General features: G+C 55.1%; 3 protein-coding genes and 1 long non-coding RNA gene across 6 annotated transcripts; 3 read left to right on the top strand and 1 right to left on the bottom strand.

The window, feature by feature from the left end:
• The first annotated feature begins 19,347 nt into the window (after positions 1-19,347).
• On the top strand, positions 19,348-21,140 carry LOC145514097 (uncharacterized). Of its 3 annotated transcripts, none has more exons than XM_081511186.1 (3): positions 19,348-19,517; positions 19,917-20,229; positions 20,537-21,140. In XM_081511186.1, exons 1-3 carry the CDS (start codon positions 19,383-19,385, stop codon positions 21,106-21,108), a joined length of 1,020 nt encoding a protein of 339 aa, XP_081367312.1. In that variant the 5' UTR covers positions 19,348-19,382; the 3' UTR covers positions 21,109-21,140. The 3 variants fall into 3 exon arrangements, with proteins under 3 accessions (XP_081367312.1, XP_081367311.1, XP_081367310.1); XM_081511185.1 differs by having other exon boundaries at positions 20,486-21,140; XM_081511184.1 differs by having other exon boundaries at positions 20,480-21,140.
• A 5,846-nt stretch (positions 21,141-26,986) lies between these two features.
• LOC145514107 (uncharacterized) lies at positions 26,987-28,771 on the top strand. Its single transcript, XM_081511199.1, has 3 exons — positions 26,987-27,156; positions 27,556-27,868; positions 28,119-28,771. Exons 1-3 carry the CDS (start codon positions 27,022-27,024, stop codon positions 28,745-28,747), a joined length of 1,077 nt encoding a protein of 358 aa, XP_081367325.1. The 5' UTR covers positions 26,987-27,021; the 3' UTR covers positions 28,748-28,771.
• A 5,223-nt stretch (positions 28,772-33,994) lies between these two features.
• Positions 33,995-46,199, bottom strand: LOC145514120 (uncharacterized). Its single transcript, XR_014059840.1, has 2 exons — positions 46,087-46,199; positions 33,995-34,260 (listed from the first exon to the last, which is right to left on the bottom strand). It is a non-coding gene; the product is annotated as an uncharacterized LOC145514120 (long non-coding RNA).
• A 426-nt stretch (positions 46,200-46,625) lies between these two features.
• Positions 46,626-51,690, top strand: LOC145514077 (uncharacterized). The gene is made up of 3 exons (XM_081511157.1): positions 46,626-50,075; positions 50,475-50,787; positions 51,038-51,690. The coding sequence occupies exons 1-3, from the start codon at positions 49,839-49,841 to the stop codon at positions 51,664-51,666; spliced, it is 1,179 nt and encodes a 392-aa protein (XP_081367283.1). The 5' UTR covers positions 46,626-49,838; the 3' UTR covers positions 51,667-51,690.
• The last annotated feature ends 17,405 nt before the right edge of the window (positions 51,691-69,095 follow it).

Raw genomic sequence — 69,095 nt, 5'->3', positions numbered from 1 at the left:
GATTGCTACCTTGGCACGTTACTCTCTTCATCCTGTGAAGACTCATTAGGCTTATCCTACAATTACTAGCTGGCCCGAAGAGATATCTCCTGAATCCAGATTAAGCTGGAGTCTCCCAGGCTCATCTGGCATGTCTTCCCTGAAGTCTGCCAAAACCCACACCCTTGCATTTCCAGGGACTCCCCTTAGCCAGCTGGGCAGAAAACCCAGCATGCTTCAAACAAGCTGACAGACAAGCGGGAGAGGACTCACGGGCAGACGGCCTCCCTCAGGTCTCGGGTGGAGCTCTGGGACCACAGCAGCAACGGGCCATCCCAGCCCCTGGGCTCAGCAGCGCCCTCATTCTCAGGCCGGCGGCTCTGCCCTGAGGGGAGCAGGAAGGTCACCAACTGCCGCAGGCGGACCTCAAGCCCCTCCCACTGCTGGAGCCTGACCTCCCCCGGCCCCACCCCTTCCCCTACCCCAGCAGGACGAGAGCTCGTCTTCCCCTGGCTTCCAACGTGAGGCCCGGCCCTGGGCCCCGATTGGGCACTGCCCCAGTCCGGAGCCAATCACAGTGGCCAGGGAGGTGGAACGCACCGATTGGCCAGGGCCAGGTCATGTGACCATGCTCCCCAGGAAACTCAAATATTACCAAGATTCCCTAACAAACCAATGAACAAAATTATCCAGTAAACGCAAACCGTACTTTTTAATGAGGCCAATGTCACAGAAAAAAAAAAAAATGCTTCACAATGAACTGCTCAAGGAAGCTACTAAATAAACTTTCAGAAAAGTTAAGTCGTTGTTTTTTTTTTTTTTAATAGGGTGACGGAGAGCTATACCTTTCCCATCTATGTGAATTTAGGTTTAAACTAGATTTCCCTTGGCTATTATATAAGACAAAAAACCCCACATCACCCCCTTTCACTCCCCCCACCCCCAAAAAGTGTTTTAGTCTATTGAGTTTTTGTGTCCTCAGTTGTGTCTGATTCACGGCAACTCACGAACTCTACACAGCCAGGCTCTTCCGTCCATGGAATTCAGGGCAATTTTTTTCTGTCACAGTAAATGCCCACCCTGGGTGATCCAAAGGCAAGGGCTCAGAGGCTCCTGAGAGACTAACTCCTTTCAGCTGAGCACAGAGCTGGCTCCTCACTGGGATGCCTGTGGCCTGGGGCTCCCAGAGGGAACAGCAGCACTCGCCCCACCGTGTGGTCACTGCTGCAAGTGCAGGCTGCTCCTCACTCCCCCTTGACAGTGTCCCTGAGGGCAGAACAGTGTGAATCTACTCAAGGTGGAAATGCAAACTCCGATGCAACCAAACTTCCCACAAGGTCTCCAAAACCACTCAGGAACAGGGAATTGGAAACTGCAGGGCATGACATGAATGGAGATGGAGACTTGACACCTTACACCGAGTTCACTTCCAGTTATCCCTAGACAAAGTTTCCATGAAAACTTGTCACAAATCTAGAAGAACAATGAGCAGAAACCGGACACGTGCTTTGAGTCTTCACACACAAAACTAAAAGGCAGTCCACAAAACAACCCAGAGAATACACTGGACTTTGCAAAATCAAAGGTATCTACCGTGGGAAAGACCTCATTACAAAAGCAAAAGACAGGTCATACATCGCGAGACGAATGAGTGGAAACACAAAGCTTCTCAAGGACGTGTCTCCAAACAGACAAAGAACACCAACACAACAAGCCTGTGAAAACTAGGGAAAGGTCTGAAGGGACGCCAGACTGAGGAAGACACACACAGAGTATCCCGGATGATGTCCAGCACTGAGGGCCTGAAGAAACAACAGTCTAGTTGCACTCCCTCAGGCCTGTGTGACCCTGGATGAGGCCTCTGTTTCCCGGTGGCTCTGAGAGATGGACAGGGAGGAAGGGGAAGAGAAATCACTTGCACTTCTAATACTCACAGCAAAGTCTTCCAATGAGAAGGGAATTATCACCCCCACTGACAATGCCATTCACTGAAGTGATACCCACGAGTCCATCTAACCCAGAAGGGAAGGAAGGACCTGTTCTCACAAAACGGCGAGAGATGGAAGAAAGAAGATCAAGCCCACACCAATCACTGGAAAGAGAAGCTGTGCTCAGGGCTTGAAAGAATTCCTATTGGGAAAATGATGTCACAGCCCCACAAGGCAATCCACAGCTTCGATGCTATTCCTCCCAAAATGCCAATGCATGTTCGCACCGAACAAAGAATTGCAAAAGGGGTTACGGAAACAGAAAAGAGCCTAAATTGTCAATACAATCCGACGAAAAAGCCCCGATACGGACGTCCAAGGTTGTGTGAAAGGAAATTAGACGACCAAACTAGGATCCTCAGGAGAGTATCGGAGAAGGCGATGGCGACCCACTCCAGTACTCTTGCCTGGAAAATGCCCTGGACGGAGGAGCCTGGTAGGCTGCAGGCCATGGGGTCGCGCAGAGTCAGACACGACTGAAGTGACTTAGCCGCAGCGGCAGCAGCAGGACAGTACGCTATTGGGAATACAACAACACACACAGATCCAGATCGATGGAATAAAGTTGAGGGTCCAGAAACAAACCCCGGCATCCAAGGTCAACTCATCTCTGACACAGAAGGGGAGAATATCCAAATGGGAACAAGAAAGCCTCTTCAATCAATGTCCATGGGAAAACCAGACAGCTACATCTGAAGAACGCTATTGGTTTTGATCTCACACCACCTCAATATTGGGGAAAAACCTCACCCTAAAGACTGATGTCATGAGATAGCTAGAAAGAAGCGTAGGTCAAAGGCTCCTTAACATCAGAGTCTCCTTGCCATTTGCTGGGCGGAGGTAGAAATGGGTCTCTTCAAGTAAGGGAAAGAGGGAAACCAAGTACACCAATGGGTATCCATCCAATGGAACCTCTTCACAACAGAGAAGCTAAGCATTCACAAATGCAAAAGATAGGAAACGGAACATGAGAGACTCCTTGCAAGTGGTGTATCTGAGAAGGGGTTCATATGGAAAGAGACGAAGAATGCACAGCACTCAGATTCCAAGAAACACCACCACCACCCTTGACCCTTCCCCCATGACCAACTCCGACCTAAAGCCTTTCTCTCCCTCTAACCTATCCCTAAAACAACCCTCATCTAATCATATACATGTGCATTCCTAGCATCCATCCATCCACACACGAGAGAGAAAGAGGAAGACACAGACTGAATCGAGAAAGGAAAAGAGAGGGACACAGCCAGAGAGAGACACGGAACCAAAGAGAGGAAAGGAGTCGATGGTCCAGACTTTTCATCAATCTGTCTCGAAGGTAGAAGCAATGACAGCGCCCATCCACCCCAGAAGGGGGAAACGGACGGAAGGTTTGGAGAGGAAAAGACAAGAACGCAGGGAGCCATTAGAAGCTCAGCCACCCGCAGAAGCCGAGCTGGGACACTTGAACAGAATCTCAATGGAAACAGAGGACCAGAAAGTTGGCTACTCTTTTCTATCAGAGAGGGAGACCTTCGAGTCTTCCTTTCGGTCCTCCAACTTGCATGCGGGGTCTCAAAACAGTCAGGAGGGGGAGTGCCTTTTCCTGGGTACCACGGTGCATCCAGGCCTCGTTCTGCCCCATTCTGTGCTGTGTCAGCCCTGGATGGAGTCTTTCTTTCTGAAGTCTCAGCGCACAAGCTCCACGTGATATTGGCCCCAGGTGGAAAGGCATGGAGCTGCTCGTAGGCCGACAGACCTAGGAAACAGATGGGAGAATGACCCCCACTCTGCAGATGGAGAGACCGGGGAAACCCTGAGGGGCATATGCTTGTCCAGGGCCACACCACTTATGAGAAGAAGGAGCCTGGTCTGAGAGCAGCGGGGTCCTCGGAGCTCAGGCCCTGGCTGCACCCAGGCCTCCCCAGCGCTGTGGGCTGGGCTGTGTGGCTGTCACTGTGCCTGCACATGGCCTAAGGGGGGTGGTCGAGCAGTCAGAAACCCAGAGATTCCCTTGCGAAGTTTTGGGGAAGGGACCTCAGCACGAACCCCAGGAAATGATGTCACCTGCCGGCAACAGAACCCAACAGAACCCGCAACCCGGGTATCCAGGCCTCCAGAGCGGAGAGGAGCCCCCAGCCAGATCACTTGCTGCCAGGATGTTCTGCTGCTTGCCCCTGCCCAGAGGCCGGGGCCTCAGGAGAGCTCACAGGCAGTGAGCGTGGGCACCCTGTCGACGTTGGCTCAGGGCACCCCCGAGAGGCCTCTGGCCCTTTGCCCGGAGAAACAGAAAGGTAACACGGGGAGCCCCAGGCGGGGCCAGGCCACCTCTCCCATGCCACCCGGAAACAGCGGGTCCTTTGCCTGTGTGTGTGGATGCGGGTTTCTCGGGGTGTGTCTCCCTCAATGAAGCCCAGGCGGATGTGGGGTCAGAAGCCTGCGGACAAGTTGTGTCCACACCCCAGGGGAGAGCAGGCTGGGTGGGATGGGGAGAGTGCGGGCAGCGCCGGCCGCCCAGGCTGACCTCACACCCTCAGGTGGGTCTCTTTCCTCCCGGGTGGGGATCTGAGCAGACACACGTCTCTGACCCTTCTGGGAAGAGAAGTTCGAGCAGGCAGAAGCAGCGGCTCCACTGGCCAGGCCCAGCTCGGAAAACTCCCAGCACGGCTGGCTGACGGTCACTGTCGTTGCAGAGCTTCCCACGTGATGAGGCCGAGGACGGGGACACCCCGTCCACCTCCCGGAGGGAGGGGTCGGAGCACCACCCCCCCGCCCGTGAGGCCCAGTGCAGGCTCCAGGTGAGCGTGCCCACGGAGGCATCAGCCCCACCGGGGGCGAAGCGGAGGCGGGGAAGGCCTGCTGCCGAGACACCGCCCAGGATACACCCGGCGGCCCAGTCTGAGGCTGCCACGGAGCTCAGCACACCCGGCTCCGACCCAGAGTCCCGAGAACCCCGGCCTCTGAGGCAGCAGGAGGACCTGGAGCCCAGCACGCCAGAGCACAGAGGTGAGGACGCTGGGGCTGGTGCACGGGAGTGTGTGGGGAGGGGGTGCTGAGCTACACACGGACGAGTCCCCGAAAGATGCTGCTGGGCCTGCAGCAAGCGCTGGCCTCACACCCCCACCCCCATCTTGCACACTTCAGTCCCAAAAGACATCCGACCCTGGGTACTCTTTGGGAATCTCTTGGAAGCTTTCTGTCCCGGGATACGCACATGCCAAGGCTGGCCTGTGGGCAAACTTTGCTTCTCCCCCAGCTCTAGCACTGGCCTCCAACTGGAACCAGGCTCTACTTCCCAGACCTGTCCCTACAGAGGTGGTGGCTCCAGGTGCAGGACCCAGGGATCCACCGAGGCCAGATGGAGAACCGAGACTTGCCCTCGCAGAGACACCAGGCCAGCTGGGTACTGGCCAGCACACCGGGCAGATCGGATCTCCGTGCCTGCAGGGCCCCCAGCCCCAGGCACTGATGTCCCACCCCCTCAGCCAGAACCTCCACCTCCACGTGCACCTGTACCTGCTCGGGCTTTGGCAGGAGAACCCGAGGCAGAGGAGGAGTCACCGCCTCGGCAGGGAGAGCCTGCCCTGGCTCCCGCGCAACACCCAGACGCCGACGATGACTCACTCGCCCCTGCAGGAAGAACGAGCCCCCGCTCTGGGCAGAGACCCAGAGCCCTTGCCGGAAACACCACGTCCAGGGGAGCGGTCGGCTCTGCAGCCTCCATCCCTGTCTGCTCACTGTGGACGCCGGCAACTCGGTCTGCCCCCAGGGGACATGGAGTTCCTTTCCCCTGAACTGCTTTGCATTTGGTTTGTTTCCACCTTTCTGGTGATGTTTTATTTTGTGTATGGTTTCCTGTATTTCTCTTGGTTAAGTTGGGATTAGTAAACTTTTTCATCATTGTTGCAATTTGGGAACACTGTTGTGTAACTCTGGTGATACTGTGTTACCATCCCAATTTGTAGTTTCAGACCCGTTCGATCTTTATGCCCCACCCCCCAACAAAGCCTGGATTCAAGGCAAGCACGCCCTGTTCATCCCTCCCCCCGATCCTGAACACAATTTCATCTTTTCTTTCTGCATTCCTTCCTATATTCTTGGTGTCCCCAATCAATGACTCTCAGTGAAATGACTGAAGGAGTTTTTTTCGGACTCTCCACCTACTGTAAGACTCCATTGGAGAGTTCTCATTTGTATGTCATTTGAACTAGCCTTTGATAGCTGAAAGGACGGTGTACGTCCTTTCAAGATATCATGTGCCAAACGAAGCCCTTTTGGCAAATGCCATCATTATCTCCAGGCAGGCATTGCTGTTTGAAGGGTGACATCTCAGCCAGAAGGCAGAGGCTGAGCTCCTCTTGTTGCACCAGCTCCCAAAAGAAGCCAAGAAAGGGAGCTGGAACAACAAACCACCCCAACGCCCAGGAAAGCGTTCTTCACGACAGAAGGCTAGAAAATGACCCAACAACCTTGTGGCCCAGAACCCCTCTAAAAAATCACTGTTCCATAAAAAAGAGAAACACATGGGAAGTTCCAAGGAGAGGCAATGCCCATGGCCAGTGTACTTTAGAGACGGCCTGACCGCTCCGGGGAAGACACGCACCGACGGAACCCCTTGGGAAACAGCAGTGATAGTCCTCACCGTCGTAAGGGTTTCCTCTGGGGACAACCTGCCCTGGGCACCACATGAGGGAGCAGACCGGCTTCTCTTCCTCTGCCCCCACACCATTCACTCATGAAGGCAGCTCAGGTGTTCTCATGCCCTGCCTGCCTGCCTGCCTGCCTGGCTCATCCGTGAGCTGTGCCCACCTCCAGGGCAGGACTCCACCTTCTCCTCTCTGTGTACCGTGAATCTGCACACAGTGGGCTTTCAGAACCTTAGGAGACTTGAGCCATTCCCACTGGAGCCAGAACCCTCCCCAGGAAGGAAAACAGCTGTGGAGTCATTTTGGCCCCAGCACTGGTTCCCAAACCCTGGCGGCTCCTACAGCCTCTACGGTGTGAAGAGGGAGGTCCCTTTTGACAGAGCTTTCCGGCTGTCAGATCTAAGCTGTTGTTTCCCTGTCAGCTGTGTCTCTTCCGTTGCAGCCAGGTGGGCCACGCTGCTCCAAAGGAGCTCACAAGCTGAGTTGCAAGGGAGGTATTGAGAGGACAGGGATGGCTACAACGTGCTGCAAACTGAGTGAGGGTCCCCACAATCCTCAGCAAAGGTCTGTGGTGTGCAAGTGGGGAGTAGAGGGCCCCCAAGTTCCAAAGGAAGGGAGGTACTCGGGAGCTAAAGCCCTTGGCTGCTGTGGTAGCAGCTGCACATGGCAGCTCGTCCACAGTGCACTTCGAATGAGGTCATATGAGCGGGACTCTGGAAATGGCTCCGAAATCCAGAGAAAGGGGTCAGGGTATGTGGGAATCCGGCGGGGGTGGGGGGTGGATGAAGGAAGGTGTCCTTCCTCTCTCCAGTGCAATTTGGTTTGGTGAGTCTCAAAGCTACCAGATGGCACTTCCCAAGTCAGGCCCCCGCAGGAATCAGGGTGGGCTGCGTGCCTCGGCCCCTGCCACAGGGACAAGCCACACCACTGGCCTCCCTGAGCTCAAATGGCCGGATCTGGGGGTTCTGTCTGGGTGCACACCTCCTTGCTGTGGCCAAGTTCCCCCCTTCTCTGAGCACCAGCTTCATCCTCTCGAAGGAGGACATCGATTGCTACCTTGGCACGTTACTCTCTTCATCCTGTGAAGACTCATTAGGCTTATCCTACAATTACTAGCTGGCCCGAAGAGATATCTCCTGAATCCAGATTAAGCTGGAGTCTCCCAGGCTCATCTGGCATGTCTTCCCTGAAGTCTGCCAAAACCCACACCCTTGCATTTCCAGGGACTCCCCTTAGCCAGCTGGGCAGAAAACCCAGCATGCTTCAAACAAGCTGACAGACAAGCGGGAGAGGACTCACGGGCAGACGGCCTCCCTCAGGTCTCGGGTGGAGCTCTGGGACCACAGCAGCAACGGGCCATCCCAGCCCCTGGGCTCAGCAGCGCCCTCATTCTCAGGCCGGCGGCTCTGCCCTGAGGGGAGCAGGAAGGTCACCAACTGCCGCAGGCGGACCTCAAGCCCCTCCCACTGCTGGAGCCTGACCTCCCCCGGCCCCACCCCTTCCCCTACCCCAGCAGGACGAGAGCTCGTCTTCCCCTGGCTTCCAACGTGAGGCCCGGCCCTGGGCCCCGATTGGGCACTGCCCCAGTCCGGAGCCAATCACAGTGGCCAGGGAGGTGGAACGCACCGATTGGCCAGGGCCAGGTCATGTGACCATGCTCCCCAGGAAACTCAAATATTACCAAGATTCCCTAACAAACCAATGAACAAAATTATCCAGTAAACGCAAACCGTACTTTTTAATGAGGCCAATGTCACAGAAAAAAAAAAAATGCTTCACAATGAACTGCTCAAGGAAGCTACTAAATAAACTTTCAGAAAAGTTAAGTCGTTGTTTTTTTTTTTTTTAATAGGGTGACGGAGAGCTATACCTTTCCCATCTATGTGAATTTAGGTTTAAACTAGATTTCCCTTGGCTATTATATAAGACAAAAAACCCCACATCACCCCCTTTCACTCCCCCCACCCCCAAAAAGTGTTTTAGTCTATTGAGTTTTTGTGTCCTCAGTTGTGTCTGATTCACGGCAACTCACGAACTCTACACAGCCAGGCTCTTCCGTCCATGGAATTCAGGGCAATTTTTTTCTGTCACAGTAAATGCCCACCCTGGGTGATCCAAAGGCAAGGGCTCAGAGGCTCCTGAGAGAATAACTCCTTTCAGCTGAGCACAGAGCTGGCTCCTCACTGGGATGCCTGTGGCCTGGGGCTCCCAGAGGGAACAGCAGCACTCGCCCCACCGTGTGGTCACTGCTGCAAGTGCAGGCTGCTCCTCACTCCCCCTTGACAGTGTCCCTGAGGGCAGAACAGTGTGAATCTACTCAAGGTGGAAATGCAAACTCCGATGCAACCAAACTTCCCACAAGGTCTCCAAAACCACTCAGGAACAGGGAATTGGAAACTGCAGGGCATGACATGAATGGAGATGGAGACTTGACACCTTACACCGAGTTCACTTCCAGTTATCCCTAGACAAAGTTTCCATGAAAACTTGTCACAAATCTAGAAGAACAATGAGCAGAAACCGGACACGTGCTTTGAGTCTTCACACACAAAACTAAAAGGCAGTCCACAAAACAACCCAGAGAATACACTGGACTTTGCAAAATCAAAGGTATCTACCGTGGGAAAGACCTCATTACAAAAGCAAAAGACAGGTCATACATCGCGAGACGAATGAGTGGAAACACAAAGCTTCTCAAGGACGTGTCTCCAAACAGACAAAGAACACCAACACAACAAGCCTGTGAAAACTAGGGAAAGGTCTGAAGGGACGCCAGACTGAGGAAGACACACACAGAGTATCCCGGATGATGTCCAGCACTGAGGGCCTGAAGAAACAACAGTCTAGTTGCACTCCCTCAGGCCTGTGTGACCCTGGATGAGGCCTCTGTTTCCCGGTGGCTCTGAGAGATGGACAGGGAGGAAGGGGAAGAGAAATCACTTGCACTTCTAATACTCACAGCAAAGTCTTCCAATGAGAAGGGAATTATCACCCCCACTGACAATGCCATTCACTGAAGTGATACCCACGAGTCCATCTAACCCAGAAGGGAAGGAAGGACCTGTTCTCACAAAACGGCGAGAGATGGAAGAAAGAAGATCAAGCCCACACCAATCACTGGAAAGAGAAGCTGTGCTCAGGGCTTGAAAGAATTCCTATTGGGAAAATGATGTCACAGCCCCACAAGGCAATCCACAGCTTCGATGCTATTCCTCCCAAAATGCCAATGCATGTTCGCACCGAACAAAGAATTGCAAAAGGGGTTACGGAAACAGAAAAGAGCCTAAATTGTCAATACAATCCGACGAAAAAGCCCCGATACGGACGTCCAAGGTTGTGTGAAAGGAAATTAGACGACCAAACTAGGATCCTCAGGAGAGTATCGGAGAAGGCGATGGCGACCCACTCCAGTACTCTTGCCTGGAAAATGCCCTGGACGGAGGAGCCTGGTAGGCTGCAGGCCATGGGGTCGCGCAGAGTCAGACACGACTGAAGTGACTTAGCCGCAGCGGCAGCAGCAGGACAGTACGCTATTGGGAATACAACAACACACACAGATCCAGATCGATGGAATAAAGTTGAGGGTCCAGAAACAAACCCCGGCATCCAAGGTCAACTCATCTCTGACACAGAAGGGGAGAATATCCAAATGGGAACAAGAAAGCCTCTTCAATCAATGTCCATGGGAAAACCAGACAGCTACATCTGAAGAACGCTATTGGTTTTGATCTCACACCACCTCAATATTGGGGAAAAACCTCACCCTAAAGACTGATGTCATGAGATAGCTAGAAAGAAGCGTAGGTCAAAGGCTCCTTAACATCAGAGTCTCCTTGCCATTTGCTGGGCGGAGGTAGAAATGGGTCTCTTCAAGTAAGGGAAAGAGGGAAACCAAGTACACCAATGGGTATCCATCCAATGGAACCTCTTCACAACAGAGAAGCTAAGCATTCACAAATGCAAAAGATAGGAAACGGAACATGAGAGACTCCTTGCAAGTGGTGTATCTGAGAAGGGGTTCATATGGAAAGAGACGAAGAATGCACAGCACTCAGATTCCAAGAAACACCACCACCACCCTTGACCCTTCCCCCATGACCAACTCCGACCTAAAGCCTTTCTCTCCCTCTAACCTATCCCTAAAACATAACCCTCATCTAATCATATACATGTGCATTCCTAGCATCCATCCATCCACACACGAGAGAGAAAGAGGAAGACACAGACTGAATCGAGAAAGGAAAAGAGAGGGACACAGCCAGAGAGAGACACGGAACCAAAGAGAGGAAAGGAGTCGATGGTCCAGACTTTTCATCAATCTGTCTCGAAGGTAGAAGCAATGACAGCGCCCATCCACCCCAGAAGGGGGAAACGGACGGAAGGTTTGGAGAGGAAAAGACAAGAACGCAGGGAGCCATTAGAAGCTCAGCCACCCGCAGAAGCCGAGCTGGGACACTTGAACAGAATCTCAATGGAAACAGAGGACCAGAAAGTTGGCTACTCTTTTCTATCAGAGAGGGAGACCTTCGAGTCTTCCTTTCGGTCCTCCAACTTGCATGCGGGGTCTCAAAACAGTCAGGAGGGGGAGTGCCTTTTCCTGGGTACCACGGTGCATCCAGGCCTCGTTCTGCCCCATTCTGTGCTGTGTCAGCCCTGGATGGAGTCTTTCTTTCTGAAGTCTCAGCGCACAAGCTCCACGTGATATCGGCCCCAGGTGGAAAGGCATGGAGCTGCTCGTAGGCCGACAGACCTAGGAAACAGATGGGAGAATGACCCCCACTCTGCAGATGGAGAGACCGGGGAAACCCTGAGGGGCATATGCTTGTCCAGGGCCACACCACTTATGAGAAGAAGGAGCCTGGTCTGAGAGCAGCGGGGTCCTCGGAGCTCAGGCCCTGGCTGCACCCAGGCCTCCCCAGCGCTGTGGGCTGGGCTGTGTGGCTGTCACTGTGCCTGCACATGGCCTAAGGGGGGTGGTCGAGCAGTCAGAAACCCAGAGATTCCCTTGCGAAGTTTTGGGGAAGGGACCTCAGCACGAACCCCAGGAAATGATGTCACCTGCCGGCAACAGAACCCAACAGAACCCGCAACCCGGGTATCCAGGCCTCCAGAGCGGAGAGGAGCCCCCAGCCAGATCACTTGCTGCCAGGATGTTCTGCTGCTTGCCCCTGCCCAGAGGCCGGGGCCTCAGGAGAGCTCACAGGCAGTGAGCGTGGGCACCCTGTCGACGTTGGCTCAGGGCACCCCCGAGAGGCCTCTGGCCCTTTGCCCGGAGAAACAGAAAGGTAACACGGGGAGCCCCAGGCGGGGCCAGGCCACCTCTCCCATGCCACCCGGAAACACCGGGTCCTTTGCCTGTGTGTGTGGATGCGGGTTTCTCGGGGTGTGTCTCCCTCAAGGAAGCCCAGGCGGAGGTGGGGTCAGAAGCCTGCAGACAAGTTGTGTCCACACCCCAGGGGAGAGCAGGCTGGGTGGGATGGGGAGAGTGTGGGCAGCGCTGGCCGCCCAGGCTGACCTCACACCCTCAGGTGGGTCTCTTTCCTCCCGGGTGGGGATCTGAGCAGACACACGTCTCTGACCCTTCTGGGAAGAGAAGTTCGAGCAGGCAGAAGCAGCGGCTCCACTGGCCAGGCCCAGCTCGGAAATCTCCCAGCACGGCTGGCTGACGGTCACTGTCGTTGCAGAGCTTCCCACGTGATGAGGCCGAGGACGGGGACACCCCGTCCACCTCCCGGAGGGAGGGGTCGGAGCACCACCCCCCCGCCCGTGAGGCCCAGTGCAGGCTCCAGGTGAGCGTGCCCACGGAGGCATCAGCCCCACCGGGGGCGAAGCGGAGGCGGGGAAGGCCTGCTGCCGAGACACCGCCCAGGATACACCCGGCGGCCCAGTCTGAGGCTGCCACGGAGCTCAGCACACCCGGCTCCGACCCAGAGTCCCGAGAACCCCGGCCTCTGAGGCAGCAGGAGGACCTGGAGCCCAGCACGCCAGAGCACAGAGGTGAGGACGCTGGGGCTGGTGCACGGGAGTGTGTGGGGAGGGGGTGCTGAGCTACACACGGACGAGTCCCCGAAAGATGCTGCTGGGCCTGCAGCAAGCGCTGGCCTCACACCCCCACCCCCATCTTGCACACTTCAGTCCCAAAAGACATCCGACCCTGGGTACTCTTTGGGAATCTCTTGGAAGCTTTCTGTCCCGGGATACGCACATGCCAAGGCTGGCCTGTGGGCAAACTTTGCTTCTCCCCCAGCTCTAGCACTGGCCTCCAACTGGAACCAGGCTCTACTTCCCAGACCTGTCCCTACAGAGGTGGTGGCTCCAGGTGCAGGACCCAGGGATCCACCGAGGCCAGATGGAGAACCGAGACTTGCCCTCGCAGAGACACCAGGCCAGCTGGGTACTGGCCAGCACACCGGGCAGATCGGATCTCCGTGCCTGCAGGGCCCCCAGCCCCAGGCACTGATGTCCCACCCCCTCAGCCAGAACCTCCACCTCCACGTGCACCTGTACCTGCTCGGGCTTTGGCAGGAGAACCCGAGGCAGAGGAGGAGTCACCGCCTCGGCAGGGAGAGCCTGCCCTGGCTCCCGCGCAACACCCAGACGCCGACGATGACTCACTCGCCCCTGCAGGAAGAACGAGCCCCCGCTCTGGGCAGAGACCCAGAGCCCTTGCCGGAAACACCACGTCCAGGGGAGCGGTCGGCTCTGCAGCCTCCATCCCTGTCTGCTCACCGTGGACGCCGGCAACTCGGTCTGCCCCCAGGGGACATGGAGTTCCTTTCCCCTGAACTGCTTTGCATTTGGTTTGTTTCCACCTTTCTGGTGATGTTTTATTTTGTGTATGGTTTCCTGTATTTCTCTTGGTTAAGTTGGGATTAGTAAACTTTGTCATCATTGTTGCAATTTGGGAACACTGTTGTGTAACTCTGGTGATACTGTGTTACCATCCCAATTTGTAGTTTCAGACCCGTTCGATCTTTATGCCCCACCCCCCAACAAAGCCTGGATTCAAGGCAAGCACGCCCTGTTCATCCCTCCCCCCGATCCTGAACACAATTTCATCTTTTCTTTCTGCATTCCTTCCTATATTCTTGGTGTCCCCAATCAATGACTCTCAGTGAAATGACTGAAGGAGTTTTTTTCGGACTCTCCACCTACTGTAAGACTCCATTGGAGAGTTCTCATTTGTATGTCATTTGAACTAGCCTTTGATAGCTGAAAGGACGGTGTACGTCCTTTCAAGATATCATGTGCCAAACGAAGCCCTTTTGGCAAATGCCATCATTATCTCCAGGCAGGCATTGCTGTTTGAAGGGTGACATCTCAGCCAGAAGGCAGAGGCTGAGCTCCTCTTGTTGCACCAGCTCCCAAAAGAAGCCAAGAAAGGGAGCTGGAGCAACAAACCACCCCAACGCCCAGGAAAGCGTTCTTCACGACAGAAGGCTAGAAAATGACCCAACAACCTTGTGGCCCAGAACCCCTCTAAAAAATCACTGTTCCATAAAAAAGAGAAACACATGGGAAGTTCCAAGGAGAGGCAATGCCCATGGCCAGTGTACTTTAGAGACGGCCTGACCGCTCCGGGGAAGACACGCACCGACGGAACCCCTTGGGAAACAGCAGTGATAGTCCTCACCGTCGTAAGGGTTGCCTCTGGGGACAACCTGCCCTGGGCACCACATGAGGGAGCAGACCGGCTTCTCTTCCTCTGCCCCCACACCATTCACTCATGAAGGCAGCTCAGGTGTTCTCATGCCCTGCCTGCCTGCCTGCCTGCCTGCCTGGCTCATCCGTGAGCTGTGCCCACCTCCAGGGCAGGACTCCACCTTCTCCTCTCTGTGTACCGTGAATCTGCACACAGTGGGCTTTCAGAACCTTAGGAGACTTGAGCCATTCCCACTGGAGCCAGAACCCTCCCCAGGAAGGAAAACAGCTGTGGAGTCATTTTGGCCCCAGCACTGGTTCCCAAACCCTGGCGGCTCCTACAGCCTCTACGGTGTGAAGAGGGAGGTCCCTTTTGACAGAGCTTTCCGGCTGTCAGATCTAAGCTGTTGTTTCCCTGTCAGCTGTGTCTCTTCCGTTGCAGCCAGGTGGGCCACGCTGCTCCAAAGGAGCTCACAAGCTGAGTTGCAAGGGAGGTATTGAGAGGACAGGGATGGCTACAACGTGCTGCAAACTGAGTGAGGGTCCCCACAATCCTCAGCAAAGGTCTGTGGTGTGCAAGTGGGGAGTAGAGGGCCCCCAAGTTCCAAAGGAAGGGAGGTACTCGGGAGCTAAAGCCCTTGGCTGCTGTGGTAGCAGCTGCACATGGCAGCTCGTCCACAGTGCACTTCGAATGAGGTCATATGAGCGGGACTCTGGAAATGGCTCCGAAATCCAGAGAAAGGGGTCAGGGTATGTGGGAATCCGGCGGGGGTGGGGGGTGGATGAAGGAAGGTGTCCTTCCTCTCTCCAGTGCAATTTGGTTTGGTGAGTCTCAAAGCTACCAGATGGCACTTCCCAAGTCAGGCCCCCGCAGGAATCAGGGTGGGCTGCGTGCCTCGGCCCCTGCCACAGGGACAAGCCACACCACTGGCCTCCCTGAGCTCAAATGGCCGGATCTGGGGGTTCTGTCTGGGTGCACACCTCCTTGCTGTGGCCAAGTTCCCCCCTTCTCTGAGCACCAGCTTCATCCTCTCGAAGGAGGACATCGATTGCTACCTTGGCACGTTACTCTCTTCATCCTGTGAAGACTCATTAGGCTTATCCTACAATTACTAGCTGGCCCGAAGAGATATCTCCTGAATCCAGATTAAGCTGGAGTCTCCCAGGCTCATCTGGCATGTCTTCCCTGAAGTCTGCCAAAACCCACACCCTTGCATTTCCAGGGACTCCCCTTAGCCAGCTGGGCAGAAAACCCAGCATGCTTCAAACAAGCTGACAGACAAGCGGGAGAGGACTCACGGGCAGACGGCCTCCCTCAGGTCTCGGGTGGAGCTCTGGGACCACAGCAGCAACGGGCCATCCCAGCCCCTGGGCTCAGCAGCGCCCTCATTCTCAGGCCGGCGGCTCTGCCCTGAGGGGAGCAGGAAGGTCACCAACTGCCGCAGGCGGACCTCAAGCCCCTCCCACTGCTGGAGCCTGACCTCCCCCGGCCCCACCCCTTCCCCTACCCCAGCAGGACGAGAGCTCGTCTTCCCCTGGCTTCCAACGTGAGGCCCGGCCCTGGGCCCCGATTGGGCACTGCCCCAGTCCGGAGCCAATCACAGTGGCCAGGGAGGTGGAACGCACCGATTGGCCAGGGCCAGGTCATGTGACCATGCTCCCCAGGAAACTCAAATATTACCAAGATTCCCTAACAAACCAATGAACAAAATTATCCAGTAAACGCAAACCGTACTTTTTAATGAGGCCAATGTCACAGAAAAAAAAAAAAAATGCTTCACAATGAACTGCTCAAGGAAGCTACTAAATAAACTTTCAGAAAAGTTAAGTCGTTGTTTTTTTTTTTTTTAATAGGGTGACGGAGAGCTATACCTTTCCCATCTATGTGAATTTAGGTTTAAACTAGATTTCCCTTGGCTATTATATAAGACAAAAAACCCCACATCACCCCCTTTCACTCCCCCCACCCCCAAAAAGTGTTTTAGTCTATTGAGTTTTTGTGTCCTCAGTTGTGTCTGATTCACGGCAACTCACGAACTCTACACAGCCAGGCTCATCCGTCCATGGAATTCAGGGCAATTTTTTTCTGTCACAGTAAATGCCCACCCTGGGTGATCCAAAGGCAAGGGCTCAGAGGCTCCTGAGAGACTAACTCCTTTCAGCTGAGCACAGAGCTGGCTCCTCACTGGGATGCCTGTGGCCTGGGGCTCCCAGAGGGGACAGCAGCACTCGCCCCACCGTGTGGTCACTGCTGCAAGTGCAGGCTGCTCCTCACTCCCCCTTGACAGTGTCCCTGAGGGCAGAACAGTGTGAATCTACTCAAGGTGGAAATGCAAACTCCGATGCAACCAAACTTCCCACAAGGTCTCCAAAACCACTCAGGAACAGGGAATTGGAAACTGCAGGGCATGACATGAATGGAGATGGAGACTTGACACCTTACACCGAGTTCACTTCCAGTTATCCCTAGACAAAGTTCCCATGAAAACTTGTCACAAATCTAGAAGAACAATGAGCAGAAACCGGACACGTGCTTTGAGTCTTCACACACAAAACTAAAAGGCAGTCCACAAAACAACCCAGAGAATACAGTGGACTTTGCAAAATCAAAGATATCTACCGTGGGAAAGACCTCATTACAAAAGCAAAAGACAGGTCATACATCGCGAGACGAATGAGTGGAAACACAAAGCTTCTCAAGGACGTGTCTCCAAACAGACAAAGAACACCAACACAACAAGCCTGTGAAAACTAGGGAAAGGTCTGAAGGGACGCCAGACTGAGGAAGACACACACAGAGTATCCCGGATGATGTCCAGCACTGAGGGCCTGAAGAAACAACAGTCTAGTTGCACTCCCTCAGGCCTGTGGGACCCTGGATGAGGCCTCTGTTTCCCGGTGGCTCTGAGAGATGGACAGGGAGGAAGGGGAAGAGAAATCACTTGCACTTCTAATACTCACAGCAAAGTCTTCCAATGAGAAGGGAATTATCACCCCCACTGACAATGCCATTCACTGAAGTGATACCCACGAGTCCATCTAACCCAGAAGGGAAGGAAGGACCTGTTCTCACAAAACGGCGAGAGATGGAAGAAAGAAGATCAAGCCCACACCAATCACTGGAAAGAGAAGCTGTGCTCAGGGCTTGAAAGAATTCCTATTGGGAAAATGATGTCACAGCCCCACAAGGCAATCCACAGCTTCGATGCTATTCCTCCCAAAATGCCAATGCATGTTCGCACCGAACAAAGAATTGCAAAAGGGGTTACGGAAACAGAAAAGAGCCTAAATTGTCAATACAATCCGACGAAAAAGCCCCGATACGGACGTCCAAGGTTGTGTGAAAGGAAATTAGACGACCAAACTAGGATCCTCAGGAGAGTATCGGAGAAGGCGATGGCGACCCACTCCAGTACTCTTGCCTGGAAAATGCCCTGGACGGAGGAGCCTGGTAGGCTGCAGGCCATGGGGTCGCGCAGAGTCAGACACGACTGAAGTGACTTAGCCGCAGCGGCAGCAGCAGGACAGTACGCTATTGGGAATACAACAACACACACAGATCCAGATCGATGGAATAAAGTTGAGGGTCCAGAAACAAACCCCGGCATCCAAGGTCAACTCATCTCTGACACAGAAGGGGAGAATATCCAAATGGGAACAAGAAAGCCTCTTCAATCAATGTCCATGGGAAAACCAGACAGCTACATCTGAAGAATGCTATTGGTTTTGATCTCACACCACCTCAATATCGGGGAAAAACCTCACCCTAAAGACTGATGTCATGAGATAGCTAGAAAGAAGCGTAGGTCAAAGGCTCCTTAACATCAGAGTCTCCTTGCCATTTGCTGGGCGGAGGTAGAAATGGGTCTCTTCAAGTAAGGGAAAGAGGGAAACCAAGTACACCAATGGGTATCCATCCAATGGAACCTCTTCACAACAGAGAAGCTAAGCATTCACAAATGCAAAAGATAGGAAACGGAACATGAAAGGCTCCTTGCAAGTGGTGTATCTGAGAAGGGGTTCATATGGAAAGAGACGAAGAATGCACAGCACTCAGATTCCAAGAAACACCACCACCACCCTTGACCCTTCCCCCATGACCAACTCCGACCTAAAGCCTTTCTCTCCCTCTAACCTATCCCTAAAACATAACCCTCATCTAATCATATACATGTGCATTCCTAGCATCCATCCATCCACACACGAGAGAGAAAGAGGAAGACACAGACTGAATCGAGAAAGGAAAAGAGAGGGACACAGCCAGAGAGAGACACGGAACCAAAGAGAGGAAAGGAGTCGATGGTCCAGACTTTTCATCAATCTGTCTCGAAGGTAGAAGCAATGACAGCGCCCATCCACCCCAGAAGGGGGAAACGGACGGAAGGTTTGGAGAGGAAAAGACAAGAACGCAGGGAGCCATTAGAAGCTCAGCCACCCGCAGAAGCCGAGCTGGGACACTTGAACAGAATCTCAATGGAAACAGAGGACCAGAAAGTTGGCTATTCTTTTCTATCAGAGAGGGAGACCTTCGAGACTTCCTTTCGGTCCTCCAACTTGAATGCGGGGTCTCCAAACAGTCAGGAGGGGGAGTGCCTTTTCCTGGGTACCACGGCGCATCCAGGCCTCGTTCTGCCCCATTCTGTGCTGTGTCAGCCCTGGATGGAGTCTTTCTTTCTGAAGTCTCAGCGCACAAACTCCACGTGATATCAGCCCCAGGTGGAAAGGCATGGAGCTGCTCGTAGGCCGACAGACCTAGGAAACAGATGGGAGAATGACCCCCACTCTGCAGATGGAGAGACCGGGGAAACCCTGAGGGGCATATGCTTGTCCAGGGCCACACCACTTATGAGAAGAAGGAGCCTGGTCTGAGAGCAGCGGGGTCCTCGGAGCTCAGGCCCTGGCTGCACCCAGGCCTCCCCAGGGCTGTGGGATGGGCTGTGTGGCTGTCACTGTGCCTGCACATGGCCTAAGGGGGGTGGTCGAGCAGTCAGAAACCCAGAGATTCCCTTGCGAAGTTTTGGGGAAGGGACCTCAGCACGAACCCCAGGAAATGATGTCACCTGCCGGCAACAGAACCCAACAGAACCCGCAACCCGGGTATCCAGGCCTCCAGAGCGGAGAGGAGCCCCCAGCCAGATCACTTGCTGCCAGGATGTTCTGCTGCTTGCCCCTGCCCAGAGGCCGGGGCCTCAGGAGAGCTCACAGGCAGTGTGCGTGGGCACCCTGTCGACGTTGGCTCAGGGCACCCCCGAGAGGCCTCTGGCCCTTTGCCCGGAGAAACAGAAAGGTAACACGGGGAGCCCCAGGCGGGGCCAGGCCACCTCTCCCATGCCACCCGGAAACACCGGGTCCTTTGCCTGTGTGTGTGGATGCGGGTTTCTCGGGGTGTGTCTCCCTCAAGGAAGCCCAGGCGGATGTGGGGTCAGAAGCCTGCGGAGAAGTTGTGTCCACACCCCAGGGGAGAGCAGGCTGGGTGGGATGGGGAGAGTGCGGGCAGCGCCGGCCGCCCAGGCTGACCTCACACCCTCAGGTGGGTCTCTTTCCTCCCGGGTGGGGATCTGAGCAGACACACGTCTCTGACCCTTCTGGGAAGAGAAGTTCGAGCAGGCAGAAGCAGCGGCTCCACTGGCCAGGCCCAGCTCGGAAAACTCCCAGCACGGCTGGCTGACGGTCACTGTCGTTGCAGAGCTTCCCACGTGATGAGGCCGAGGACGGGGACACCCCGTCCACCTCCCGGAGGGAGGGGTCGGAGCACCACCCCCCCGCCCGTGAGGCCCAGTGCAGGCTCCAGGTGAGCGTGCCCACGGAGGCATCAGCCCCACCGGGGGCGAAGCGGAGGCGGGGAAGGCCTGCTGCCGAGACACCGCCCAGGATACACCCGGCGGCCCAGTCTGAGGCTGCCACGGAGCTCAGCACACCCGGCTCCGACCCAGAGTCCCGAGAACCCCGGCCTCTGAGGCAGCAGGAGGACCTGGAGCCCAGCACGCCAGAGCACAGAGGTGAGGACGCTGGGGCTGGTGCACGGGAGTGTGTGGGGAGGGGGTGCTGAGCTACACACGGACGAGTCCCCGAAAGATGCTGCTGGGCCTGCAGCAAGCGCTGGCCTCACACCCCCACCCCCATCTTGCACACTTCAGTCCCAAAAGACATCCGACCCTGGGTATTCTTTGGGAATCTCTTGGAAGCTTTCTGTCCCGGGATACGCACATGCCAAGGCTGGCCTGTGGGCAAACTTTGCTTCTCCCCCAGCTCTAGCACTGGCCTCCAACTGGAACCAGGCTCTACTTCCCAGACCTGTCCCTACAGAGGTGGTGGCTCCAGGTGCAGGACCCAGGGATCCACCGAGGCCAGATGGAGAACCGAGACTTGCCCTCGCAGAGACACCAGGCCAGCTGGGTACTGGCCAGCACACCGGGCAGATCGGATCTCCGTGCCTGCAGGGCCCCCAGCCCCAGGCACTGATGTCCCACCCCCTCAGCCAGAACCTCCACCTCCACGTGCACCTGTACCTGCTCGGGCTTTGGCAGGAGAACCCGAGGCAGAGGAGGAGTCACCGCCTCGGCAGGGAGAGCCTGCCCTGGCTCCCGCGCAACACCCAGACGCCGACGATGACTCACTCGCCCCTGCAGGAAGAACGAGCCCCCGCTCTGGGCAGAGACCCAGAGCCCTTGCCGGAAACACCACGTCCAGGGGAGCGGTCGGCTCTGCAGCCTCCATCCCTGTCTGCTCACCGTGGACGCCGGCAACTCGGTCTGCCCCCAGGGGACATGGAGTTCCTTTCCCCTGAACTGCTTTGCATTTGGTTTGTTTCCACCTTTCTGGTGATGTTTTATTTTGTGTATGGTTTCCTGTATTTCTCTTGGTTAAGTTGGGATTAGTAAACTTTTTCATCATTGTTGCAATTTGGGAACACTGTTGTGTAACTCTGGTGATACTGTGTTACCATCCCACTTTGTAGTTTCAGACCCGTTCGATCTTTATGCCCCACCCCCCAACAAAGCCTGGATTCAAGGCAAGCACGCCCTGTTCATCCCTCCCCCCGATCCTGAACACAATTTCATCTTTTCTTTCTGCATTCCTTCCTATATTCTTGGTGTCCCCAATCAATGACTCTCAGTGAAATGACTGAAGGAGTTTTTTTCGGACTCTCCACCTACTCTAAGACTCCATTGGAGAGTTCTCATTTGTATGTCATTTGAACTAGCCTTTGATAGCTGAAAGGACGGTGTACGTCCTTTCAAGATATCATGTGCCAAACGAAGCCCTTTTGGCAAATGCCATCATTATCTCCAGGCAGGCATTGCTGTTTGAAGGGTGACATCTCAGCCAGAAGGCAGAGGCTGAGCTCCTCTTGTTGCACCAGCTCCCAAAAGAAGCCAAGAAAGGGAGCTGGAACAACAAACCACCCCAACGCCCAGGAAAGCGTTCTTCACGACAGAAGGCTAGAAAATGACCCAACAACCTTGTGGCCCAGAACCCCTCTAAAAAATCACTGTTCCATAAAAAAGAGAAACACATGGGAAGTTCCAAGGAGAGGCAATGCCCATGGCCAGTGTACTTTAGAGACGGCCTGACCGCTCCGGGGAAGACACGCACCGACGGAACCCCTTGGGAAACAGCAGTGATAGTCCTCACCGTCGTAAGGGTTGCCTCTGGGGACAACCTGCCCTGGGCACCACATGAGGGAGCAGACCGGCTTCTCTTCCTCTGCCCCCACACCATTCACTCATGAAGGCAGCTCAGGTGTTCTCATGCCCTGCCTGCCTGCCTGCCTGCCTGGCTCATCCGTGAGCTGTGCCCACCTCCAGGGCAGGACTCCACCTTCTCCTCTCTGTGTACCGTGAATCTGCACACAGTGGGCTTTCAGAACCTTAGGAGACTTGAGCCATTCCCACTGGAGCCAGAACCCTCCCCAGGAAGGAAAACAGCTCTGGAGTCATTTTGGCCCCAGCACTGGTTCCCAAACCCTGGCGGCTCCTACAGCCTCTACGGTGTGAAGAGGGAGGTCCCTTTTGACAGAGCTTTCCGGCTGTCAGATCTAAGCTGTTGTTTCCCTGTCAGCTGTGTCTCTTCCGTTGCAGCCAGGTGGGCCACGCTGCTCCAAAGGAGCTCACAAGCTGAGTTGCAAGGGAGGTATTGAGAGGACAGGGATGGCTACAACGTGCTGCAAACTGAGTGAGGGTCCCCACAATCCTCAGCAAAGGTCTGTGGTGTGCAAGTGGGGAGTAGAGGGCCCCCAAGTTCCAAAGGAAGGGAGGTACTCGGGAGCTAAAGCCCTTGGCTGCTGTGGTAGCAGCTGCACATGGCAGCTCGTCCACAGTGCACTTCGAATGAGGTCATATGAGCGGGACTCTGGAAATGGCTCCGAAATCCAGAGAAAGGGGTCAGGGTATGTGGGAATCCGGCGGGGGTGGGGGGTGGATGAAGGAAGGTGTCCTTCCTCTCTCCAGTGCAATTTGGTTTGGTGAGTCTCAAAGCTACCAGATGGCACTTCCCAAGTCAGGCCCCCGCAGGAATCAGGGTGGGCTGCGTGCCTCGGCCCCTGCCACAGGGACAAGCCACACCACTGGCCTCCCTGAGCTCAAATGGCCGGATCTGGGGGTTCTGTCTGGGTGCACACCTCCTTGCTGTGGCCAAGTTCCCCCCTTCTCTGAGCACCAGCTTCATCCTCTCGAAGGAGGACATCGATTGCTACCTTGGCACGTTACTCTCTTCATCCTGTGAAGACTCATTAGGCTTATCCTACAATTACTAGCTGGCCCGAAGAGATATCTCCTGAATCCAGATTAAGCTGGAGTCTCCCAGGCTCATCTGGCATGTCTTCCCTGAAGTCTGCCAAAACCCACACCCTTGCATTTCCAGGGACTCCCCTTAGCCAGCTGGGCAGAAAACCCAGCATGCTTCAAACAAGCTGACAGACAAGCGGGAGAGGACTCACGGGCAGACGGCCTCCCTCAGGTCTCGGGTGGAGCTCTGGGACCACAGCAGCAACGGGCCATCCCAGCCCCTGGGCTCAGCAGCGCCCTCATTCTCAGGCCGGCGGCTCTGCCCTGAGGGGAGCAGGAAGGTCACCAACTGCCGCAGGCGGACCTCAAGCCCCTCCCACTGCTGGAGCCTGACCTCCCCCGGCCCCACCCCTTCCCCTACCCCAGCAGGACGAGAGCTCGTCTTCCCCTGGCTTCCAACGTGAGGCCCGGCCCTGGGCCCCGATTGGGCACTGCCCCAGTCGGGAGCCAATCACAGTGGCCAGGGAGGTGGAACGCACCGATTGGCCAGGGCCAGGTCATGTGACCATGCTCCCCAGGAAACTCAAATATTACCAAGATTCCCTAACAAACCAATGAACAAAATTATCCAGTAAACGCAAACCGTACTTTTTAATGAGGCCAATGTCACAGAAAAAAAAAAAAAATGCTTCACAATGAACTGCTCAAGGAAGCTACTAAATAAACTTTCAGAAAAGTTAAGTCGTTGTTTTTTTTTTTTTTAATAGGGTGACGGAGAGCTATACCTTTCCCATCTATGTGAATTTAGGTTTAAACTAGATTTCCCTTGGCTATTATATAAGACAAAATACCCCACATCACCCCCTTTCACTCCCCCCACCCCCAAAAAGTGTTTTAGTCTATTGAGTTTTTGTGTCCTCAGTTGTGTCTGATTCACGGCAACTCACGAACTCTACACAGCCAGGCTCTTCCGTCCATGGAATTCAGGGCAATTTTTTTCTGTCACAGTAAATGCCCACCCTGGGTGATCCAAAGGCAAGGGCTCAGAGGCTCCTGAGAGAATAACTCCTTTCAGCTGAGCACAGAGCTGGCTCCTCACTGGGATGCCTGTGGCCTGGGGCTCCCAGAGGGGACAGCAGCACTCGCCCCACCGTGTGGTCACTGCTGCAAGTGCAGGCTGCTCCTCACTCCCCCTTGACAGTGTCCCTGAGGGCAGAACAGTGTGAATCTACTCAAGGTGGAAATGCAAACTCCGATGCAACCAAACTTCCCACAAGGTCTCCAAAACCACTCAGGAACAGGGAATTGGAAACTGCAGGGCATGACATGAATGGAGATGGAGACTTGACACCTTACACCGAGTTCACTTCCAGTTATCCCTAGACAAAGTTTCCATGAAAACTTGTCACAAATCTAGAAGAACAATGAGCAGAAACCGGACACGTGCTTTGAGTCTTCACACACAAAACTAAAAGGCAGTCCACAAAACAACCCAGAGAATACAGTGGACTTTCCAAAATCAAAGACATCTACCGTGGGAAAGACCTCATTACAAAAGCAAAAGACAGGTCATACATCGCGAGACGAATGAGTGGAAACACAAAGCTTCTCAAGGACGTGTCTCCAAACAGACAAAGAACACCAACACAACAAGCCTGTGAAAACTAGGGAAAGGTCTGAAGGGACGCCAGACTGAGGAAGACACACACAGAGTATCCCGGATGATGTCCAGCACTGAGGGCCTGAAGAAACAACAGTCTAGTTGCACTCCCTCAGGCCTGTGTGACCCTGGATGAGGCCTCTGTTTCCCGGTGGCTCTGAGAGATGGACAGGGAGGAAGGGGAAGAGAAATCACTTGCACTTCTAATACTCACAGCAAAGTCTTCCAATGAGAAGGGAATTATCACCCCCACTGACAATGCCATTCACTGAAGTGATACCCACGAGTCCATCTAACCCAGAAGGGAAGGAAGGACCTGTTCTCACAAAACGGCGAGAGATGGAAGAAAGAAGATCAAGCCCACACCAATCACTGGAAAGAGAAGCTGTGCTCAGGGCTTGAAAGAATTCCTATTGGGGAAATGATGTCACAGCCCCACAAGGCAATCCACAGCTTCGATGCTATTCCTCCCAAAATGCCAATGCATGTTCGCACCGAACAAAGAATTGCAAAAGGGGTTACGGAAACAGAAAAGAGCCTAAATTGTCAATACAATCCGACGAAAAAGCCCCGATACGGACGTCCAAGGTTGTGTGAAAGGAAATTAGACGACCAAACTAGGATCCTCAGGAGAGTATCGGAGAAGGCGATGGCGACCCACTCCAGTACTCTTGCCTGGAAAATGCCCTGGACGGAGGAGCCTGGTAGGCTGCAGGCCATGGGGTCGCGCAGAGTCAGACACGACTGAAGTGACTTAGCCGCAGCGGCAGCAGCAGGACAGTACGCTATTGGGAATACAACAACACACACAGATCCAGATCGATGGAATAAAGTTGAGGGTCCAGAAACAAACCCCGGCATCCAAGGTCAACTCATCTCTGACACAGAAGGGGAGAATATCCAAATGGGAACAAGAAAGCCTCTTCAATCAATGTCCATGGGAAAACCAGACAGCTACATCTGAAGAACGCTATTGGTTTTGATCTCACACCACCTCAATATCGGGGAAAAACCTCACCCTAAAGACTGATGTCATGAGATAGCTAGAAAGAAGCGTAGGTCAAAGGCTCCTTAACATCAGAGTCTCCTTGCCATTTGCTGGGCGGAGGTAGAAATGGGTCTCTTCAAGTAAGGGAAAGAGGGAAACCAAGTACACCAATGGGTATCCATCCAATGGAACCTCTTCACAACAGAGAAGCTAAGCATTCACAAATGCAAAAGATAGGAAACGGAACATGAAAGACTCCTTGCAAGTGGTGTATCTGAGAAGGGGTTCATATGGAAAGAGACGAAGAATGCACAGCACTCAGATTCCAAGAAACACCACCACCACCCTTGACCCTTCCCCCATGACCAACTCCGACCTAAAGCCTTTCTCTCCCTCTAACCTATCCCTAAAACATAACCCTCATCTAATCATATACATGTGCATTCCTAGCATCCATCCATCCACACACGAGAGAGAAAGAGGAAGACACAGACTGAATCGAGAAAGGAAAAGAGAGGGACACAGCCAGAGAGAGACACGGAACCAAAGAGAGGAAAGGAGTCGATGGTCCAGACTTTTCATCAATCTGTCTCGAAGGTAGAAGCAATGACAGCGCCCATCCACCCCAGAAGGGGGAAACGGACGGAAGGTTTGGAGAGGAAAAGACAAGAACGCAGGGAGCCATTAGAAGCTCAGCCACCCGCAGAAGCCGAGCTGGGACACTTGAACAGAATCTCAATGGAAACAGAGGACCAGAAAGTTGGCTACTCTTTTCTATCAGAGAGGGAGACCTTCGAGTCTTCCTTTCGGTCCTCCAACTTGCATGCGGGGTCTCCAAACAGTCAGGAGGGGGAGTGCCTTTTCCTGGGTACCACGGCGCATCCAGGCCTCGTTCTGCCCCATTCTGTGCTGTGTCAGCCCTGGATGGAGTCTTTCTTTCTGAAGTCTCAGCGCACAAGCTCCACGTGATATCAGCCCCAGGTGGAAAGGCATGGAGCTGCTCGTAGGCCGACAGACCTAGGAAACAGATGGGAGAATGACCCCCACTCTGCAGATGGAGAGACCGGGGAAACCCTGAGGGGCATATGCTTGTCCAGGGCCACACCACTTATGAGAAGAAGCAGCCTGGTCTGAGAGCAGCGGGGTCCTCGGAGCTCAGGCCCTGGCTGCACCCAGGCCTCCCCAGGGCTGTGGGCTGGGCTGTGTGGCTGTCACTGTGCCTGCACATGGCCTAAGGGGGGTGGTCGAGCAGTCAGAAACCCAGAGATTCCCTTGCGAAGTTTTGGGGAAGGGACCTCAGCACGAACCCCAGGAAATGATGTCACCTGCCGGCAACAGAACCCAACAGAACCCGCAACCCGGGTATCCAGGCCTCCAGAGCGGAGAGGAGCCCCCAGCCAGATCACTTGCTGCCAGGATGTTCTGCTGCTTGCCCCTGCCCAGAGGCCGGGGCCTCAGGAGAGCTCACAGGCAGTGTGCGTGGGCACCCTGTCGACGTTGGCTCAGGGCACCCCCGAGAGGCCTCTGGCCCTTTGCCCGGAGAAACAGAAAGGTAACACGGGGAGCCCCAGGCGGGGCCAGGCCACCTCTCCCATGCCACCCGGAAACACCGGGTCCTTTGCCTGTGTGTGTGGATGCGGGTTTCTCGGGGTGTGTCTCCCTCAAGGAAGCCCAGGCGGATGTGGGGTCAGAAGCCTGCAGACAAGTTGTGTCCACACCCCAGGGGAGAGCAGGCTGGGTGGGATGGGGAGAGTGCGGGCAGCGCCGGCCGCCCAGGCTGACCTCACACCCTCAGGTGGGTCTCTTTCCTCCCGGGTGGGGATCTGAGCAGACACACGTCTCTGACCCTTCTGGGAAGAGAAGTTCGAGCAGGCAGAAGCAGCGGCTCCACTGGCCAGGCCCAGCTCGGAAAACTCCCAGCACGGCTGGCTGACGGTCACTGTCGTTGCAGAGCTTCCCACGTGATGAGGCCGAGGACGGGGACACCCCGTCCACCTCCCGGAGGGAGGGGTCGGAGCACCACCCCCCCGCCCGTGAGGCCCAGTGCAGGCTCCAGGTGAGCGTGCCCACGGAGGCATCAGCCCCACCGGGGGCGAAGCGGAGGCGGGGAAGGCCTGCTGCCGAGACACCGCCCAGGATACACCCGGCGGCCCAGTCTGAGGCTGCCACGGAGCTCAGCACACCCGGCTCCGACCCAGAGTCCCGAGAACCCCGGCCTCTGAGGCAGCAGGAGGACCTGGAGCCCAGCACGCCAGAGCACAGAGGTGAGGACGCTGGGGCTGGTGCACGGGAGTGTGTGGGGAGGGGGTGCTGAGCTACACACGGACGAGTCCCCGAAAGATGCTGCTGGGCCTGCAGCAAGCGCTGGCCTCACACCCCCACCCCCATCTTGCACACTTCAGTCCCAAAAGACATCCGACCCTGGGTATTCTTTGGGAATCTCTTGGAAGCTTTCTGTCCCGGGATACGCACATGCCAAGGCTGGCCTGTGGGCAAACTTTGCTTCTCCCCCAGCTCTAGCACTGGCCTCCAACTGGAACCAGGCTCTACTTCCCAGACCTGTCCCTACAGAGGTGGTGGCTCCAGGTGCAGGACCCAGGGATCCACCGAGGCCAGATGGAGAACCGAGACTTGCCCTCGCAGAGACACCAGGCCAGCTGGGTACTGGCCAGCACACCGGGCAGATCGGATCTCCGTGCCTGCAGGGCCCCCAGCCCCAGGCACTGATGTCCCACCCCCTCAGCCAGAACCTCCACCTCCACGTGCACCTGTACCTGCTCGGGCTTTGGCAGGAGAACCCGAGGCAGAGGAGGAGTCACCGCCTCGGCAGGGAGAGCCTGCCCTGGCTCCCGCGCAACACCCAGACGCCGACGATGACTCACTCGCCCCTGCAGGAAGAACGAGCCCCCGCTCTGGGCAGAGACCCAGAGCCCTTGCCGGAAACACCACGTCCAGGGGAGCGGTCGGCTCTGCAGCCTCCATCCCTGTCTGCTCACCGTGGACGCCGGCAACTCGGTCTGCCCCCAGGGGACACGGAGTTCCTTTCCCCTGAACTGCTTTGCATTTGGTTTGTTTCCACCTTTCTGGTGATGTTTTATTTTGTGTATGGTTTCCTGTATTTCTCTTGGTTAAGTTGGGATTAGTAAACTTTTTCATCATTGTTGCAATTTGGGAACACTGTTGTGTAACTCTGGTGATACTGTGTTACCATCCCACTTTGTAGTTTCAGACCCGTTCGATCTTTATGCCCCACCCCCCAACAAAGCCTGGATTCAAGGCAAGCACGCCCTGTACATCCCTCCCCCCGATCCTGAACACAATTTCATCTTTTCTTTCTGCATTCCTTCCTATATTCTTGGTGTCCCCAATCAATGACTCTCAGTGAAATGACTGAAGGAGTTTTTTTCGGACTCTCCACCTACTGTAAGACTCCATTGGAGAGTTCTCATTTGTATGTCATTTGAACTAGCCTTTGATAGCTGAAAGGACGGTGTACGTCCTTTCAAGATATCATGTGCCAAACGAAGCCCTTTTGGCAAATGCCATCATTATCTCCAGGCAGGCATTGCTGTTTGAAGGGTGACATCTCAGCCAGAAGGCAGAGGCTGAGCTCCTCTTGTTGCACCAGCTCCCAAAAGAAGCCAAGAAAGGGAGCTGGAACAACAAACCACCCCAACGCCCAGGAAAGCGTTCTTCACGACAGAAGGCTAGAAAATGACCCAACAACCTTGTGGCCCAGAACCCCTCTAAAAAATCACTGTTCCATAAAAAAGAGAAACACATGGGAAGTTCCAAGGAGAGGCAATGCCCATGGCCAGTGTACTTTAGAGACGGCCTGACCGCTCCGGGGAAGACACGCACCGACGGAACCCCTTGGGAAACAGCAGTGATAGTCCTCACCGTCGTAAGGGTTTCCTCTGGGGACAACCTGCCCTGGGCACCACATGAGGGAGCAGACCGGCTTCTCTTCCTCTGCCCCCACACCATTCACTCATGAAGGCAGCTCAGGTGTTCTCATGCCCTGCCTGCCTGCCTGCCTGCCTGGCTCATCCGTGAGCTGTGCCCACCTCCAGGGCAGGACTCCACCTTCTCCTCTCTGTGTACCGTGAATCTGCACACAGTGGGCTTTCAGAACCTTAGGAGACTTGAGCCATTCCCACTGGAGCCAGAACCCTCCCCAGGAAGGAAAACAGCTCTGGAGTCATTTTGGCCCCAGCACTGGTTCCCAAACCCTGGCGGCTCCTACAGCCTCTACGGTGTGAAGAGGGAGGTCCCTTTTGACAGAGCTTTCCGGCTGTCAGATCTAAGCTGTTGTTTCCCTGTCAGCTGTGTCTCTTCCGTTGCAGCCAGGTGGGCCACGCTGCTCCAAAGGAGCTCACAAGCTGAGTTGCAAGGGAGGTATTGAGAGGACAGGGATGGCTACAACGTGCTGCAAACTGAGTGAGGGTCCCCACAATCCTCAGCAAAGGTCTGTGGTGTGCAAGTGGGGAGTAGAGGGCCCCCAAGTTCCAAAGGAAGGGAGGTACTCGGGAGCTAAAGCCCTTGGCTGCTGTGGTAGCAGCTGCACATGGCAGCTCGTCCACAGTGCACTTCGAATGAGGTCATATGAGCGGGACTCTGGAAATGGCTCCGAAATCCAGAGAAAGGGGTCAGGGTATGTGGGAATCCGGCGGGGGTGGGGGGTGGATGAAGGAAGGTGTCCTTCCTCTCTCCAGTGCAATTTGGTTTGGTGAGTCTCAAAGCTACCAGATGGCACTTCCCAAGTCAGGCCCCCGCAGGAATCAGGGTGGGCTGCGTGCCTCGGCCCCTGCCACAGGGACAAGCCACACCACTGGCCTCCCTGAGCTCAAATGGCCGGATCTGGGGGTTCTGTCTGGGTGCACACCTCCTTGCTGTGGCCAAGTTCCCCCCTTCTCTGAGCACCAGCTTCATCCTCTCGAAGGAGGACATCGATTGCTACCTTGGCACGTTACTCTCTTCATCCTGTGAAGACTCATTAGGCTTATCCTACAATTACTAGCTGGCCCGAAGAGATATCTCCTGAATCCAGATTAAGCTGGAGTCTCCCAGGCTCATCTGGCATGTCTTCCCTGAAGTCTGCCAAAACCCACACCCTTGCATTTCCAGGGACTCCCCTTAGCCAGCTGGGCAGAAAACCCAGCATGCTTCAAACAAGCTGACAGACAAGCGGGAGAGGACTCACGGGCAGACGGCCTCCCTCAGGTCTCGGGTGGAGCTCTGGGACCACAGCAGCAACGGGCCATCCCAGCCCCTGGGCTCAGCAGCGCCCTCATTCTCAGGCCGGCGGCTCTGCCCTGAGGGGAGCAGGAAGGTCACCAACTGCCGCAGGCGGACCTCAAGCCCCTCCCACTGCTGGAGCCTGACCTCCCCCGGCCCCACCCCTTCCCCTACCCCAGCAGGACGAGAGCTCGTCTTCCCCTGGCTTCCAACGTGAGGCCCGGCCCTGGGCCCCGATTGGGCACTGCCCCAGTCCGGAGCCAATCACAGTGGCCAGGGAGGTGGAACACACCGATTGGCCAGGGCCAGGTCATGTGACCATGCTCCCCAGGAAACTCAAATATTACCAAGATTCCCTAACAAACCAATGAACAAAATTATCCAGTAAACGCAAACCGTACTTTTTAATGAGGCCAATGTCACAGAAAAAAAAAAAAAATGCTTCACAATGAACTGCTCAAGGAAGCTACTAAATAAACTTTCAGAAAAGTTAAGTCGTTGTTTTTTTTTTTTTTAATAGGGTGACGGAGAGCTATACCTTTCCCATCTATGTGAATTTAGGTTTAAACTAGATTTCCCTTGGCTATTATATAAGACAAAAAACCCCACATCACCCCCTTTCACTCCCCCCACCCCCAAAAAGTGTTTTAGTCTATTGAGTTTTTGTGTCCTCAGTTGTGTCTGATTCACGGCAACTCACGAACTCTACACAGCCAGGCTCTTCCGTCCATGGAATTCAGGGCAATTTTTTTCTGTCACAGTAAATGCCCACCCTGGGTGATCCAAAGGCAAGGGCTCAGAGGCTCCTGAGAGACTAACTCCTTTCAGCTGAGCACAGAGCTGGCTCCTCACTGGGATGCCTGTGGCCTGGGGCTCCCAGAGGGAACAGCAGCACTCGCCCCACCGTGTGGTCACTGCTGCAAGTGCAGGCTGCTCCTCACTCCCCCTTGACAGTGTCCCTGAGGGCAGAACAGTGTGAATCTACTCAAGGTGGAAATGCAAACTCCGATGCAACCAAACTTCCCACAAGGTCTCCAAAACCACTCAGGAACAGGGAATTGGAAACTGCAGGGCATGACATGAATGGAGATGGAGACTTGACACCTTACACCGAGTTCACTTCCAGTTATCCCTAGACAAAGTTTCCATGAAAACTTGTCACAAATCTAGAAGAACAATGAGCAGAAACCGGACACGTGCTTTGAGTCTTCACACACAAAACTAAAAGGCAGTCCACAAAACAACCCAGAGAATACACTGGACTTTGCAAAATCAAAGGTATCTACCGTGGGAAAGACCTCATTACAAAAGCAAAAGACAGGTCATACATCGCGAGACGAATGAGTGGAAACACAAAGTTTCTCAAGGACGTGTCTCCAAACAGACAAAGAACACCAACACAACAAGCCTGTGAAAACTAGGGAAAGGTCTGAAGGGACGCCAGACTGAGGAAGACACAAACAGAGTATCCCGGATGATGTCCAGCACTGAGGGCCTGAAGAAACAACAGTCTAGTTGCACTCCCTCAGGCCTGTGTGACCCTGGATGAGGCCTCTGTTTCCCGGTGGCTCTGAGAGATGGACAGGGAGGAAGGGGAAGAGAAATCACTTGCACTTCTAATACTCACAGCAAAGTCTTCCAATGAGAAGGGAATTATCACCCCCACTGACAATGCCATTCACTGAAGTGATACCCACGAGTCCATCTAACCCAGAAGGGAAGGAAGGACCTGTTCTCACAAAACGGCGAGAGATGGAAGAAAGAAGATCAAGCCCACACCAATCACTGGAAAGAGAAGCTGTGCTCAGGGCTTGAAAGAATTCCTATTGGGAAAATGATGTCACAGCCCCACAAGGCAATCCACAGCTTCGATGCTATTCCTCCCAAAATGCCAATGCATGTTCGCACCAAACAAAGAATTGCAAAAGGGGTTACGGAAACAGAAAAGAGCCTAAATTGTCAATACAATCCGACGAAAAAGCCCCGATACGGACGTCCAAGGTTGTGTGAAAGGAAATTAGACGACCAAACTAGGATCCTCAGGAGAGTATCGGAGAAGGCGATGGCGACCCACTCCAGTACTCTTGCCTGGAAAATGCCCTGGACGGAGGAGCCTGGTAGGCTGCAGGCCATGGGGTCGCGCAGAGTCAGACACGACTGAAGTGACTTAGCCGCAGCGGCAGCAGCAGGACAGTACGCTATTGGGAATACAACAACACACACAGATCCAGATCGATGGAATAAAGTTGAGGGTCCAGAAACAAACCCCGGCATCCAAGGTCAACTCATCTCTGACACAGAAGGGGAGAATATCCAAATGGGAACAAGAAAGCCTCTTCAATCAATGTCCATGGGAAAACCAGACAGCTACATCTGAAGAACGCTATTGGTTTTGATCTCACACCACCTCAATATTGGGGAAAAACCTCACCCTAAAGACTGATGTCATGAGATAGCTAGAAAGAAGCGTAGGTCAAAGGCTCCTTAACATCAGAGTCTCCTTGCCATTTGCTGGGCGGAGGTAGAAATGGGTCTCTTCAAGTAAGGGAAAGAGGGAAACCAAGTACACCAATGGGTATCCATCCAATGGAACCTCTTCACAACAGAGAAGCTAAGCATTCACAAATGCAAAAGATAGGAAACGGAACATGAGAGACTCCTTGCAAGTGGTGTATCTGAGAAGGGGTTCATATGGAAAGAGACGAAGAATGCACAGCACTCAGATTCCAAGAAACACCACCACCACCCTTGACCCTTCCCCCATGACCAACTCCGACCTAAAGCCTTTCTCTCCCTCTAACCTATCCCTAAAACATAACCCTCATCTAATCATATACATGTGCATTCCTAGCATCCATCCATCCACACACGAGAGAGAAAGAGGAAGACACAGACTGAATCGAGAAAGGAAAAGAGAGGGACACAGCCAGAGAGAGACACGGAACCAAAGAGAGGAAAGGAGTCGATGGTCCAGACTTTTCATCAATCTGTCTCGAAGGTAGAAGCAATGACAGCGCCCATCCACCCCAGAAGGGGGAAACGGACGGAAGGTTTGGAGAGGAAAAGACAAGAACGCAGGGAGCCATTAGAAGCTCAGCCACCCGCAGAAGCCGAGCTGGGACACTTGAACAGAATCTCAATGGAAACAGAGGACCAGAAAGTTGGCTACTCTTTTCTATCAGAGAGGGAGACCTTCGAGTCTTCCTTTCGGTCCTCCAACTTGCATGCGGGGTCTCCAAACAGTCAGGAGGGGGAGTGCCTTTTCCTGGGTACCACGGTGCATCCAGGCCTCGTTCTGCCCCATTCTGTGCTGTGTCAGCCCTGGATGGAGTCTTTCTTTCTGAAGTCTCAGCGCACAAGCTCCACGTGATATCGGCCCCAGGTGGAAAGGCATGGAGCTGCTCGTAGGCCGACAGACCTAGGAAACAGATGGGAGAATGACCCCCACTCTGCAGATGGAGAGACCGGGGAAACCCTGAGGGGCATATGCTTGTCCAGGGCCACACCACTTATGAGAAGAAGGAGCCTGGTCTGAGAGCAGCGGGGTCCTCGGAGCTCAGGCCCTGGCTGCACCCAGGCCTCCCCAGCGCTGTGGGCTGGGCTGTGTGGCTGTCACTGTGCCTGCACATGGCCTAAGGGGGGTGGTCGAGCAGTCAGAAACCCAGAGATTCCCTTGCGAAGTTTTGGGGAAGGGACCTCAGCACGAACCCCAGGAAATGATGTCACCTGCCGGCAACAGAACCCAACACAACCCGCAACCCGGGTATCCAGGCCTCCAGAGCGGAGAGGAGCCCCCAGCCAGATCACTTGCTGCCAGGATGTTCTGCTGCTTGCCCCTGCCCAGAGGCCGGGGCCTCAGGAGAGCTCACAGGCAGTGAGCGTGGGCACCCTGTCGACGTTGGCTCAGGGCACCCCCGAGAGGCCTCTGGCCCTTTGCCCGGAGAAACAGAAAGGTAACACGGGGAGCCCCAGGCGGGGCCAGGCCACCTCTCCCATGCCACCCGGAAACACCGGGTCCTTTGCCTGTGTGTGTGGATGCGGGTTTCTCGGGGTGTGTCTCCCTCAAGGAAGCCCAGGCGGAGGTGGGGTCAGAAGCCTGCAGACAAGTTGTGTCCACACCCCAGGGGAGAGCAGGCTGGGTGGGATGGGGAGAGTGTGGGCAGCGCTGGCCGCCCAGGCTGACCTCACACCCTCAGGTGGGTCTCTTTCCTCCCGGGTGGGGATCTGAGCAGACACACGTCTCTGACCCTTCTGGGAAGAGAAGTTCGAGCAGGCAGAAGCAGCGGCTCCACTGGCCAGGCCCAGCTCGGAAAACTCCCAGCACGGCTGGCTGACGGTCACTGTCGTTGCAGAGCTTCCCACGTGATGAGGCCGAGGACGGGGACACCCCGTCCACCTCCCGGAGGGAGGGGTCGGAGCACCACCCCCCCGCCCGTGAGGCCCAGTGCAGGCTCCAGGTGAGCGTGCCCACGGAGGCATCAGCCCCACCGGGGGCGAAGCGGAGGCGGGGAAGGCCTGCTGCCGAGACACCGCCCAGGATACACCCGGCGGCCCAGTCTGAGGCTGCCACGGAGCTCAGCACACCCGGCTCCGACCCAGAGTCCCGAGAACCCCGGCCTCTGAGGCAGCAGGAGGACCTGGAGCCCAGCACGCCAGAGCACAGAGGTGAGAACGCTGGGGCTGGTGCACGGGAGTGTGTGGGGTGGGGGTGCTGAGCTACACACGGACGAGTCCCCGAAAGATGCTGCTGGGCCTGCAGCAAGCGCTGGCCTCACACCCCCACCCCCATCTTGCACACTTCAGTCCCAAAAGACATCCGACCCTGGGTATTCTTTGGGAATCTCTTGGAAGCTTTCTGTCCCGGGATACGCACATGCCAAGGCTGGCCTGTGGGCAAACTTTGCTTCTCCCCCAGCTCTAGCACTGGCCTCCAACTGGAACCAGGCTCTACTTCCCAGACCTGTCCCTACAGAGGTGGTGGCTCCAGGTGCAGGACCCAGGGATCCACCGAGGCCAGATGGAGAACCGAGACTTGCCCTCGCAGAGACACCAGGCCAGCTGGGTACTGGCCAGCACACCGGGCAGATCGGATCTCCGTGCCTGCAGGGCCCCCAGCCCCAGGCACTGATGTCCCACCCCCTCAGCCAGAACCTCCACCTCCACGTGCACCTGTACCTGCTCGGGCTTTGGCAGGAGAACCCGAGGCAGAGGAGGAGTCACCGCCTCGGCAGGGAGAGCCTGCCCTGGCTCCCGCGCAACACCCAGACGCCGACGATGACTCACTCGCCCCTGCAGGAAGAACGAGCCCCCGCTCTGGGCAGAGACCCAGAGCCCTTGCCGGAAACACCACGTCCAGGGGAGCGGTCGGCTCTGCAGCCTCCATCCCTGTCTGCTCACCGTGGACGCCGGCAACTCGGTCTGCCCCCAGGGGACATGGAGTTCCTTTCCCCTGAACTGCTTTGCATTTGGTTTGTTTCCACCTTTCTGGTGATGTTTTATTTTGTGTATGGTTTCCTGTATTTCTCTTGGTTAAGTTGGGATTAGTAAACTTTTTCATCATTGTTGCAATTTGGGAACACTGTTGTGTAACTCTGGTGATACTGTGTTACCATCCCACTTTGTAGTTTCAGACCCGTTCGATCTTTATGCCCCACCCCCCAACAAAGCCTGGATTCAAGGCAAGCACGCCCTGTTCATCCCTCCCCCCGATCCTGAACACAATTTCATCTTTTCTTTCTGCATTCCTTCCTATATTCTTGGTGTCCCCAATCAATGACTCTCAGTGAAATGACTGAAGGAGTTTTTTTCGGACTCTCCACCTACTGTAAGACTCCATTGGAGAGTTCTCATTTGTATGTCATTTGAACTAGCCTTTGATAGCTGAAAGGACGGTGTACGTCCTTTCAAGATATCATGTGCCAAACGAAGCCCTTTTGGCAAATGCCATCATTATCTCCAGGCAGGCATTGCTGTTTGAAGGGTGACATCTCAGCCAGAAGGCAGAGGCTGAGCTCCTCTTGTTGCACCAGCTCCCAAAAGAAGCCAAGAAAGGGAGCTGGAGCAACAAACCACCCCAACGCCCAGGAAAGCGTTCTTCACGACAGAAGGCTAGAAAATGACCCAACAACCTTGTGGCCCAGAACCCCTCTAAAAAATCACTGTTCCATAAAAAAGAGAAACACATGGGAAGTTCCAAGGAGAGGCAATGCCCATGGCCAGTGTACTTTAGAGACGGCCTGACCGCTCCGGGGAAGACACGCACCGACGGAACCCCTTGGGAAACAGCAGTGATAGTCCTCACCGTCGTAAGGGTTTCCTCTGGGGACAACCTGCCCTGGGCACCACATGAGGGAGCAGACCGGCTTCTCTTCCTCTGCCCCTACACCATTCACTCATGAAGGCAGCTCAGGTGTTCTCATGCCCTGCCTGCCTGCCTGCCTGCCTGGCTCATCCGTGAGCTGTGCCCACCTCCAGGGCAGGACTCCACCTTCTCCTCTCTGTGTACCGTGAATCTGCACACAGTGGGCTTTCAGAACCTTAGGAGACTTGAGCCATTCCCACTGGAGCCAGAACCCTCCCCAGGAAGGAAAACAGCTCTGGAGTCATTTTGGCCCCAGCACTGGTTCCCAAACCCTGGCGGCTCCTACAGCCTCTACGGTGTGAAGAGGGAGGTCCCTTTTGACAGAGCTTTCCGGCTGTCAGATCTAAGCTGTTGTTTCCCTGTCAGCTGTGTCTCTTCCGTTGCAGCCAGGTGGGCCACGCTGCTCCAAAGGAGCTCACAAGCTGAGTTGCAAGGGAGGTATTGAGAGGACAGGGATGGCTACAACGTGCTGCAAACTGAGTGAGGGTCCCCACAATCCTCAGCAAAGGTCTGTGGTGTGCAAGTGGGGAGTAGAGGGCCCCCAAGTTCCAAAGGAAGGGAGGTACTCGGGAGCCAAAGCCCTTGGCTGCTGTGGTAGCAGCTGCACATGGCAGCTCGTCCACAGTGCACTTCGAATGAGGTCATATGAGCGGGACTCTGGAAATGGCTCCGAAATCCAGAGAAAGGGGTCAGGGTATGTGGGAATCCGGCGGGGGTGGGGGGTGGATGAAGGAAGGTGTCCTTCCTCTCTCCAGTGCAATTTGGTTTGGTGAGTCTCAAAGCTACCAGATGGCACTTCCCAAGTCAGGCCCCCGCAGGAATCAGGGTGGGCTGCGTGCCTCGGCCCCTGCCACAGGGACAAGCCACACCACTGGCCTCCCTGAGCTCAAATGGCCGGATCTGGGGGTTCTGTCTGGGTGCACACCTCCTTGCTGTGGCCAAGTTCCCCCCTTCTCTGAGCACCAGCTTCATCCTCTCGAAGGAGGACATCGATTGCTACCTTGGCACGTTACTCTCTTCATCCTGTGAAGACTCATTAGGCTTATCCTACAATTACTAGCTGGCCCGAAGAGATATCTCCTGAATCCAGATTAAGCTGGAGTCTCCCAGGCTCATCTGGCATGTCTTCCCTGAAGTCTGCCAAAACCCACACCCTTGCATTTCCAGGGACTCCCCTTAGCCAGCTGGGCAGAAAACCCAGCATGCTTCAAACAAGCTGACAGACAAGCGGGAGAGGACTCACGGGCAGACGGCCTCCCTCAGGTCTCGGGTGGAGCTCTGGGACCACAGCAGCAACGGGCCATCCCAGCCCCTGGGCTCAGCAGCGCCCTCATTCTCAGGCCGGCGGCTCTGCCCTGAGGGGAGCAGGAAGGTCACCAACTGCCGCAGGCGGACCTCAAGCCCCTCCCACTGCTGGAGCCTGACCTCCCCCGGCCCCACCCCTTCCCCTACCCCAGCAGGACGAGAGCTCGTCTTCCCCTGGCTTCCAACGTCAGGCCCGGCCCTGGGCCCCGATTGGGCACTGCCCCAGTCCGGAGCCAATCACAGTGGCCAGGGAGGTGGAACGCACCGATTGGCCAGGGCCAGGTCATGTGACCATGCTCCCCAGGAAACTCAAATATTACCAAGATTCCCTAACAAACCAATGAACAAAATTATCCAGTAAACGCAAACCGTACTTTTTAATGAGGCCAATGTCACAGAAAAAAAAAAAAAAATGCTTCACAATGAACTGCTCAAGGAAGCTACTAAATAAACTTTCAGAAAAGTTAAGTCGTTGTTTTTTTTTTTTTTAATAGGGTGACGGAGAGCTATACCTTTCCCATCTATGTGAATTTAGGTTTAAACTAGATTTCCCTTGGCTATTATATAAGACAAAAAACCCCACATCACCCCCTTTCACTCCCCCCACCCCCAAAAAGTGTTTTAGTCTATTGAGTTTTTGTGTCCTCAGTTGTGTCTGATTCACGGCAACTCACGAACTCTACACAGCCAGGCTCTTCCGTCCATGGAATTCAGGGCAATTTTTTTCTGTCACAGTAAATGCCCACCCTGGGTGATCCAAAGGCAAGGGCTCAGAGGCTCCTGAGAGACTAACTCCTTTCAGCTGAGCACAGAGCTGGCTCCTCACTGGGATGCCTGTGGCCTGGGGCTCCCAGAGGGAACAGCAGCACTCGCCCCACCGTGTGGTCACTGCTGCAAGTGCAGGCTGCTCCTCACTCCCCCTTGACAGTGTCCCTGAGGGCAGAACAGTGTGAATCTACTCAAGGTGGAAATGCAAACTCCGATGCAACCAAACTTCCCACAAGGTCTCCAAAACCACTCAGGAACAGGGAATTGGAAACTGCAGGGCATGACATGAATGGAGATGGAGACTTGACACCTTACACCGAGTTCACTTCCAGTTATCCCTAGACAAAGTTTCCATGAAAACTTGTCACAAATCTAGAAGAACAATGAGCAGAAACCGGACACGTGCTTTGAGTCTTCACACACAAAACTAAAAGGCAGTCCACAAAACAACCCAGAGAATACACTGGACTTTGCAAAATCAAAGGTATCTACCGTGGGAAAGACCTCATTACAAAAGCAAAAGACAGGTCATACATCGCGAGACGAATGAGTGGAAACACAAAGCTTCTCAAGGACGTGTCTCCAAACAGACAAAGAACACCAACACAACAAGCCTGTGAAAACTAGGGAAAGGTCTGAAGGGACGCCAGACTGAGGAAGACACACACAGAGTATCCCGGATGATGTCCAGCACTGAGGGCCTGAAGAAACAACAGTCTAGTTGCACTCCCTCAGGCCTGTGTGACCCTGGATGAGGCCTCTGTTTCCCGGTGGCTCTGAGAGATGGACAGGGAGGAAGGGGAAGAGAAATCACTTGCACTTCTAATACTCACAGCAAAGTCTTCCAATGAGAAGGGAATTATCACCCCCACTGACAATGCCATTCACTGAAGTGATACCCACGAGTCCATCTAACCCAGAAGGGAAGGAAGGACCTGTTCTCACAAAACGGCGAGAGATGGAAGAAAGAAGATCAAGCCCACACCAATCACTGGAAAGAGAAGCTGTGCTCAGGGCTTGAAAGAATTCCTATTGGGAAAATGATGTCACAGCCCCACAAGGCAATCCACAGCTTCGATGCTATTCCTCCCAAAATGCCAATGCATGTTCGCACCGAACAAAGAATTGCAAAAGGGGTTACGGAAACAGAAAAGAGCCTAAATTGTCAATACAATCCGACGAAAAAGCCCCGATACGGACGTCCAAGGTTGTGTGAAAGGAAATTAGACGACCAAACTAGGATCCTCAGGAGAGTATCGGAGAAGGCGATGGCGACCCACTCCAGTACTCTTGCCTGGAAAATGCCCTGGACGGAGGAGCCTGGTAGGCTGCAGGCCATGGGGTCGCGCAGAGTCAGACACGACTGAAGTGACTTAGCCGCAGCGGCAGCAGCAGGACAGTACGCTATTGGGAATACAACAACACACACAGATCCAGATCGATGGAATAAAGTTGAGGGTCCAGAAACAAACCCCGGCATCCAAGGTCAACTCATCTCTGACACAGAAGGGGAGAATATCCAAATGGGAACAAGAAAGCCTCTTCAATCAATGTCCATGGGAAAACCAGACAGCTACATCTGAAGAACGCTATTGGTTTTGATCTCACACCACCTCAATATCGGGGAAAAACCTCACCCTAAAGACTGATGTCATGAGATAGCTAGAAAGAAGCGTAGGTCAAAGGCTCCTTAACATCAGAGTCTCCTTGCCATTTGCTGGGCGGAGGTAGAAATGGGTCTCTTCAAGTAAGGGAAAGAGGGAAACCAAGTACACCAATGGGTATCCATCCAATGGAACCTCTTCACAACAGAGAAGCTAAGCATTCACAAATGCAAAAGATAGGAAACGGAACATGAAAGACTCCTTGCAAGTGGTGTATCTGAGAAGGGGTTCATATGGAAAGAGACGAAGAATGCACAGCACTCAGATTCCAAGAAACACCACCACCCCCCTTGACCCTTCCCCCATGACCAACTCCGACCTAAAGCCTTTCTCTCCCTCTAACCTATCCCTAAAACATAACCCTCATCTAATCATATACATGTGCATTCCTAGCATCCATCCATCCACACACGAGAGAGAAAGAGGAAGACACAGACTGAATCGAGAAAGGAAAAGAGAGGGACACAGCCAGAGAGAGACACGGAACCAAAGAGAGGAAAGGAGTCGATGGTCCAGACTTTTCATCAATCTGTCTCGAAGGTAGAAGCAATGACAGCGCCCATCCACCCCAGAAGGGGGAAACGGACGGAAGGTTTGGAGAGGAAAAGACAAGAACGCAGGGAGCCATTAGAAGCTCAGCCACCCGCAGAAGCCGAGCTGGGACACTTGAACAGAATCTCAATGGAAACAGAGGACCAGAAAGTTGGCTACTCTTTTCTATCAGAGAGGGAGACCTTCGAGTCTTCCTTTCGGTCCTCCAACTTGCATGCGGGGTCTCCAAACAGTCAGGAGGGGGAGTGCCTTTTCCTGGGTACCACGGCGCATCCAGGCCTCGTTCTGCCCCATTCTGTGCTGTGTCAGCCCTGGATGGAGTCTTTCTTTCTGAAGTCTCAGCGCACAAGCTCCACGTGATATCAGCCCCAGGTGGAAAGGCATGGAGCTGCTCGTAGGCCGACAGACCTAGGAAACAGATGGGAGAATGACCCCCACTCTGCAGATGGAGAGACCGGGGAAACCCTGAGGGGCATATGCTTGTCCAGGGCCACACCACTTATGAGAAGAAGGAGCCTGGTCTGAGAGCAGCGGGGTCCTCGGAGCTCAGGCCCTGGCTGCACCCAGGCCTCCCCAGGGCTGTGGGCTGGGCTGTGTGGCTGTCACTGTGCCTGCACATGGCCTAAGGGGGGTGGTCGAGCAGTCAGAAACCCAGAGATTCCCTTGCGAAGTTTTGGGGAAGGGACCTCAGCACGAACCCCAGGAAATGATGTCACCTGCCGGCAACAGAACCCAACAGAACCCGCAACCCGGGTATCCAGGCCTCCAGAGCGGAGAGGAGCCCCCAGCCAGATCACTTGCTGCCAGGATGTTCTGCTGCTTGCCCCTGCCCAGAGGCCGGGGCCTCAGGAGAGCTCACAGGCAGTGAGCGTGGGCACCCTGTCGACGTTGGCTCAGGGCACCCCCGAGAGGCCTCTGGCCCTTTGCCCGGAGAAACAGAAAGGTAACACGGGGAGCCCCAGGCGGGGCCAGGCCACCTCTCCCATGCCACCCGGAAACAGCGGGTCCTTTGCCTGTGTGTGTGGATGCGGGTTTCTCGGGGTGTGTCTCCCTCAAGGAAGCCCAGGCGGATGTGGGGTCAGAAGCCTGCGGAGAAGTTGTGTCCACACCCCAGGGGAGAGCAGGCTGGGTGGGATGGGGAGAGTGCGGGCAGCGCCGGCCGCCCAGGCTGACCTCACACCCTCAGGTGGGTCTCTTTCCTCCCGGGTGGGGATCTGAGCAGACACACGTCTCTGACCCTTCTGGGAAGAGAAGTTCGAGCAGGCAGAAGCAGCGGCTCCACTGGCCAGGCCCAGCTCGGAAAACTCCCAGCACGGCTGGCTGACGGTCACTGTCGTTGCAGAGCTTCCCACGTGATGAGGCCGAGGACGGGGACACCCCGTCCACCTCCCGGAGGGAGGGGTCGGAGCACCACCCCCCCGCCCGTGAGGCCCAGTGCAGGCTCCAGGTGAGCGTGCCCACGGAGGCATCAGCCCCACCGGGGGCGAAGCGGAGGCGGGGAAGGCCTGCTGCCGAGACACCGCCCAGGATACACCCGGCGGCCCAGTCTGAGGCTGCCACGGAGCTCAGCACACCCGGCTCCGACCCAGAGTCCCGAGAACCCCGGCCTCTGAGGCAGCAGGAGGACCTGGAGCCCAGCACGCCAGAGCACAGAGGTGAGGACGCTGGGGCTGGTGCACGGGAGTGTGTGGGGAGGGGGTGCTGAGCTACACACGGACGAGTCCCCGAAAGATGCTGCTGGGCCTGCAGCAAGCGCTGGCCTCACACCCCCACCCCCATCTTGCACACTTCAGTCCCAAAAGACATCCGACCCTGGGTATTCTTTGGGAATCTCTTGGAAGCTTTCTGTCCCGGGATACGCACATGCCAAGGCTGGCCTGTGGGCAAACTTTGCTTCTCCCCCAGCTCTAGCACTGGCCTCCAACTGGAACCAGGCTCTACTTCCCAGACCTGTCCCTACAGAGGTGGTGGCTCCAGGTGCAGGACCCAGGGATCCACCGAGGCCAGATGGAGAACCGAGACTTGCCCTCGCAGAGACACCAGGCCAGCTGGGTACTGGCCAGCACACCGGGCAGATCGGATCTCCGTGCCTGCAGGGCCCCCAGCCCCAGGCACTGACGTCCCACCCCCTCAGCCAGAACCTCCACCTCCACGTGCACCTGTACCTGCTCGGGCTTTGGCAGGAGAACCCGAGGCAGAGGAGGAGTCACCGCCTCGGCAGGGGGAGCCTGCCCTGGCTCCCGCGCAACACCCAGACGCCGACGATGACTCACTCGCCCCTGCAGGAAGAACGAGCCCCCGCTCTGGGCAGAGACCCAGAGCCCTTGCCGGAAACACCACGTCCAGGGGAGCGGTCGGCTCTGCAGCCTCCATCCCTGTCTGCTCACTGTGGACGCCGGCAACTCGGTCTGCCCCCAGGGGACATGGAGTTCCTTTCCCCTGAACTGCTTTGCATTTGGTTTGTTTCCACCTTTCTGGTGATGTTTTATTTTGTGTATGGTTTCCTGTATTTCTCTTGGTTAAGTTGGGATTAGTAAACTTTTTCATCATTGTTGCAATTTGGGAACACTGTTGTGTAACTCTGGTGATACTGTGTTACCATCCCAATTTGTAGTTTCAGACCCGTTCGATCTTTATGCCCCACCCCCCAACAAAGCCTGGATTCAAGGCAAGCACGCCCTGTTCATCCCTCCCCCCGATCCTGAACACAATTTCATCTTTTCTTTCTGCATTCCTTCCTATATTCTTGGTGTCCCCAATCAATGACTCTCAGTGAAATGACTGAAGGAGTTTTTTTCGGACTCTCCACCTACTGTAAGACTCCATTGGAGAGTTCTCATTTGTATGTCATTTGAACTAGCCTTTGATAGCTGAAAGGACGGTGTACGTCCTTTCAAGATATCATGTGCCAAACGAAGCCCTTTTGGCAAATGCCATCATTATCTCCAGGCAGGCATTGCTGTTTGAAGGGTGACATCTCAGCCAGAAGGCAGAGGCTGAGCTCCTCTTGTTGCACCAGCTCCCAAAAGAAGCCAAGAAAGGGAGCTGGAGCAACAAACCACCCCAACGCCCAGGAAAGCGTTCTTCACGACAGAAGGCTAGAAAATGACCCAACAACCTTGTGGCCCAGAACCCCTCTAAAAAATCACTGTTCCATAAAAAAGAGAAACACATGGGAAGTTCCAAGGAGAGGCAATGCCCATGGCCAGTGTACTTTAGAGACGGCCTGACCGCTCCGGGGAAGACACGCACCGACGGAACCCCTTGGGAAACAGCAGTGATAGTCCTCACCGTCGTAAGGGTTTCCTCTGGGGACAACCTGCCCTGGGCACCACATGAGGGAGCAGACCGGCTTCTCTTCCTCTGCCCCCACACCATTCACTCATGAAGGCAGCTCAGGTGTTCTCATGCCCTGCCTGCCTGCCTGCCTGCCTGGCTCATCCGTGAGCTGTGCCCACCTCCAGGGCAGGACTCCACCTTCTCCTCTCTGTGTACCGTGAATCTGCACACAGTGGGCTTTCAGAACCTTAGGAGACTTGAGCCATTCCCACTGGAGCCAGAACCCTCCCCAGGAAGGAAAACAGCTCTGGAGTCATTTTGGCCCCAGCACTGGTTCCCAAACCCTGGCGGCTCCTACAGCCTCTACGGTGTGAAGAGGGAGGTCCCTTTTGACAGAGCTTTCCGGCTGTCAGATCTAAGCTGTTGTTTCCCTGTCAGCTGTGTCTCTTCCGTTGCAGCCAGGTGGGCCACGCTGCTCCAAAGGAGCTCACAAGCTGAGTTGCAAGGGAGGTATTGAGAGGACAGGGATGGCTACAACGTGCTGCAAACTGAGTGAGGGTCCCCACAATCCTCAGCAAAGGTCTGTGGTGTGCAAGTGGGGAGTAGAGGGCCCCCAAGTTCCAAAGGAAGGGAGGTACTCGGGAGCTAAAGCCCTTGGCTGCTGTGGTAGCAGCTGCACATGGCAGCTCGTCCACAGTGCACTTCGAATGAGGTCATATGAGCGGGACTCTGGAAATGGCTCCGAAATCCAGAGAAAGGGGTCAGGGTATGTGGGAATCCGGCGGGGGTGGGGGGTGGATGAAGGAAGGTGTCCTTCCTCTCTCCAGTGCAATTTGGTTTGGTGAGTCTCAAAGCTACCAGATGGCACTTCCCAAGTCAGGCCCCCGCAGGAATCAGGGTGGGCTGCGTGCCTCGGCCCCTGCCACAGGGACAAGCCACACCACTGGCCTCCCTGAGCTCAAATGGCCGGATCTGGGGGTTCTGTCTGGGTGCACACCTCCTTGCTGTGGCCAAGTTCCCCCCTTCTCTGAGCACCAGCTTCATCCTCTCGAAGGAGGACATCGATTGCTACCTTGGCACGTTACTCTCTTCATCCTGTGAAGACTCATTAGGCTTATCCTACAATTACTAGCTGGCCCGAAGAGATATCTCCTGAATCCAGATTAAGCTGGAGTCTCCCAGGCTCATCTGGCATGTCTTCCCTGAAGTCTGCCAAAACCCACACCCTTGCATTTCCAGGGACTCCCCTTAGCCAGCTGGGCAGAAAACCCAGCATGCTTCAAACAAGCTGACAGACAAGCGGGAGAGGACTCACGGGCAGACGGCCTCCCTCAGGTCTCGGGTGGAGCTCTGGGACCACAGCAGCAACGGGCCATCCCAGCCCCTGGGCTCAGCAGCGCTCTCATTCTCAGGCCGGCGGCTCTGCCCTGAGGGGAGCAGGAAGGTCACCAACTGCCGCAGGCGGACCTCAAGCCCCTCCCACTGCTGGAGCCTGACCTCCCCCGGCCCCACCCCTTCCCCTACCCCAGCAGGACGAGAGCTCGTCTTCCCCTGGCTTCCAACGTGAGGCCCGGCCCTGGGCCCCGATTGGGCACTGCCCCAGTCCGGAGCCAATCACAGTGGCCAGGGAGGTGGAACGCACCGATTGGCCAGGGCCAGGTCATGTGACCATGCTCCCCAGGAAACTCAAATATTACCAAGATTCCCTAACAAACCAATGAACAAAATTATCCAGTAAACGCAAACCGTACTTTTTAATGAGGCCAATGTCACAGAAAAAAAAAAAAAATGCTTCACAATGAACTGCTCAAGGAAGCTACTAAATAAACTTTCAGAAAAGTTAAGTCGTTTTTTTTTTTTTTTTTTAATAGGGTGACGGAGAGCTATACCTTTCCCATCTATGTGAATTTAGGTTTAAACTAGATTTCCCTTGGCTATTATATAAGACAAAAAACCCCACATCACCCCCTTTCACTCCCCCCACCCCCAAAAAGTGTTTTAGTCTATTGAGTTTTTGTGTCCTCAGTTGTGTCTGATTCACGGCAACTCACGAACTCTACACAGCCAGGCTCTTCCGTCCATGGAATTCAGGGCAATTTTTTTCTGTCACAGTAAATGCCCACCCTGGGTGATCCAAAGGCAAGGGCTCAGAGGCTCCTGAGAGACTAACTCCTTTCAGCTGAGCACAGAGCTGGCTCCTCACTGGGATGCCTGTGGCCTGGGGCTCCCAGAGGGAACAGCAGCACTCGCCCCACCGTGTGGTCACTGCTGCAAGTGCAGGCTGCTCCTCACTCCCCCTTGACAGTGTCCCTGAGGGCAGAACAGTGTGAATCTACTCAAGGTGGAAATGCAAACTCCGATGCAACCAAACTTCCCACAAGGTCTCCAAAACCACTCAGGAACAGGGAATTGGAAACTGCAGGGCATGACATGAATGGAGATGGAGACTTGACACCTTACACCGAGTTCACTTCCAGTTATCCCTAGACAAAGTTTCCATGAAAACTTGTCACAAATCTAGAAGAACAATGAGCAGAAACCGGACACGTGCTTTGAGTCTTCACACACAAAACTAAAAGGCAGTCCACAAAACAACCCAGAGAATACACTGGACTTTGCAAAATCAAAGGTATCTACCGTGGGAAAGACCTCATTACAAAAGCAAAAGACAGGTCATACATCGCGAGACGAATGAGTGGAAACACAAAGCTTCTCAAGGACGTGTCTCCAAACAGACAAAGAACACCAACACAACAAGCCTGTGAAAACTAGGGAAAGGTCTGAAGGGACGCCAGACTGAGGAAGACACACACAGAGTATCCCGGATGATGTCCAGCACTGAGGGCCTGAAGAAACAACAGTCTAGTTGCACTCCCTCAGGCCTGTGTGACCTTGGATGAGGCCTCTGTTTCCCGGTGGCTCTGAGAGATGGACAGGGAGGAAGGGGAAGAGAAATCACTTGCACTTCTAATACTCACAGCAAAGTCTTCCAATGAGAAGGGAATTATCACCCCCACTGACAATGCCATTCACTGAAGTGATACCCACGAGTCCATCTAACCCAGAAGGGAAGGAAGGACCTGTTCTCACAAAACGGCGAGAGATGGAAGAAAGAAGATCAAGCCCACACCAATCACTGGAAAGAGAAGCTGTGCTCAGGGCTTGAAAGAATTCCTATTGGGAAAATGATGTCACAGCCCCACAAGGCAATCCACAGCTTCGATGCTATTCCTCCCAAAATGCCAATGCATGTTCGCACCGAACAAAGAATTGCAAAAGGGGTTACGGAAACAGAAAAGAGCCTAAATTGTCAATACAATCCGACGAAAAAGCCCCGATACGGACGTCCAAGGTTGTGTGAAAGGAAATTAGACGACCAAACTAGGATCCTCAGGAGAGTATCGGAGAAGGCGATGGCGACCCACTCCAGTACTCTTGCCTGGAAAATGCCCTGGACGGAGGAGCCTGGTAGGCTGCAGGCCATGGGGTCGCGCAGAGTCAGACACGACTGAAGTGACTTAGCCGCAGCGGCAGCAGCAGGACAGTACGCTATTGGGAATACAACAACACACACAGATCCAGATCGATGGAATAAAGTTGAGGGTCCAGAAACAAACCCCGGCATCCAAGGTCAACTCATCTCTGACACAGAAGGGGAGAATATCCAAATGGGAACAAGAAAGCCTCTTCAATCAATGTCCATGGGAAAACCAGACAGCTACATCTGAAGAACGCTATTGGTTTTGATCTCACACCACCTCAATATCGGGGAAAAACCTCACCCTAAAGACTGATGTCATGAGATAGCTAGAAAGAAGCGTAGGTCAAAGGCTCCTTAACATCAGAGTCTCCTTGCCATTTGCTGGGCGGAGGTAGAAATGGGTCTCTTCAAGTAAGGGAAAGAGGGAAACCAAGTACACCAATGGGTATCCATCCAATGGAGCCTCTTCACAACAGAGAAGCTAAGCATTCACAAATGCAAAAGATAGGAAACGGAACATGAGAGACTCCTTGCAAGTGGTGTATCTGAGAAGGGGTTCATATGGAAAGAGACGAAGAATGCACAGCACTCAGATTCCAAGAAACACCACCACCACCCTTGACCCTTCCCCCATGACCAACTCCGACCTAAAGCCTTTCTCTCCCTCTAACCTATCCCTAAAACATAACCCTCATCTAATCATATACATGTGCATTCCTAGCATCCATCCTTCCACACACGAGAGAGAAAGAGGAAGACACACACTGAATCGAGAAAGGAAAAGAGAGGGACACAGCCAGAGAGAGACACGGAACCAAAGAGAGGAAAGGAGTCGATGGTCCAGACTTTTCATCAATCTGTCTCGAAGGTAGAAGCAATGACAGCGCCCATCCACCCCAGAAGGGGGAAACGGACGGAAGGTTTGGAGAGGAAAAGACAAGAACGCAGGGAGCCATTAGAAGCTCAGCCACCCGCAGAAGCCGAGCTGGGACACTTGAACAGAATCTCAATGGAAACAGAGGACCAGAAAGTTGGCTACTCTTTTCTATCAGAGAGGGAGACCTTCGAGACTTCCTTTCGGTCCTCCAACTTGCATGCGGGGTCTCCAAACAGTCAGGAGGGGGAGTGCCTTTTCCTGGGTACCACGGCGCATCCAGGCCTCGTTCTGCCCCATTCTGTGCTGTGTCAGCCCTGGATGGAGTCTTTCTTTCTGAAGTCTCAGCGCACAAGCTCCACGTGATATCAGCCCCAGGTGGAAAGGCATGGAGCTGCTCGTAGGCCGACAGACCTAGGAAACAGATGGGAGAATGACCCCCACTCTGCAGATGGAGAGACCGGGGAAACCCTGAGGGGCATATGCTTGTCCAGGGCCACACCACTTATGAGAAGAAGGAGCCTGGTCTGAGAGCAGCGAGGTCCTCGGAGCTCAGGCCCTGGCTGCACCCAGGCCTCCCCAGGGCTGTGGGCTGGGCTGTGTGGCTGTCACTGTGCCTGCACATGGCCTAAGGGGGGTGGTCGAGCAGTCAGAAACCCAGAGATTCCCTTGCGAAGTTTTGGGGAAGGGACCTCAGCACGAACCCCAGGAAATGATGTCACCTGCCGGCAACAGAACCCAACAGAACCCGCAACCCGGGTATCCAGGCCTCCAGAGCGGAGAGGAGCCCCCAGCCAGATCACTTGCTGCCAGGATGTTCTGCTGCTTGCCCCTGCCCAGAGGCCGGGGCCTCAGGAGAGCTCACAGGCAGTGTGCGTGGGCACCCTGTCGACGTTGGCTCAGGGCACCCCCGAGAGGCCTCTGGCCCTTTGCCCGGAGAAACAGAAAGGTAACACGGGGAGCCCCAGGCGGGGCCAGGCCACCTCTCCCATGCCACCCGGAAACACCGGGTCCTTTGCCTGTGTGTGTGGATGCGGGTTTCTCGGGGTGTGTCTCCCTCAAGGAAGCCCAGGCGGATGTGGGGTCAGAAGCCTGCGGAGAAGTTGTGTCCACACCCCAGGGGAGAGCAGGCTGGGTGGGATGGGGAGAGTGCGGGCAGCGCCGGCCGCCCAGGCTGACCTCACACCCTCAGGTGGGTCTCTTTCCTCCCGGGTGGGGATCTGAGCAGACACACGTCTCTGACCCTTCTGGGAAGAGAAGTTCGAGCAGGCAGAAGCAGCGGCTCCACTGGCCAGGCCCAGCTCGGAAAACTCCCAGCACGGCTGGCTGACGGTCACTGTCGTTGCAGAGCTTCCCACGTGATGAGGCCGAGGACGGGGACACCCCGTCCACCTCCCGGAGGGAGGGGTCGGAGCACCACCCCCCCGCCCGTGAGGCCCAGTGCAGGCTCCAGGTGAGCGTGCCCACGGAGGCATCAGCCCCACCGGGGGCGAAGCGGAGGCGGGGAAGGCCTGCTGCCGAGACACCGCCCAGGATACACCCGGCGGCCCAGTCTGAGGCTGCCACGGAGCTCAGCACACCCGGCTCCGACCCAGAGTCCCGAGAACCCCGGCCTCTGAGGCAGCAGGAGGACCTGGAGCCCAGCACGCCAGAGCACAGAGGTGAGGACGCTGGGGCTGGTGCACGGGAGTGTGTGGGGAGGGGGTGCTGAGCTACACACGGACGAGTCCCCGAAAGATGCTGCTGGGCCTGCAGCAAGCGCTGGCCTCACACCCCCACCCCCATCTTGCACACTTCAGTCCCAAAAGACATCCGACCCTGGGTATTCTTTGGGAATCTCTTGGAAGCTTTCTGTCCCGGGATACGCACATGCCAAGGCTGGCCTGTGGGCAAACTTTGCTTCTCCCCCAGCTCTAGCACTGGCCTCCAACTGGAACCAGGCTCTACTTCCCAGACCTGTCCCTACAGAGGTGGTGGCTCCAGGTGCAGGACCCAGGGATCCACCGAGGCCAGATGGAGAACCGAGACTTGCCCTCGCAGAGACACCAGGCCAGCTGGGTACTGGCCAGCACACCGGGCAGATCGGATCTCCGTGCCTGCAGGGCCCCCAGCCCCAGGCACTGACGTCCCACCCCCTCAGCCATAACCTCCACCTCCACGTGCACCTGTACCTGCTCGGGCTTTGGCAGGAGAACCCGAGGCAGAGGAGGAGTCACCGCCTCGGCAGGGGGAGCCTGCCCTGGCTCCCGCGCAACACCCAGACGCCGACGATGACTCACTCGCCCCTGCAGGAAGAACGAGCCCCCGCTCTGGGCAGAGACCCAGAGCCCTTGCCGGAAACACCACGTCCAGGGGAGCGGTCGGCTCTGCAGCCTCCATCCCTGTCTGCTCACCGTGGACGCCGGCAACTCGGTCTGCCCCCAGGGGACATGGAGTTCCTTTCCCCTGAACTGCTTTGCATTTGGTTTGTTTCCACCTTTCTGGTGATGTTTTATTTTGTGTATGGTTTCCTGTATTTCTCTTGGTTAAGTTGGGATTAGTAAACTTTTTCATCATTGTTGCAATTTGGGAACACTGTTGTGTAACTCTGGTGATACTGTGTTACCATCCCAATTTGTAGTTTCAGACCCGTTCGATCTTTATGCCCCACCCCCCAACAAAGCCTGGATTCAAGGCAAGCACGCCCTGTTCATCCCTCCCCCCGATCCTGAACACAATTTCATCTTTTCTTTCTGCATTCCTTCCTATATTCTTGGTGTCCCCAATCAATGACTCTCAGTGAAATGACTGAAGGAGTTTTTTTCGGACTCTCCACCTACTGTAAGACTCCATTGGAGAGTTCTCATTTGTATGTCATTTGAACTAGCCTTTGATAGCTGAAAGGACGGTGTACGTCCTTTCAAGATATCATGTGCCAAACGAAGCCCTTTTGGCAAATGCCATCATTATCTCCAGGCAGGCATTGCTGTTTGAAGGGTGACATCTCAGCCAGAAGGCAGAGGCTGAGCTCCTCTTGTTGCACCAGCTCCCAAAAGAAGCCAAGAAAGGGAGCTGGAGCAACAAACCACCCCAACGCCCAGGAAAGCGTTCTTCACGACAGAAGGCTAGAAAATGACCCAACAACCTTGTGGCCCAGAACCCCTCTAAAAAATCACTGTTCCATAAAAAAGAGAAACACATGGGAAGTTCCAAGGAGAGGCAATGCCCATGGCCAGTGTACTTTAGAGACGGCCTGACCGCTCCGGGGAAGACACGCACCGACGGAACCCCTTGGGAAACAGTAGTGATAGTCCTCACCGTCGTAAGGGTTGCCTCTGGGGACAACCTGCCCTGGGCACCACATGAGGGAGCAGACCGGCTTCTCTTCCTCTGCCCCCACACCATTCACTCATGAAGGCAGCTCAGGTGTTCTCATGCCCTGCCTGCCTGCCTGCCTGCCTGCCTGGCTCATCCGTGAGCTGTGCCCACCTCCAGGGCAGGACTCCACCTTCTCCTCTCTGTGTACCGTGAATCTGCACACAGTGGGCTTTCAGAACCTTAGGAGACTTGAGCCATTCCCACTGGAGCCAGAACCCTCCCCAGGAAGGAAAACAGCTGTGGAGTCATTTTGGCCCCAGCACTGGTTCCCAAACCCTGGCGGCTCCTACAGCCTCTACGGTGTGAAGAGGGAGGTCCCTTTTGACAGAGCTTTCCGGCTGTCAGATCTAAGCTGTTGTTTCCCTGTCAGCTGTGTCTCTTCCGTTGCAGCCAGGTGGGCCACGCTGCTCCAAAGGAGCTCACAAGCTGAGTTGCAAGGGAGGTATTGAGAGGACAGGGATGGCTACAACGTGCTGCAAACTGAGTGAGGGTCCCCACAATCCTCAGCAAAGGTCTGTGGTGTGCAAGTGGGGAGTAGAGGGCCCCCAAGTTCCAAAGGAAGGGAGGTACTCGGGAGCTAAAGCCCTTGGCTGCTGTGGTAGCAGCTGCACATGGCAGCTCGTCCACAGTGCACTTCGAATGAGGTCATATGAGCGGGACTCTGGAAATGGCTCCGAAATCCAGAGAAAGGGGTCAGGGTATGTGGGAATCCGGCGGGGGTGGGGGGTGGATGAAGGAAGGTGTCCTTCCCCTCTCCAGTGCAATTTGGTTTGGTGAGTCTCAAAGCTACCAGATGGCACTTCCCAAGTCAGGCCCCCGCAGGAATCAGGGTGGGCTGCGTGCCTCGGCCCCTGCCACAGGGACAAGCCACACCACTGGCCTCCCTGAGCTCAAATGGCCGGATCTGGGGGTTCTGTCTGGGTGCACACCTCCTTGCTGTGGCCAAGTTCCCCCCTTCTCTGAGCACCAGCTTCATCCTCTCGAAGGAGGACATCGATTGCTACCTTGGCACGTTACTCTCTTCATCCTGTGAAGACTCATTAGGCTTATCCTACAATTACTAGCTGGCCCGAAGAGATATCTCCTGAATCCAGATTAAGCTGGAGTCTCCCAGGCTCATCTGGCATGTCTTCCCTGAAGTCTGCCAAAACCCACACCCTTGCATTTCCAGGGACTCCCCTTAGCCAGCTGGGCAGAAAACCCAGCATGCTTCAAACAAGCTGACAGACAAGCGGGAGAGGACTCACGGGCAGACGGCCTCCCTCAGGTCTCGGGTGGAGCTCTGGGACCACAGCAGCAACGGGCCATCCCAGCCCCTGGGCTCAGCAGCGCCCTCATTCTCAGGCCGGCGGCTCTGCCCTGAGGGGAGCAGGAAGGTCACCAACTGCCGCAGGCGGACCTCAAGCCCCTCCCACTGCTGGAGCCTGACCTCCCCCGGCCCCACCCCTTCCCCTACCCCAGCAGGACGAGAGCTCGTCTTCCCCTGGCTTCCAACGTCAGGCCCGGCCCTGGGCCCCGATTGGGCACTGCCCCAGTCCGGAGCCAATCACAGTGGCCAGGGAGGTGGAACGCACCGATTGGCCAGGGCCAGGTCATGTGACCATGCTCCCCAGGAAACTCAAATATTACCAAGATTCCCTAACAAACCAATGAACAAAATTATCCAGTAAACGCAAACCGTACTTTTTAATGAGGCCAATGTCACAGAAAAAAAAAAAATGCTTCACAATGAACTGCTCAAGGAAGCTACTAAATAAACTTTCAGAAAAGTTAAGTCGTTTTTTTTTTTTTTTTTAATAGGGTGACGGAGAGCTATACCTTTCCCATCTATGTGAATTTAGGTTTAAACTAGATTTCCCTTGGCTATTATATAAGACAAAAAACCCCACATCACCCCCTTTCACTCCCCCCACCCCCAAAAAGTGTTTTAGTCTATTGAGTTTTTGTGTCCTCAGTTGTGTCTGATTCACGGCAACTCACGAACTCTACACAGCCAGGCTCATCCGTCCATGGAATTCAGGGCAATTTTTTTCTGTCACAGTAAATGCCCACCCTGGGTGATCCAAAGGCAAGGGCTCAGAGGCTCCTGAGAGACTAACTCCTTTCAGCTGAGCACAGAGCTGGCTCCTCACTGGGATGCCTGTGGCCTGGGGCTCCCAGAGGGGACAGCAGCACTCGCCCCACCGTGTGGTCACTGCTGCAAGTGCAGGCTGCTCCTCACTCCCCCTTGACAGTGTCCCTGAGGGCAGAACAGTGTGAATCTACTCAAGGTGGAAATGCAAACTCCGATGCAACCAAACTTCCCACAAGGTCTCCAAAACCACTCAGGAACAGGGAATTGGAAACTGCAGGGCATGACATGAATGGAGATGGAGACTTGACACCTTACACCGAGTTCACTTCCAGTTATCCCTAGACAAAGTTCCCATGAAAACTTGTCACAAATCTAGAAGAACAATGAGCAGAAACCGGACACGTGCTTTGAGTCTTCACACACAAAACTAAAAGGCAGTCCACAAAACAACCCAGAGAATACAGTGGACTTTGCAAAATCAAAGATATCTACCGTGGGAAAGACCTCATTACAAAAGCAAAAGACAGGTCATACATCGCGAGACGAATGAGTGGAAACACAAAGCTTCTCAAGGACGTGTCTCCAAACAGACAAAGAACACCAACACAACAAGCCTGTGAAAACTAGGGAAAGGTCTGAAGGGACGCCAGACTGAGGAAGACACACACAGAGTATCCCGGATGATGTCCAGCACTGAGGGCCTGAAGAAACAACAGTCTAGTTGCACTCCCTCAGGCCTGTGTGACCCTGGATGAGGCCTCTGTTTCCCGGTGGCTCTGAGAGATGGACAGGGAGGAAGGGGAAGAGAAATCACTTGCACTTCTAATACTCACAGCAAAGTCTTCCAATGAGAAGGGAATTATCACCCCCTCTGACAATGCCATTCACTGAAGTGATACCCACGAGTCCATCTAACCCAGAAGGGAAGGAAGGACCTGTTCTCACAAAACGGCGAGAGATGGAAGAAAGAAGATCAAGCCCACACCAATCACTGGAAAGAGAAGCTGTGCTCAGGGCTTGAAAGAATTCCTATTGGGAAAATGATGTCACAGCCCCACAAGGCAATCCACAGCTTCGATGCTATTCCTCCCAAAATGCCAATGCATGTTCGCACCGAACAAAGAATTGCAAAAGGGGTTACGGAAACAGAAAAGAGCCTAAATTGTCAATACAATCCGGCGAAAAAGCCCCGATACGGACGTCCAAGGTTGTGTGAAAGGAAATTAGACGACCAAACTAGGATCCTCAGGAGAGTATCGGAGAAGGCGATGGCGACCCACTCCAGTACTCTTGCCTGGAAAATGCCCTGGACGGAGGAGCCTGGTAGGCTGCAGGCCATGGGGTCGCGCAGAGTCAGACACGACTGAAGTGACTTAGCCGCAGCGGCAGCAGCAGGACAGTACGCTATTGGGAATACAACAACACACACAGATCCAGATCGATGGAATAAAGTTGAGGGTCCAGAAACAAACCCCGGCATCCAAGGTCAACTCATCTCTGACACAGAAGGGGAGAATATCCAAATGGGAACAAGAAAGCCTCTTCAATCAATGTCCATGGGAAAACCAGACAGCTACATCTGAAGAACGCTATTGGTTTTGATCTCACACCACCTCAATATCGGGGAAAAACCTCACCCTAAAGACTGATGTCATGAGATAGCTACAAAGAAGCGTAGGTCAAAGGCTCCTTAACATCAGAGTCTCCTTGCCATTTGCTGGGCGGAGGTAGAAATGGGTCTCTTCAAGTAAGGGAAAGAGGGAAACCAAGTACACCAATGGGTATCCATCCAATGGAACCTCTTCACAACAGAGAAGCTAAGCATTCACAAATGCAAAAGATAGGAAACGGAACATGAGAGACTCCTTGCAAGTGGTGTATCTGAGAAGGGGTTCATATGGAAAGAGACGAAGAATGCACAGCACTCAGATTCCAAGAAACACCACCACCACCCTTGACCCTTCCCCCATGACCAACTCCGACCTAAAGCCTTTCTCTCCCTCTAACCTATCCCTAAAACATAACCCTCATCTAATCATATACATGTGCATTCCTAGCATCCATCCTTCCACACACGAGAGAGAAAGAGGAAGACACACACTGAATCGAGAAAGGAAAAGAGAGGGACACAGCCAGAGAGAGACACGGAACCAAAGAGAGGAAAGGAGTCGATGGTCCAGACTTTTCATCAATCTGTCTCGAAGGTAGAAGCAATGACAGCGCCCATCCACCCCAGAAGGGGGAAACGGACGGAAGGTTTGGAGAGGAAAAGACAAGAACGCAGGGAGCCATTAGAAGCTCAGCCACCCGCAGAAGCCGAGCTGGGACACTTGAACAGAATCTCAATGGAAACAGAGGACCAGAAAGTTGGCTACTCTTTTCTATCAGAGAGGGAGACCTTCGAGTCTTCCTTTCGGTCCTCCAACTTGCATGCGGGGTCTCCAAACAGTCAGGAGGGGGAGTGCCTTTTCCTGGGTACCACGGCGCATCCAGGCCTCGTTCTGCCCCATTCTGTGCTGTGTCAGCCCTGGATGGAGTCTTTCTTTCTGAAGTCTCAGCGCACAAGCTCCACGTGATATCAGCCCCAGGTGGAAAGGCATGGAGCTGCTCGTAGGCCGACAGACCTAGGAAACAGATGGGAGAATGACCCCCACTCTGCAGATGGAGAGACCGGGGAAACCCTGAGGGGCATATGCTTGTCCAGGGCCACACCACTTATGAGAAGAAGGAGCCTGGTCTGAGAGCAGCGGGGTCCTCGGAGCTCAGGCCCTGGCTGCACCCAGGCCTCCCCAGGGCTGTGGGCTGGGCTGTGTGGCTGTCACTGTGCCTGCACATGGCCTAAGGGGGGTGGTCGAGCAGTCAGAAACCCAGAGATTCCCTTGCGAAGTTTTGGGGAAGGGACCTCAGCACGAACCCCAGGAAATGATGTCACCTGCCGGCAACAGAACCCAACAGAACCCGCAACCCGGGTATCCAGGCCTCCAGAGCGGAGAGGAGCCCCCAGCCAGATCACTTGCTGCCAGGATGTTCTGCTGCTTGCCCCTGCCCAGAGGCCGGGGCCTCAGGAGAGCTCACAGGCAGTGAGCGTGGGCACCCTGTCGACGTTGGCTCAGGGCACCCCCGAGAGGCCTCTGGCCCTTTGCCCGGAGAAACAGAAAGGTAACACGGGGAGCCCCAGTCGGGGCCAGGCCACCTCTCCCATGCCACCCGGAAACAGCGGGTCCTTTGCCTGTGTGTGTGGATGCGGGTTTCTCGGGGTGTGTCTCCCTCAAGGAAGCCCAGGCGGATGTGGGGTCAGAAGCCTGCGGAGAAGTTGTGTCCACACCCCAGGGGAGAGCAGGCTGGGTGGGATGGGGAGAGTGCGGGCAGCGCCGGCCGCCCAGGCTGACCTCACACCCTCAGGTGGGTCTCTTTCCTCCCGGGTGGGGATCTGAGCAGACACACGTCTCTGACCCTTCTGGGAAGAGAAGTTCGAGCAGGCAGAAGCAGCGGCTCCACTGGCCAGGCCCAGCTCGGAAAACTCCCAGCACGGCTGGCTGACGGTCACTGTCGTTGCAGAGCTTCCCACGTGATGAGGCCGAGGACGGGGACACCCCGTCCACCTCCCGGAGGGAGGGGTCGGAGCACCACCCCCCCGCCCGTGAGGCCCAGTGCAGGCTCCAGGTGAGCGTGCCCACGGAGGCATCAGCCCCACCGGGGGCGAAGCGGAGGCGGGGAAGGCCTGCTGCCGAGACACCGCCCAGGATACACCCGGCGGCCCAGTCTGAGGCTGCCACGGAGCTCAGCACACCCGGCTCCGACCCAGAGTCCCGAGAACCCCGGCCTCTGAGGCAGCAGGAGGACCTGGAGCCCAGCACGCCAGAGCACAGAGGTGAGGACGCTGGGGCTGGTGCACGGGAGTGTGTGGGGAGGGGGTGCTGAGCTACACACGGACGAGTCCCCGAAAGATGCTGCTGGGCCTGCAGCAAGCGCTGGCCTCACACCCCCACCCCCATCTTGCACACTTCAGTCCCAAAAGACATCCGACCCTGGGTATTCTTTGGGAATCTCTTGGAAGCTTTCTGTCCCGGGATACGCACATGCCAAGGCTGGCCTGTGGGCAAACTTTGCTTCTCCCCCAGCTCTAGCACTGGCCTCCAACTGGAACCAGGCTCTACTTCCCAGACCTGTCCCTACAGAGGTGGTGGCTCCAGGTGCAGGACCCAGGGATCCACCGAGGCCAGATGGAGAACCGAGACTTGCCCTCGCAGAGACACCAGGCCAGCTGGGTACTGGCCAGCACACCGGGCAGATCGGATCTCCGTGCCTGCAGGGCCCCCAGCCCCAGGCACTGATGTCCCACCCCCTCAGCCAGAACCTCCACCTCCACGTGCACCTGTACCTGCTCGGGCTTTGGCAGGAGAACCCGAGGCAGAGGAGGAGTCACCGCCTCGGCAGGGAGAGCCTGCCCTGGCTCCCGCGCAACACCCAGACGCCGACGATGACTCACTCGCCCCTGCAGGAAGAACGAGCCCCCGCTCTGGGCAGAGACCCAGAGCCCTTGCCGGAAACACCACGTCCAGGGGAGCGGTCGGCTCTGCAGCCTCCATCCCTGTCTGCTCACCGTGGACGCCGGCAACTCGGTCTGCCCCCAGGGGACATGGAGTTCCTTTCCCCTGAACTGCTTTGCATTTGGTTTGTTTCCACCTTTCTGGTGATGTTTTATTTTGTGTATGGTTTCCTGTATTTCTCTTGGTTAAGTTGGGATTAGTAAACTTTTTCATCATTGTTGCAATTTGGGAACACTGTTGTGTAACTCTGGTGATACTGTGTTACCATCCCACTTTGTAGTTTCAGACCCGTTCGATCTTTATGCCCCACCCCCCAACAAAGCCTGGATTCAAGGCAAGCACGCCCTGTTCATCCCTCCCCCCGATCCTGAACACAATTTCATCTTTTCTTTCTGCATTCCTTCCTATATTCTTGGTGTCCCCAATCAATGACTCTCAGTGAAATGACTGAAGGAGTTTTTTTCGGACTCTCCACCTACTGTAAGACTCCATTGGAGAGTTCTCATTTGTATGTCATTTGAACTAGCCTTTGATAGCTGAAAGGACGGTGTACGTCCTTTCAAGATATCATGTGCCAAACGAAGCCCTTTTGGCAAATGCCATCATTATCTCCAGGCAGGCATTGCTGTTTGAAGGGTGACATCTCAGCCAGAAGGCAGAGGCTGAGCTCCTCTTGTTGCACCAGCTCCCAAAAGAAGCCAAGAAAGGGAGCTGGAGCAACAAACCACCCCAACGCCCAGGAAAGCGTTCTTCACGACAGAAGGCTAGAAAATGACCCAACAACCTTGTGGCCCAGAACCCCTCTAAAAAATCACTGTTCCATAAAAAAGAGAAACACATGGGAAGTTCCAAGGAGAGGCAATGCCCATGGCCAGTGTACTTTAGAGACGGCCTGACCGCTCCGGGGAAGACACGCACCGACGGAACCCCTTGGGAAACAGCAGTGATAGTCCTCACCGTCGTAAGGGTTTCCTCTGGGGACAACCTGCCCTGGGCACCACATGAGGGAGCAGACCGGCTTCTCTTCCTCTGCCCCTACACCATTCACTCATGAAGGCAGCTCAGGTGTTCTCATGCCCTGCCTGCCTGCCTGCCTGCCTGGCTCATCCGTGAGCTGTGCCCACCTCCAGGGCAGGACTCCACCTTCTCCTCTCTGTGTACCGTGAATCTGCACACAGTGGGCTTTCAGAACCTTAGGAGACTTGAGCCATTCCCACTGGAGCCAGAACCCTCCCCAGGAAGGAAAACAGCTCTGGAGTCATTTTGGCCCCAGCACTGGTTCCCAAACCCTGGCGGCTCCTACAGCCTCTACGGTGTGAAGAGGGAGGTCCCTTTTGACAGAGCTTTCCGGCTGTCAGATCTAAGCTGTTGTTTCCCTGTCAGCTGTGTCTCTTCCGTTGCAGCCAGGTGGGCCACGCTGCTCCAAAGGAGCTCACAAGCTGAGTTGCAAGGGAGGTATTGAGAGGACAGGGATGGCTACAACGTGCTGCAAACTGAGTGAGGGTCCCCACAATCCTCAGCAAAGGTCTGTGGTGTGCAAGTGGGGAGTAGAGGGCCCCCAAGTTCCAAAGGAAGGGAGGTACTCGGGAGCCAAAGCCCTTGGCTGCTGTGGTAGCAGCTGCACATGGCAGCTCGTCCACAGTGCACTTCGAATGAGGTCATATGAGCGGGACTCTGGAAATGGCTCCGAAATCCAGAGAAAGGGGTCAGGGTATGTGGGAATCCGGCGGGGGTGGGGGGTGGATGAAGGAAGGTGTCCTTCCTCTCTCCAGTGCAATTTGGTTTGGTGAGTCTCAAAGCTACCAGATGGCACTTCCCAAGTCAGGCCCCCGCAGGAATCAGGGTGGGCTGCGTGCCTCGGCCCCTGCCACAGGGACAAGCCACACCACTGGCCTCCCTGAGCTCAAATGGCCGGATCTGGGGGTTCTGTCTGGGTGCACACCTCCTTGCTGTGGCCAAGTTCCCCCCTTCTCTGAGCACCAGCTTCATCCTCTCGAAGGAGGACATCGATTGCTACCTTGGCACGTTACTCTCTTCATCCTGTGAAGACTCATTAGGCTTATCCTACAATTACTAGCTGGCCCGAAGAGATATCTCCTGAATCCAGATTAAGCTGGAGTCTCCCAGGCTCATCTGGCATGTCTTCCCTGAAGTCTGCCAAAACCCACACCCTTGCATTTCCAGGGACTCCCCTTAGCCAGCTGGGCAGAAAACCCAGCATGCTTCAAACAAGCTGACAGACAAGCGGGAGAGGACTCACGGGCAGACGGCCTCCCTCAGGTCTCGGGTGGAGCTCTGGGACCACAGCAGCAACGGGCCATCCCAGCCCCTGGGCTCAGCAGCGCCCTCATTCTCAGGCCGGCGGCTCTGCCCTGAGGGGAGCAGGAAGGTCACCAACTGCCGCAGGCGGACCTCAAGCCCCTCCCACTGCTGGAGCCTGACCTCCCCCGGCCCCACCCCTTCCCCTACCCCAGCAGGACGAGAGCTCGTCTTCCCCTGGCTTCCAACGTGAGGCCCGGCCCTGGGCCCCGATTGGGCACTGCCCCAGTCCGGAGCCAATCACAGTGGCCAGGGAGGTGGAACGCACCGATTGGCCAGGGCCAGGTCATGTGACCATGCTCCCCAGGAAACTCAAATATTACCAAGATTCCCTAACAAACCAATGAACAAAATTATCCAGTAAACGCAAACCGTACTTTTTAATGAGGCCAATGTCACAGAAAAAAAAAAAAATGCTTCACAATGAACTGCTCAAGGAAGCTACTAAATAAACTTTCAGAAAAGTTAAGTCGTTGTTTTTTTTTTTTTTAATAGGGTGACGGAGAGCTATACCTTTCCCATCTATGTGAATTTAGGTTTAAACTAGATTTCCCTTGGCTATTATATAAGACAAAAAACCCCACATCACCCCCTTTCACTCCCCCCACCCCCAAAAAGTGTTTTAGTCTATTGAGTTTTTGTGTCCTCAGTTGTGTCTGATTCACGGCAACTCACGAACTCTACACAGCCAGGCTCTTCCGTCCATGGAATTCAGGGCAATTTTTTTCTGTCACAGTAAATGCCCACCCTGGGTGATCCAAAGGCAAGGGCTCAGAGGCTCCTGAGAGACTAACTCCTTTCAGCTGAGCACAGAGCTGGCTCCTCACTGGGATGCCTGTGGCCTGGGGCTCCCAGAGGGAACAGCAGCACTCGCCCCACCGTGTGGTCACTGCTGCAAGTGCAGGCTGCTCCTCACTCCCCCTTGACAGTGTCCCTGAGGGCAGAACAGTGTGAATCTACTCAAGGTGGAAATGCAAACTCCGATGCAACCAAACTTCCCACAAGGTCTCCAAAACCACTCAGGAACAGGGAATTGGAAACTGCAGGGCATGACATGAATGGAGATGGAGACTTGACACCTTACACCGAGTTCACTTCCAGTTATCCCTAGACAAAGTTTCCATGAAAACTTGTCACAAATCTAGAAGAACAATGAGCAGAAACCGGACACGTGCTTTGAGTCTTCACACACAAAACTAAAAGGCAGTCCACAAAACAACCCAGAGAATACACTGGACTTTGCAAAATCAAAGGTATCTACCGTGGGAAAGACCTCATTACAAAAGCAAAAGACAGGTCATACATCGCGAGACGAATGAGTGGAAACACAAAGCTTCTCAAGGACGTGTCTCCAAACAGACAAAGAACACCAACACAACAAGCCTGTGAAAACTAGGGAAAGGTCTGAAGGGACGCCAGACTGAGGAAGACACACACAGAGTATCCCGGATGATGTCCAGCACTGAGGGCCTGAAGAAACAACAGTCTAGTTGCACTCCCTCAGGCCTGTGTGACCCTGGATGAGGCCTCTGTTTCCCGGTGGCTCTGAGAGATGGACAGGGAGGAAGGGGAAGAGAAATCACTTGCACTTCTAATACTCACAGCAAAGTCTTCCAATGAGAAGGGAATTATCACCCCCACTGACAATGCCATTCACTGAAGTGATACCCACGAGTCCATCTAACCCAGAAGGGAAGGAAGGACCTGTTCTCACAAAACGGCGAGAGATGGAAGAAAGAAGATCAAGCCCACACCAATCACTGGAAAGAGAAGCTGTGCTCAGGGCTTGAAAGAATTCCTATTGGGAAAATGATGTCACAGCCCCACAAGGCAATCCACAGCTTCGATGCTATTCCTCCCAAAATGCCAATGCATGTTCGCACCGAACAAAGAATTGCAAAAGGGGTTACGGAAACAGAAAAGAGCCTAAATTGTCAATACAATCCGACGAAAAAGCCCCGATACGGACGTCCAAGGTTGTGTGAAAGGAAATTAGACGACCAAACTAGGATCCTCAGGAGAGTATCGGAGAAGGCGATGGCGACCCACTCCAGTACTCTTGCCTGGAAAATGCCCTGGACGGAGGAGCCTGGTAGGCTGCAGGCCATGGGGTCGCGCAGAGTCAGACACGACTGAAGTGACTTAGCCGCAGCGGCAGCAGCAGGACAGTACGCTATTGGGAATACAACAACACACACAGATCCAGATCGATGGAATAAAGTTGAGGGTCCAGAAACAAACCCCGGCATCCAAGGTCAACTCATCTCTGACACAGAAGGGGAGAATATCCAAATGGGAACAAGAAAGCCTCTTCAATCAATGTCCATGGGAAAACCAGACAGCTACATCTGAAGAACGCTATTGGTTTTGATCTCACACCACCTCAATATCGGGGAAAAACCTCACCCTAAAGACTGATGTCATGAGATAGCTAGAAAGAAGCGTAGGTCAAAGGCTCCTTAACATCAGAGTCTCCTTGCCATTTGCTGGGCGGAGGTAGAAATGGGTCTCTTCAAGTAAGGGAAAGAGGGAAACCAAGTACACCAATGGGTATCCATCCAATGGAACCTCTTCACAACAGAGAAGCTAAGCATTCACAAATGCAAAAGATAGGAAACGGAACATGAAAGACTCCTTGCAAGTGGTGTATCTGAGAAGGGGTTCATATGGAAAGAGACGAAGAATGCACAGCACTCAGATTCCAAGAAACACCACCACCACCCTTGACCCTTCCCCCATGACCAACTCCGACCTAAAGCCTTTCTCTCCCTCTAACCTATCCCTAAAACATAACCCTCATCTAATCATATACATGTGCATTCCTAGCATCCATCCATCCACACACGAGAGAGAAAGAGGAAGACACAGACTGAATCGAGAAAGGAAAAGAGAGGGACACAGCCAGAGAGAGACACGGAACCAAAGAGAGGAAAGGAGTCGATGGTCCAGACTTTTCATCAATCTGTCTCGAAGGTAGAAGCAATGACAGCGCCCATCCACCCCAGAAGGGGGAAACGGACGGAAGGTTTGGAGAGGAAAAGACAAGAACGCAGGGAGCCATTAGAAGCTCAGCCACCCGCAGAAGCCGAGCTGGGACACTTGAACAGAATCTCAATGGAAACAGAGGACCAGAAAGTTGGCTACTCTTTTCTATCAGAGAGGGAGACCTTCGAGTCTTCCTTTCGGTCCTCCAACTTGCATGCGGGGTCTCCAAACAGTCAGGAGGGGGAGTGCCTTTTCCTGGGTACCACGGCGCATCCAGGCCTCGTTCTGCCCCATTCTGTGCTGTGTCAGCCCTGGATGGAGTCTTTCTTTCTGAAGTCTCAGCGCACAAGCTCCACGTGATATCAGCCCCAGGTGGAAAGGCATGGAGCTGCTCGTAGGCCGACAGACCTAGGAAACAGATGGGAGAATGACCCCCACTCTGCAGATGGAGAGACCGGGGAAACCCTGAGGGGCATATGCTTGTCCAGGGCCACACCACTTATGAGAAGAAGGAGCCTGGTCTGAGAGCAGCGGGGTCCTCGGAGCTCAGGCCCTGGCTGCACCCAGGCCTCCCCAGGGCTGTGGGCTGGGCTGTGTGGCTGTCACTGTGCCTGCACATGGCCTAAGGGGGGTGGTCGAGCAGTCAGAAACCCAGAGATTCCCTTGCGAAGTTTTGGGGAAGGGACCTCAGCACGAACCCCAGGAAATGATGTCACCTGCCGGCAACAGAACCCAACAGAACCCGCAACCCGGGTATCCAGGCCTCCAGAGCGGAGAGGAGCCCCCAGCCAGATCACTTGCTGCCAGGATGTTCTGCTGCTTGCCCCTGCCCAGAGGCCGGGGCCTCAGGAGAGCTCACAGGCAGTGAGCGTGGGCACCCTGTCGACGTTGGCTCAGGGCACCCCCGAGAGGCCTCTGGCCCTTTGCCCGGAGAAACAGAAAGGTAACACGGGGAGCCCCAGGCGGGGCCAGGCCACCTCTCCCATGCCACCCGGAAACAGCGGGTCCTTTGCCTGTGTGTGTGGATGCGGGTTTCTCGGGGTGTGTCTCCCTCAAGGAAGCCCAGGCGGATGTGGGGTCAGAAGCCTGCGGAGAAGTTGTGTCCACACCCCAGGGGAGAGCAGGCTGGGTGGGATGGGGAGAGTGCGGGCAGCGCCGGCCGCCCAGGCTGACCTCACACCCTCAGGTGGGTCTCTTTCCTCCCGGGTGGGGATCTGAGCAGACACACGTCTCTGACCCTTCTGGGAAGAGAAGTTCGAGCAGGCAGAAGCAGCGGCTCCACTGGCCAGGCCCAGCTCGGAAAACTCCCAGCACGGCTGGCTGACGGTCACTGTCGTTGCAGAGCTTCCCACGTGATGAGGCCGAGGACGGGGACACCCCGTCCACCTCCCGGAGGGAGGGGTCGGAGCACCACCCCCCCGCCCGTGAGGCCCAGTGCAGGCTCCAGGTGAGCGTGCCCACGGAGGCATCAGCCCCACCGGGGGCGAAGCGGAGGCGGGGAAGGCCTGCTGCCGAGACACCGCCCAGGATACACCCGGCGGCCCAGTCTGAGGCTGCCACGGAGCTCAGCACACCCGGCTCCGACCCAGAGTCCCGAGAACCCCGGCCTCTGAGGCAGCAGGAGGACCTGGAGCCCAGCACGCCAGAGCACAGAGGTGAGGACGCTGGGGCTGGTGCACGGGAGTGTGTGGGGAGGGGGTGCTGAGCTACACACGGACGAGTCCCCGAAAGATGCTGCTGGGCCTGCAGCAAGCGCTGGCCTCACACCCCCACCCCCATCTTGCACACTTCAGTCCCAAAAGACATCCGACCCTGGGTATTCTTTGGGAATCTCTTGGAAGCTTTCTGTCCCGGGATACGCACATGCCAAGGCTGGCCTGTGGGCAAACTTTGCTTCTCCCCCAGCTCTAGCACTGGCCTCCAACTGGAACCAGGCTCTACTTCCCAGACCTGTCCCTACAGAGGTGGTGGCTCCAGGTGCAGGACCCAGGGATCCACCGAGGCCAGATGGAGAACCGAGACTTGCCCTCGCAGAGACACCAGGCCAGCTGGGTACTGGCCAGCACACCGGGCAGATCGGATCTCCGTGCCTGCAGGGCCCCCAGCCCCAGGCACTGACGTCCCACCCCCTCAGCCAGAACCTCCACCTCCACGTGCACCTGTACCTGCTCGGGCTTTGGCAGGAGAACCCGAGGCAGAGGAGGAGTCACCGCCTCGGCAGGGGGAGCCTGCCCTGGCTCCCGCGCAACACCCAGACGCCGACGATGACTCACTCGCCCCTGCAGGAAGAACGAGCCCCCGCTCTGGGCAGAGACCCAGAGCCCTTGCCGGAAACACCACGTCCAGGGGAGCGGTCGGCTCTGCAGCCTCCATCCCTGTCTGCTCACTGTGGACGCCGGCAACTCGGTCTGCCCCCAGGGGACATGGAGTTCCTTTCCCCTGAACTGCTTTGCATTTGGTTTGTTTCCACCTTTCTGGTGATGTTTTATTTTGTGTATGGTTTCCTGTATTTCTCTTGGTTAAGTTGGGATTAGTAAACTTTTTCATCATTGTTGCAATTTGGGAACACTGTTGTGTAACTCTGGTGATACTGTGTTACCATCCCAATTTGTAGTTTCAGACCCGTTCGATCTTTATGCCCCACCCCCCAACAAAGCCTGGATTCAAGGCAAGCACGCCCTGTTCATCCCTCCCCCCGATCCTGAACACAATTTCATCTTTTCTTTCTGCATTCCTTCCTATATTCTTGGTGTCCCCAATCAATGACTCTCAGTGAAATGACTGAAGGAGTTTTTTTCGGACTCTCCACCTACTGTAAGACTCCATTGGAGAGTTCTCATTTGTATGTCATTTGAACTAGCCTTTGATAGCTGAAAGGACGGTGTACGTCCTTTCAAGATATCATGTGCCAAACGAAGCCCTTTTGGCAAATGCCATCATTATCTCCAGGCAGGCATTGCTGTTTGAAGGGTGACATCTCAGCCAGAAGGCAGAGGCTGAGCTCCTCTTGTTGCACCAGCTCCCAAAAGAAGCCAAGAAAGGGAGCTGGAGCAACAAACCACCCCAACGCCCAGGAAAGCGTTCTTCACGACAGAAGGCTAGAAAATGACCCAACAACCTTGTGGCCCAGAACCCCTCTAAAAAATCACTGTTCCATAAAAAAGAGAAACACATGGGAAGTTCCAAGGAGAGGCAATGCCCATGGCCAGTGTACTTTAGAGACGGCCTGACCGCTCCGGGGAAGACACGCACCGACGGAACCCCTTGGGAAACAGCAGTGATAGTCCTCACCGTCGTAAGGGTTTCCTCTGGGGACAACCTGCCCTGGGCACCACATGAGGGAGCAGACCGGCTTCTCTTCCTCTGCCCCCACACCATTCACTCATGAAGGCAGCTCAGGTGTTCTCATGCCCTGCCTGCCTGCCTGCCTGCCTGGCTCATCCGTGAGCTGTGCCCACCTCCAGGGCAGGACTCCACCTTCTCCTCTCTGTGTACCGTGAATCTGCACACAGTGGGCTTTCAGAACCTTAGGAGACTTGAGCCATTCCCACTGGAGCCAGAACCCTCCCCAGGAAGGAAAACAGCTCTGGAGTCATTTTGGCCCCAGCACTGGTTCCCAAACCCTGGCGGCTCCTACAGCCTCTACGGTGTGAAGAGGGAGGTCCCTTTTGACAGAGCTTTCCGGCTGTCAGATCTAAGCTGTTGTTTCCCTGTCAGCTGTGTCTCTTCCGTTGCAGCCAGGTGGGCCACGCTGCTCCAAAGGAGCTCACAAGCTGAGTTGCAAGGGAGGTATTGAGAGGACAGGGATGGCTACAACGTGCTGCAAACTGAGTGAGGGTCCCCACAATCCTCAGCAAAGGTCTGTGGTGTGCAAGTGGGGAGTAGAGGGCCCCCAAGTTCCAAAGGAAGGGAGGTACTCGGGAGCTAAAGCCCTTGGCTGCTGTGGTAGCAGCTGCACATGGCAGCTCGTCCACAGTGCACTTCGAATGAGGTCATATGAGCGGGACTCTGGAAATGGCTCCGAAATCCAGAGAAAGGGGTCAGGGTATGTGGGAATCCGGCGGGGGTGGGGGGTGGATGAAGGAAGGTGTCCTTCCTCTCTCCAGTGCAATTTGGTTTGGTGAGTCTCAAAGCTACCAGATGGCACTTCCCAAGTCAGGCCCCCGCAGGAATCAGGGTGGGCTGCGTGCCTCGGCCCCTGCCACAGGGACAAGCCACACCACTGGCCTCCCTGAGCTCAAATGGCCGGATCTGGGGGTTCTGTCTGGGTGCACACCTCCTTGCTGTGGCCAAGTTCCCCCCTTCTCTGAGCACCAGCTTCATCCTCTCGAAGGAGGACATCGATTGCTACCTTGGCACGTTACTCTCTTCATCCTGTGAAGACTCATTAGGCTTATCCTACAATTACTAGCTGGCCCGAAGAGATATCTCCTGAATCCAGATTAAGCTGGAGTCTCCCAGGCTCATCTGGCATGTCTTCCCTGAAGTCTGCCAAAACCCACACCCTTGCATTTCCAGGGACTCCCCTTAGCCAGCTGGGCAGAAAACCCAGCATGCTTCAAACAAGCTGACAGACAAGCGGGAGAGGACTCACGGGCAGACGGCCTCCCTCAGGTCTCGGGTGGAGCTCTGGGACCACAGCAGCAACGGGCCATCCCAGCCCCTGGGCTCAGCAGCGCCCTCA

This window comes from Giraffa tippelskirchi, chromosome 7 (assembly GCF_054371585.1).
Source record: "Giraffa tippelskirchi isolate mGirTip1 chromosome 7, T2T-mGirTip1v1.2.pri, whole genome shotgun sequence".
Classification (NCBI taxonomy): domain Eukaryota; kingdom Metazoa; phylum Chordata; class Mammalia; order Artiodactyla; family Giraffidae; genus Giraffa; species Giraffa tippelskirchi.
Note: the sequence above shows the minus strand (reverse complement) of the source record. Positions and strands in the feature narration are given on the sequence as shown.

Excerpts from the sequence above, each read along its gene's own strand:
- LOC145514097 (XM_081511184.1), top strand. The coding sequence starts at position 19,383 with ATGTTCTGCTGCTTGCCCCTGCCCAGAGGCCGGGGCCTCAGGAGAGCT. Across the intron at positions 19,518-19,916 it reads TTGCCCGGAGAAACAGAAAG|AGCTTCCCACGTGATGAGGC; the intron begins GTAACACGGGGA and ends CTGTCGTTGCAG. Across the intron at positions 20,230-20,479 it reads CAGCACGCCAGAGCACAGAG|CTCTAGCACTGGCCTCCAAC; the intron begins GTGAGGACGCTG and ends CTTCTCCCCCAG.
- LOC145514107 (XM_081511199.1), top strand. The coding sequence starts at position 27,022 with ATGTTCTGCTGCTTGCCCCTGCCCAGAGGCCGGGGCCTCAGGAGAGCT. Across the intron at positions 27,157-27,555 it reads TTGCCCGGAGAAACAGAAAG|AGCTTCCCACGTGATGAGGC; the intron begins GTAACACGGGGA and ends CTGTCGTTGCAG. Across the intron at positions 27,869-28,118 it reads CAGCACGCCAGAGCACAGAG|CTCTAGCACTGGCCTCCAAC; the intron begins GTGAGGACGCTG and ends CTTCTCCCCCAG.
- LOC145514077 (XM_081511157.1), top strand. The coding sequence starts at position 49,839 with ATGATGTCACCTGCCGGCAACAGAACCCAACAGAACCCGCAACCCGGG. Across the intron at positions 50,076-50,474 it reads TTGCCCGGAGAAACAGAAAG|AGCTTCCCACGTGATGAGGC; the intron begins GTAACACGGGGA and ends CTGTCGTTGCAG. Across the intron at positions 50,788-51,037 it reads CAGCACGCCAGAGCACAGAG|CTCTAGCACTGGCCTCCAAC; the intron begins GTGAGGACGCTG and ends CTTCTCCCCCAG.